Genomic DNA, 61,942 nt, shown 5'->3' on the forward strand with positions numbered 1-61,942 from the left:
AAAGTATAATGTCAAGCATAACTTCTCAATAGGCTTATATTTTATCTCACATTCATTTAATCTCCTACTAAGATAATATATGGCTTGTTCATGACCATTTTCATTATCTTGAGCCAAAAGACAACCAATCGACTGGTGTCCTGCTGAGATGTATAATTTTAAAGGTTTTCCATTTATTGGTGGCATCAAAACAGGAGGCCTTACCAACGATTGCTTTAAAAACTCAAATGCCTTCTGATGTTCTCCCTCCCATTTAAAATCTTTCTGAGATTTTAACTTTAAGAGTGGGGAAAAAGCAAGAGTTTTTCCAGACAGATTGGAGATAAATCACCTAAGAAAATTTACCTGTCCTAGAAACTGTTGGAGTTCCTGTTTATTTGTTGGAGGCTGTGCTTCTATTATAGCTTTTGCTTTATCTTTATCAACCTCAATTCCTTTCTTATGAACCAGAAATCCCAAAAAATTTCCAGCAGTAACTCCAAAAGCACATTTCATTGCATTCATTTTCAGCTTATATAGTCTCATTCTCACCAAGACTTGTCTTAAATAGTCTATATGCTCATCAAATGTATGTGATTTTACCACTATATCATCAATATAAACTTCGATAAACCTTCCAATTAGGTCATGAAAAATCACATTCATTGTTCTTTGATAAGTTGCTCCTGCATTCTTTAATCCAAACGCCATAACAATCCATTCAAATAGTCCAATATATCCTGGACATCTGAATGCAGTTTTGTGTGTATCTTCCTCTGCAATGAATATTTGGTTATATCCAGAATAACCATCCATAAAGGAAAGAAATCGATGGACTGCGGTTGCATCCACTAGATAGTCTACAACAGGCATGTGATACTCATCTTTTGGTGATGCCGTATTCAAATTCCTAAAATCAATACATATTCTAACCTTGCCATTTTTCTTGATTACAGGAACAATATTTGAAATCCATTCAACATACTTAACAGGCCTAATAAATTTGGCCTTAAATAATCGTTCCATTTCTTTCTTTACTTCTTTTTGAACTTCAGATGTCATCTGTCTTGGAATCTGTTGATATGGGACAAAGTCCTCTTTAATAGGAATTTTATGTTCAACTAATGATCTATTCAAGCCAGGCATATCGGGATAATCCCAAGCAAAGCAATCCTTGAATTCTAACAACAAGTACTTCAAACGATCCTTCATTTCATCAGGTAAAGCAGCACATACATGAAGAATTCTAGGATCTTCCTTTGTTCCTACATTAAAATCCTCTAATGGATCTTTTACTTCTGCTTTATAATCATCAAGCTTAGCAGGAGCAGCTTTAAGATCTTTCATAGCTAATTCCTTAACAGACAAAGGACTATCATCAACTACGCAGTCTGCCCAATTACAAGAAATAGGCTCATCAGCCTCTAATTTCCTAGATACAATGAAAGAAAATAATCTCTTAAAAGTAGCTTTTAAAGTAGCTAACTCTTCATTCACATGACTTAGATTGTCACTGATCATGGGAAACCTTTGATGTAGAACCACTAGACCTTGGTATCATGTTAGGTCTAACAAAATCTCCACTTATTTCTTTAAAACCATCAGTAATGTATTTAAGGAATTGGCTTTCAGTAACACTTATTCCCATCGATTTCACTTCTGAACCTTCCACCTTGATTGGCCATAAGTCTTCATCATAAAGACCTGCTTCCACATTGTTGGTATCTGCTTTAAATGGATGTTTGTCTGCCCAGAAAATTTCCATACCGTCGATATCTTTATCCTCTCCTTGTTTCAAAAATATTAATGCCTGATGTAAAGAAGAAGGAACACACCCATTTATATGAATCCAATCTCTGCCTAACAAGGCATTATAATTGGAAGAAGAATCAATCACAAAGAAAGTAGTATTCATCTTTCTGTTTCCAATCTGTAATTGTAAAGAAATCACACCTTTTGCAGGTGAACATCCTCCTGCAAAGTTTCCAACTGTCACTTCTGTTGGAATCAAGTCTGACTCATTCTTATTCAAAATCTTCATCATTTTCGAAAGCAAAATGTTTACTATAGCTCCATTATCAATCAAAACCTTATTAATAGGTTGCCCATTAATGTGAACCATAATATATAAGGGCCTTAAATGCCTGACTAAGGCATTTTCGGGAGCCCTCAAGACAACCACGTCTTTTCCTTTTGTGTCTTTCTCAATTTGAATAGACTTCTTTTTTGAGTCTTCCTTTTGCTCACTTATTTTTACTATGGCATCTGCTTTGTCTTCAACATCCCCCTCTAAGCTTGTGGGTTGATTAGGTTTTGCCTGAAAAGTTTTAGGCAAAACTAAAATCATGTTGCAATGAATTCTAGTAGGGGAGACTGACCCGAATTGGATTGTATCCAATGCTTGACCAAAAGAGGCAGACTTTTGAGAATCTGCTTCATTCTTGTCATCTTTGAAATCTTCTTTCATCATGTCTGAACTGTTAACTGACAGAAGATCATCATCCTCATCATCTTCTAACAATACTTGTTGAAATTCTGCCATTTTCTTCTTTAAACTCTTCTTGAATTCTGCCTTTTGCTCCTTAATTGATAGAACAGGAGAAACACTTGAGCTCTGCCCCCCAAGCCTTTGGGTAATGGCTGGTTTGATTGTTTGCCCCCCAGATTTTTCAGCTTCTTTTACCTGTTGTTTAGGCACTGTTCCAGTTGGTGCAGTAGACTCCCTAGTCCATACCATGGGAGTTGCCCGATTTAGAACTGTTCTAGCCTTCATTTCAGGCCACTGTGTTGAATCCATCATCACCTGTTGATCTCTCCTTTCTCTTTCTGAAATCTTCCTTTGTAACCTTCTTTTCTGAGTATTAGTAATGGGCTCAAATTCCCTTACACTTGGGAATTTAGGATGTCTTACTGTATCCCATCCATGATGCTCCATATTTGGTGGAATTACCATCCTCCCTTGATATCCACCCCTGACGAAAGGCATTCTTCCCCTTGATTTCATACCTCTTGGGTAAAAACCTCTTCCCCTTCCATTCATAAATGAAGGTGGATATATTAGGCCCGTATCTGGCTTCCCTAGTAATGCTGGAATCACAGGATATCCTTTAAATAGGAATGGTCCATCATCTTCCCCATACCATTTGAGTGATTCAGAGGGTATAAAAATTCCAGGGTCTTCACCTTCAAAAATCAACTTTGGTCCTACATAAATCTGCAAATCACTACTTCCCATGGTATTGAATCTAATGGAACCTTTAGCATAGGTACCATTATACTCTTTTTCTGCAATAACCTCTTCCCCTTCTCTGATTTCTTCATCACACCTTAGGCAAAAATAATTCTCGAACTTCTGCCTCATCTGAACTTCCTCTTCTCCTTCCATAATTTCCTTTTCTTCTTGAATCCTTCTTTCAATGTGAGATGCCATTTTTCCTTTCTTCATTCTGGCAGTCACCATGTTGACTTCTACCAAGGGAAAAGGATCAATATCAATCCCCATTACTTCTTTATTTCCCTTAGCATATTGTAACAGACCTTTCTGGATCAGATCCTGCACACAATTCCGAATGTAACACAGTTGTTAGTATTGTGTCTGAAAGAATTATGCCACTTACAATAATCTTTTCCTTTTCTATCCTTTTCAGGAGGGATCATATGCCCTGGTGACAAAGTCAAGAACTTTTGATTAATTAGTTCATCAAACAATTGATCAGCTTTGGACAAATCAAATGAGTATTGTCTAAAATTAGCTTGATTTCTCCTGTTAGGATGAGATGAAGGCATATTCACAAGTTTCTCAGCCTTTGTCAGAGTATCACAAATAATTGGTGTTTTTCCAATCACTTGGGCGACATCAATCTCCACATCACCCTCTATATCTTGGTAATATGTTCCAAGTAATTTGCTTTTCCTGTACTCTCCTTCCATCAGAATAGCCTCATATCCAATGGCTTTGGAAGTAAAATCAAATAAATCTCTAAACTCAGTTCCAGTAAAATGTTTCTTAAAATCATAATCTAACCCTTCCTGGGCTATCTTTACTATTTCAGATTCAGGGATGTAAAAATGACACTGATTCGTAATCTTTTTGAATCTGTTCATATATTATTCAACAGACTCTGAAGGCTTTTGTTTGATTTTAGCCAAGTCCGCTACTGAAATTTCTGGTGCATGCGTAAAGAATTGAGTATGGAACTGTTCTTCCATTTCCCTCCATGAATGAACAGAATTTGGAGGCAAGTTAATAAACCAAGAGAAAGCAGTTCTAGTAAGAGAATGAGGAAATAATTTTAATTTCAGAGCCTCATCCAACTCTGCTTCGCCTATTTGCAGGCAAAATCTCCCAACATGCTCTATTGTTGATTGGTTTTCTTCTCCATTGAAAAGAACTAAATCTGGGATTCTATAATGCCTAGGAAAAGGCACATTATCAACCCAATTTGGATATGGTTTTCTAAACATAGGTTTTTCGATTCTCCGTAATCCAGGGCCATACATGTCTTGCATAATATTCGTGAGTTGAGCCCTTAAATACGGCTCTTGAATTCTTCCAGTTTGATTTGGAGGAACGAGAGTTTCAGGCCTAATATCATATCCATATGGATAATCTTGTCTTCTTACGTTTGGTGGATCATACCCATAAAGATTTGGATCACCATTAGCCATACCTGGAATATTCCTATTATCATTCCTAAAAATATTTGCATACGCATTTTGCCCTCCATGGGCATTATTTCCAATGTTCCCAGTCTCTGTTCCCATAAGGACAGTGGTTGGTACATTTTGATAAAAACTCTGGTTTTGACCATTGCTAACATTATTTGGAACTCTATTCATGCCGGAAAAAACAGTTTCAAAAGTTGGATTTTCAAATACCTGTGTAGTAGGTATTTCAGTGCTACGGTTAGCATATCCACTGGTCTGTCCAGGGTTAACATTTACGTTAACTGGGACTTCCACCGTTGGTTGATTTTGAACCACTGCTGCCTTAAACATAGCCATCAAAGTTTTGGCTACTTCACTTTCTGGATCATTTAAAATCCTCGCAAATTTTTGGACCAAGTCACGTGACTCACTTTCTAGACCAATTGGTTGGCCTACTTCTGGACTTCTCTGGTCTGGATTCCCAATATTGACTCCATTTGCATCACTTCCACCATTAGTGTTGGCAGAATTATTGTCATTGTTGCCATCTGTTGGCAATTGATTCCTAGTCTTTGGTGCCATTACTCACTTCCAAATTAGTAATGGGCCCTCCTTCTAGCGCCAAAATTGTTATCAAAATTCTCGTTTTCTTTCCAATCGACGGAGAATCGACGGAAAATCGTATCGTAAGCTTGATGGAATGTGGATGTGAAAAGTGGAGTTTGGTTCCTTGCCGTATTTCAGGACTTCTTTGGAAACAAACAATGAAGTGGATGAAGTATGGAAGAAGATTAACAAAATGGACTTTATTAACCCTCAAAGTAGAAGAACAATCAATCGAGATGATTGACTGAACAATTACAAGTTAATTCTACTCTTAGAAAAGAAAAGATAAAGGCCTGATTGGCGTTGTTTTTGTGTCCCTGAAACTGCTATTAACTTGTACTTAAATAGGCCTCCTCACATTACATTTGAATTCAAAACTTCCCTCCAAAGTGGCAGTTGAACTTTCCCTCGAATTCTGATTAAGAACTTTCTCTAACTGCCGATCATGCCCACGTTGAGAAAGTTGCCCTGTTAATTGCGGTTTCCATCCTCTTCAATCGTGGAAACATGGGATCCATGTCCATTTGACATCTGTCACCCGATCGACGGTCCAAAATGCCACAGGAATACGCCACGTGGAGGCTAATCGATGGACAAGACTTTTTATAGTTTCACCATCGATTCACCTTCACGCTGAATCATTACGTTAAGTCCATTATATCCTCACATTTGCTCATATTTACCCCCGCCACGTGTCATCTAATCGACGGGTAAAAATAGAAATCTTAATTGTGGTACAAACAACGGTTAAGATATTAATGAAACTTTTCTGGGGAAGAGTTAATTGTGACCGGTCATAATTGAAAACGAATCTCAGCCATTGATTACGCGAATAGAAGGCTGTAATTGTTCCCCTACCATAAACTCGCTTTTTACGGCACAACCGGAAATAAGACACTCTCCTAACTATCTCCTAACTAACACTTAGTTATAGAGTTCCCCTGTTCTCAATCAGAGTAGATTACTCCCTGCCTCTAACACGTGTTCTCAAACTGTTGGGCCTCGAGTTACAATACAGCCCAATACTGCAGTCCAATAGAACCTAAAGGAAGTAAATATATAGCTTGTAAAAAATAACCTCCAACGATCGAAGTGGTGAGAACGCAAATATCAGAACCTTGTGAGGTTCGAGAAGCCGCAAGAACGTGGAGAACATGGAGACAATACTTCGATCAAAACGGAAGCGCACAACAAGATAGCGGCACGATAACACGAAAAGTTAAATAGGACAGGTTAGGATTCAGAGAATTCTTACCTGACACCATACGAATTTATGAAAGAACACGATAACACGACACGAACTGGACACGAAGTTAGCGGGTTATGATCGACTCTTTCAACACAAATATGACAGAACACAATAACATGAAAAACTACACACGTCGGGTTAAGGTTGAGAGAATTTGGACACAAATACGAGATGACACAACACGACCCGATGCCCACCCTTGACTGTCCAATAGAACCTAAAAGAAGTAGCTTGTAAAAAATAATGAGAAGTGCCGCAAGAACAGACATACTTTGATCATGAAATTCTTATTTTTGCTATCCAAATACTCAACAAACAAAATAAAAGGAATTGAAGAACAATAAACGATGAACACAAGCAATATACGCGGAAAATCGCTGAAAGGAGAAAAACCACAGGAAGGAATCAAACACTATAAAACTAATTGTGTAGTTACAAATAATCTTACCCCACGATTTGAATCCTCAAAATCCCCCTAAGACCTATTTGCCGAATCATTCATTTACCACACCCAATGCTTGGCTGTCGCTACCTTAAATCCACAAGTCTTCCAAGATACTTCGAGAAATCCACCGGAAGACGACTCAAATAGTTGAATCATTGAAAAATTTCTTGGAGTTACCGTCGTATAGCAATGATAGAAAGATCTCATTTGTACTCCAAGACTTGAATGAACAAAAAAAAACCCTCTTCACTGGAAAAAAAAAAAGGAAGATAAAAGATAAAGTGGCGGCAACCTTTTTTCTCTTTCGCTTCTTTTTCGTTGCACTTTAAGGATGAGAGAAACTCACTCTATATAGCATTAGTTAAACCACATGTTTTCCTTATCTCCTCGTTATATAAATAAAACCTTCTAGCCTTGGAGATCCCGTGGCTCAATTCCCATGTGTAGCAATCCTTTCCATGTGCAGTAATTTCTTTCTGCAAGAACAATTCTTTCCTTCTTCTTTTTTATCCATACCAAACACTCACTCTCGATTACATCAATCATGACTCATTTCACTTTATTCTTATATAGACTAACTAGCTTAGGTTAAAAAAAAAATCTTAGATAAAAAACAGGATTCAAAGGAATATATGTTTTGTCAATGAAATTGTCAACCAAAAAGGAACATGCTTTGTGGAGCAGACAGATCAAAATGAAAGCACACAACAAGGAAGCGGTTTTGATAATTGTGAACCTCCAAGGAGAGAGCGCGCGCGCTATCACTCTAAACTTTCACTCTAATGCCTCATAAATGCCTAAACTTAACGAAACATTAATTAAACACCTGAAGTTGTCTATGGTTCCTCAATTAAACCCCCGACGTCAAACTTCGTCCAAAATTAGACAGAACTATCCGAAGTTGTGTCTGTTTTTGATTAGCACCTAAGATTGTAAGATCGTGATGCTAAAAGTTCCCTAGCTTGTGGCGTTTTCATTTATTATCGTCGTTTTTATGTGATTTTACTCGTAAGGTAGTTTGTTAATTGTTTCAGGTAAAACACCCTTAAAAGGCGTATTTTGATCACGAGCCTAATTCCCAATAAAGTTCAAGTATCCGCGCCCGGTGGTACTTCTGCCAGGAAGGCCCAAGAGCGAAGGCGTGAGGCGTTGGGCAAGCCGTTGCGGCGTCGGGTGTCAAGTTAAGGAGGCTGGCTTTCAATTCTGAAGATAAGCTCTGCGTATCGATACGCCCATATTCCGTATCGATACGCGTTGGTTAAATGGGAAGTCAGGTTATTCCGTATCGATACGGCCTTAAACCGTATCGATACAGGTGTGTTACGTAGGAAATGACCAATTCAGGATAACATTGTGGTATCGATACTTTGCATTATTTGTATCGATACGGGGAGCTTTCGGCTAGATATTTTGTTACTTTTTAGATTTTCCATTTATGGAATACTTGCCTTTAATAGTATGTTTCTTAGATATTTGATGAGAGAGAAATCCATTGTGTATAAATAGGGGCTTCATCTCTCTCTTTTGGTAGCTAGCACATTATTAACTTTAGTGTTTCCTCCATTAACGATCTTTAAGCTTTTTCAAGTGTATTTTCTTTAGAACTCAAGTAAGTTTGTGCTCGTTTGTTAATTTCTCATTAATTAAAGTTGTTCGTACGACTTGGATCCTTTATAATATCAAGTTTGTTTTCGTTTTTATCGGTTAAAAATCATGTCTCATTTTTATGCTTTCTTTTATGCTTTAGCTATGTGTGAGTAGTCAATAGGCTAAGTCTCGGGGTAATCTTTCCCGAGTACTTAGGTGGTTACTTGGTTCTCAAGTCCTCGAGCTTAAAATCATGATTTTCGGAATAGAGGTTAACTTGCATTTTTGGTCTAAACAAGGGGTGTTAACTCATTGGTAAGATGTTTATGTTAGAAATAACTTATTTTGATTATGTTTTATGACAAAATTGATTTCTTAAAATGCATGGTTAAAATCCTATTATAAAACCTCTATTGGAAATGGTAAAAGTCTTAATATATGTTCACCCATAAAAAGAAAGAAATCTTTGTTTGTGTGTGGCCAAAATAATATGTGTGTACAGCTCGTGTACAAATTCATTTTGAAAGAAATGTCTCCTGACCCCATTTTTTATATCTTGCTCATAATAAAAGAATTTTTTTTTAAATCAGTTTTTGGCCTATGTGCATACATGTAATCAAAACTCATTTGCCCCAAAAGTAAACTTGCACAGTGAACGTCTTTAATATGGTTCACCAGTTTCTTCATTATAACCTGAAGTGTTTTTCTTCCATTGTTGACTTTGAAGATCTTCATTTAATTTAGTGAACGTTGCAAATCAGTTCACAGAAGATTTTGGATTCAAAGTCTATATTTGCAATTAATGAAGAACAAGTATTCTGCTAGAAGACTTTTGATCAACGGAAATGCTTTTGAACGGTCATTTTCTTCTTTGCTACAAAAAGGAAGTTTCAACAGAAGAGAAGACACTAAGCTTCATCAGAGAAAATACTTAGAGCAATCTTCTCATACACTTCAATTTTTTTCATACAATTACTTTGAGAGATTTGTGAGCAAAATTGTTATATCTACTCTTTGAGGATTGTTGTAATTGTGAGCTACAAATTCTATTATCTTTTGAGCGATCACGTGTTTGAGAAATCAAACACTAGTTCTGTAATTCCAAAAACAGAGGTTTTTGTTTTTGGAAGGGGTGGTTTTTTTTAAGGATTTTGTACTTTAAATCCTTGCGGTTGTCTAGCTCCTCCGGAAAGCTAGGAGTGTTGGTAATTGTAAGCACCCGCAAGGCTTACTGGTGTAATTCCATTTTTATTAGTGGAATCTTCAAGCGATTGTCTTGGAGAGAAGTGGAGTAGGCTGGACCATGGACAAATTCAGACCGAACCACTATAAACTGGTTTTGCACTTCTTAACTCTCTCTATATATTTGCTAATTAGTTATTTGCCTTGTAGATTTTAACTGGTAATTTTTAATTAGCAACCGTATTCACCCCCCCTCTAGGTTGTTGTCTGGGTAACAGTTTAGTCAAGCGGTCTTGGCAAGTAGCTTACCGAGGGCTCGTGGCCTCTTTTTTGTGTTCGATAAATGTTAAAAACAAGTTGGTTCGCCTCCGTTTGAATCACATCTTTCGATAAACGTAGTCGTTAAAGTTAAATCCTCCGGGCGTGAGCACGCGGTTGTGACTCTCGCCTGAGTTATAATCGAGAACCAGTAACTGCTTAAGTCAAGGGTTAGACGATCCCTAGACTTGCCTCTTTTAGTTTATAAAGCTCTCTTCTAATCTATAGCTTTAGCCTTTCCACCTCTCAAGCAAAATCAAGTTGGCCGTCTTAAACGCCACAAACCACTTTATAAAATCTTCAATCCGATTAAGCTATCTTCGAATTCTCTGTGGTACGATCCCAGTCTTACCGGTTTATTATGCTACCGACGACCTAGCCCTACGTTTGGGGTTTTTCTCAACCTTATTTGAAGGCGAGGTTGCAGAGGCTAAGTAGTTTTCTTTTTGGGACCTCTCAAAAAATTATCTATATTTCACAATCTATAGTATTTTTTATAATATCAATATCGACAAATCTTTGTTTCTCAATATTAATTTAGATGTATCAAACAAGATTCATATTGAATGTAAAACAAAATCTTTGTTCAAGCTCTCTTTTGGCTAATTTGAGTGAGTGGTCTCGTGTTCACGAATCCGGAATCCGAATAAAAAAAAAAGAAAATTGGATCGGCCACATACACATATTGAATTGACCTAATTTTCCATGGGACCGCTCAATATTTTTTTAAAATTATTGGACGGTTCAGATCATCCATGCGAGGCCCGGAGTGGACCCTGCGTGGCCGTCTGTATGTCTGGTCAGTGGACGGCGTCGATTTCCTTAGACTTCTTGTTAGCGAAAACAACTTAACTAGTATCATTAGCTTGTAGTCCATTAATATAGCGAAAACGTACCCTCAAATCCAAGTCCCCTCTTTCCACAACTCCTTGATCTTTGGAGCTAAACAAGGGTCATCATCGGACTGGGCCGGCCCAGCCCGGCATACCACTACCCAAGCCCGCCAGTGAACTGAGCTTTGCGGGCTTTTGTTTTTTGACGGGCCGGGCTATATCTCAAAACGTGAAGCCCAAGCCGCCCACGAGCTTAGCCCAATCGACAGGCTACCGGGCCAATGGGCGGGCGGGCAGGCTGGCCAGCATTCAGGCGGGCAAGCTCACAAGTCGCAATGGTCAAAAGACTCAGATGAATTTTGTGGTGTAATAAGGCAATTAATGAATTCTAGCACCCACTACCTAGTTTTTTGGTGTTAGGTAATTAATGAATAAAACATTTGTACTCAACCCAAGTTACAAATACCAACAGCCAGAAAGACTGTTTTCTTATCTAATTTTAAATTTCATAGGCCCCATTCCAGAATACTTTCTTAAAAAATAAATACTTATTTCATATTTTCAAATTAAAAAATAATGTAAATAAATTTTTTTTTGCACTGTTCAAAAGATCTTAATGAAATCTATTCAACAATATCCATATTGCTAGAAAAATTATTTACATAAACACATTATCTTTGAGTTTGAAATTATCTTTTTAAAAAATAAGTACTTAAAATTGGTCACACTCTGAGTTCACTACTTCACTTGCATGTCATTTGTCATTTGCCATTTGCCAATCAACAGTTCTTGCGTTGTACACATGTAGCAACGATGTGTCAAGACACTTTCTGTTAGGCTGTTATCTTATTAGAGAAATACTGTAAGCAATCAATCATTCAATTGGACTTTCCTGTTTTTTATTCTATTAGCTTGCAATTGTGCACTTGGAAAATAGTAATAGTGTGCAATGTTTCAAGAGTTAACAATATTGATTAATACAAGACTAAAAAAAACTACTACAAATTATGAAATAGGAGTTCATACGGGCTACCGGGCGGGTTTTGTGGGTGGGCCGGCCCAAGCCTAGCCATAGACAAATCGAGCTGGACTAGCCCGCCTGCTTGACGGGCTCGAGTCGGGCAAAAGCCCGACGGGTCAACCGGGCTTCGGGCAGGGCGTGAGCCGACGGGCTAAATAATGACCTTTAAAACTAAACATACTCCTAACTCCATCTTAAAATGGTGAGATCTTTCGATTCTGACATAGTTGCGGTAAGATTTCTTATAGCTAATGGTATAGGGGGATGAAACAAAATTCCGGTGACGACGAAGGTCACGGAGTACCATAACTGTATTTTCATTATGGTAACTTTGTAAAGTACTCCAGAAAGAAGTATTAAACCGTACATCAGAGAGTCAAAAACCGTTGTAATAACGGCAGAACCATTGGTCCAAACCAGTGAATAATTTCTCCCGACTCCAGGGCGTGTGATGTGGGGCCCACGGTGGCCTGTCTTATCCTCCGGATCACGTTTTCTTTCCAAAGTTCCCGCAAGTTGGTCAGCCATTTGCCAATCAATTTGGAGGCCAGTTTGACATACTTGCTCCTCTATTTCTTTCTTATTTACGACCCTGCCACCTCGTTAATTAGGAAATTCTCCAATCAGGTGGGGAACAAGACCATACTTTTAGCCTTTTGCATTTAAGGACTCCGACAATGGATATATGGCACACTTACCCAAGATTCAAGCTAATCAGTAGGAGTATTTATTTTTGCATCTAATCTGTACTCAACTTGTTTGTGCTGAATCCATTATTACAAGTGTAGTATGTATTAGACTCCTAAGATACATGTACATGATTATTGTCGCGCAAGGTAAAACATCACGTAACATAGTATGCATATATTACTCAAACGTGACACACATTCAGGCCTTAAATTTGGACTTTCATCGTGTCTCGAGGAGGATATGCAATTGCTGGAGTTTTTCATTTCATTTTAGTTTAGTGTCCTTTTCACACATAGAGAAAGTCAAATGTTATTTTCTGCGCAAAAAAAAATCAAGTTTTATGATCAAATTTGTAATTTTAAGTGTAGAGAAACAAAGAGCATAAGTTCGGACTTTCCCAAACGTGACACCCATATAAGTTTAAACACATATAATACTCGCATGTGACATACATTTAGGCTTTAAATTTAGACTTTCATCATTCTCGACAAGGATATGTATACGATTGAGTTTTTCATTTCATTTTTAGAACAATTTCGTTTTCATTCATAGAGGAAGTCAAATTTTATTTCTTTCGCAAAAAAATTCAAGTTGTATGAGATGAAATTATAATTTTGAGTGTAGAGAACAAAGGGCATAAGTTTGGACTTTCTTGAATGTGACGCATATATAAGTTTGAACATGGTACACATATAATACTCAAGCGTGACACATATTTGGCCTTTGAATTTGGACTTTCATCGTTTCTCGATAGATATGCATTCGCCTAAGGTTTTTCATTTCATGTTCAGTACAATGTCCTTTTCATACACAGTGAGACGAGTATTTTTTAGTAAATAATTCAAGTTTTTTATAAGATGAAATTTGTAATTCGAGGACACAGCAAAAAAAAAAAGAAAAAGAAAAGAAAGAGAACATAAGCTTGGACTTTCTCAAATGTGACACACATATAAGTTTGAACTTTGAACATAGTATGCACATGCTCTTTCCGTTACAAAATGGATGACCAAAACATATATCTAGTCGCTTTAGTTTTATTAAATAAAGTTTTTAAAATCATGAAATTTAATTATAATTTACAAAATCAAGAAGATCTTTTGAGAGATGTGAATCATGATTTGAGACATTTATTGTGAAACATAAAGAGTGATAATGAAATATGACACTCATTTAGGCCTTAAATCCGGACTTTTATTGTTTTTCAACAAGGATATACATTCGCTTGTGTTTTTCATTTCATTTTTAGTACTTCGTTTTTTTCATAAACATGAAAAAAGTCGAAACATATTTTTGCCAAAAAAAGAGGTCAAGTTTTATGAGTTGAAATTTCTATTTTCGAGAGGAGAGAAACAAAGGGTATGTTGGTAACTTCAAATATCAACCAAATCCTAGTATTTTATTACCCCACAAGAAAACTTCCATACACCCCCACTTTTCTTTCTTCCTTTTTTTTTTTTGGTAAACCACTTTTCTTTCTTTGAAAATCCAAAATCAATCTCTCTCTCTCTCTCTCTCTCTCTTCTTTCTTTGAAAATCCAAAATCTCTCTCTCTCTCTCTCTCTCTCACTCTCTCCCTCCTCAGAGCATACCACTTGATGAAAAGAAAACCCAGAGACACACATGACACATCCATAACCACCTCTACGGAAAGTGACTAACCCAGCTCCAACCCCTCTCTCCAGATACATATATACGCGCACATCTCTCTCTAAACTACTCAAACCCCTCGAAAACCCACCTCCCATCTTCTCTCTCTCTCTCTCTCTCTCTCTCTCTCTCTCTCTCTCTCATATATATTTCTCTCTCTGAATCTAATACATAATCGAAACCCATAAACAAAAGATGCCTGAACCAAAATCATCTCTCCTCTTCCACAGATACAACACAAACACTTGCCCCAAACAACAATCCCAGCAACAACAACAACCACATCCACGGCGCAGCCCTCTGACGTGCGCCACCCCGGTCCCGGACACCGTGTCGCGCTACCACGCCCACGCGGTGGGGCCCAACCAGTGCTGCTCCGCCGTGACGCAACAGATCTCGGCCCCGATCTCCGCCGTCTGGCCCGTCGTCCGCCGCTTCGACAACCCCCAGGCGTACAAGCACTTCGTCAAGAGCTGCCACGTCGTCAACGGCGACGGCAGCGTCGGCACCGTCAGGGAGATCCACGTCATCTCCGGCCTGCCGGCCGCCAACAGCACCGAGCGCCTCGAGATCCTCGACGACGAGCGGCACGTCATCAGCTTCAGCGTCGTGGGCGGGGACCACCGGCTGGCGAATTACCGGTCTGTGACGACGCTGCACCCGTCGCCGGACGGGCTGGGGACGGTCGTCGTGGAGTCGTACGTCGTCGACACGCCCGCGGGTAACACCAATGAGGAGACTTGCGTGTTCGTTGACACTATCGTAAGGTGTAACCTCCAATCGCTCGCTCAGATCGCTGAGAATTCCGTTAGACGAAACTGAATTTGTTTGTAAAGTAACAATGACGAGTAAAATGGCCGTTGAATTAAAAAAAAGTTGGTACATGTCACCGAATTTTTAGCATCGTCGTTGCACGATGTTTTTAGCGATTCCTTTGTTTATGTGAGATGATGATAAGTTGAGATTTGGATCGTATTTCAGTCACGTATGCAGTGACAGATCGGTGATACGGTAATATGTCGGTGATATATAGCACTTCTCGTGATTGATTAATCAAAATGTTGGTTTGAGATGTACTTACTCTATGGTTTCTATTTTGATAACTCCTCTCTTTCTCTCCGCGCAGTCTCCAGTAAGATTTTTTTCTTTTACTATTATTATTATTTTTCTATCTTTCTTTTTCTATTTTGTCACCCAATTAACTTCCCTCCAAACCCAAGTCAAATTAACGAAGCAAATTTTTTTAAATGCATTCCTGTTTTTGAATTCGAAAGCAATTTTTAGATTCCGTTGATCGTGTGTGATGATTGCAATTTTTTTACCTATCTCTCTTCTTTCAAAACTCTTAAAAAAAAAACTCAAAATCCATACCGGACTAACCTCTAAGTTGATAGGCAAATAATTGTTTGATGGGAGGGTAGCCAATGGACAATATAGTAACATTGAATAATTTCGCTAATGCTTGGGGACTCATCTCATTATTCTCATGTGGTAATAAATTATTTGAACCAGGAGTAGTCCTCGATCCGTTGAAAGCTACTTCGCGTTTGTCGAGGTTCATTGATGCCTTTGACAGAAAGCTTCGAAATGCAATTGGTCGATTATTTAAACAATATTTAAATGCTTTTCCAATGTAGGAATCGACTAATGAACTTATGGTCACATAATTTTTTTAAATGGTTTATTCTCGCACTCTCAATTTTTGTTCTGTGCTTGTAAATTGCAATCCTCGTAGTCACAAGTTCTAGTTGTTTTGAATGGTTTTGAAAGACGCTTCCAGTATTAGTGCAGTTTTGAAATGTGAGGCCTCTTTAAAGGGTATCATAATATGAATGCTACATAAAAGTTTTCTTGATCTGAATGCCTCGTGGGTCAATATCCTAAATGTTAAGCATAAAATATATGTTCAGTATAGAAATATTGTCAAAAATGGTAAATTATGGAAATGAAACAGATCGATGCTCCGGTTCGTTGCTTTCTCTTCACATATTTATCTGCATGATTATCGATTAACCCGTTGGAGTCAAAAATATATTTTACAACGGGAAATAAATTTAAGGGCAGACAATAATAATAATCCAACGTAGGAATTTCCAATATGAATGCATTCATGGGGGAGGTTGAAAAATACTCTACTCGGGGGGAAAAAACAAGTGTTTGGTAGGGGGGAATCCAACAGCTGCACCTCGCCCAAGTTGACGTTGTAAATTGTACTAGTAATAGCTGTTAATGTTTAATTAGAAAGAAAGAAACCGCAAGTTGCAACCTTTTCTGTTTTTCTCTGTCCTTTCCCCCCTTCTCTCTCTCTCTAGCTTGATTACCAAGAAATTGCAAGTTGCAAACTTTGTGTGTGTTTTTATGTCCTTTTCCCTCTCTCTCTCTCTCTCTCTCTAGAAAGAAATTGCAAGTTGCAACTTTGAGTCCCCTCTCTCTCTCTCTTTCTCTGTGGCTGCTTGGTTTAAAAGGAGGAGGAATATGCAAGTTGCATGCCCAGTTGTTTGGTCTAATTGAATATTAGAGGCATAGGACAGTCGTTGGCATGCAAGTTGGGATGCAAGTGGGCAGAAAGGACTAGAGAGAGAGAGAGAGAGAGAGAGAGAGAGAGAGGCTCTTTTATTTGATTGGATTCCCCAACCTCTGTTCTCTTGCCTACTTATCAATGCTCTCACGCCACCCGTTCCAACCAACCTCCCTACAAATGCGTTTAGTTTCCGGTAACAAAGGCGGAAAAACACGTAAACCTTTTTACCGTATCGTTCAAAAAAAATACTCTTTATATCAGGATTTAACTATTTCTAATTCTATTCTAACCGGTTAAAAAATGGGTTATATTTTTGAATTTGTAATGAATTTCATATCGAATATGAACCTTATTTGATAGATCTCGATTAGTTCTACAATACAATGTTTTCGAAATCACGTAAGACATTATAAATTAAAAGATATAATCGATTGAAAAATGACACAAACTCAAAAAAAAAACTATTAAATCCAGACGGAGGGAGTAACAAGTTCTGACATTTTATCAAGTTATTTTTAGTAACTAATTTGTCATCAAAAACTTTTTTTTGCTACAATAACTCTACTTACAAACCCATCTACAACTTATTCACTATCGGAAACACCTAATAACTTGATTGCAACAAATTCATTCTCAAAACTTATTCACTACTGAAAAAGGTGGCGTTACCAGTTAGTTTTATTACTAGTTGCTATATTACTAGAGCTAGAACAATTGGTTATTTGCAGTTAAACAAAAAAATTAGGCACGGTTGTTTCATTCATGTTAGATGATCATGAGCGTCAAACATAATTGAACCTTATGCGTTGTCAAATATTACTCAAAATTCGATATACTACGAAATTCCAACCTGCCCTTCAAATCTCTTTGTTCAAACTATTTTGAGCTAACCAAGAATTTTGTGACATCATCTCTCATGCATGCTTCAAATTATTTTCTTAATATGTTAGCCGCCGTTAGTGATCAGTGAGAACGACTCTTCGATCAATCAAATCTTTGATCCTCCGCCGTATAGCTATATTACCTTCACATTTTAAATTTTAAAAATGGTGATACATATATGTATTTAGGCCCCGTTCCAGAACTTGAATAAGTTCTTATTTTTTGTTCAATAATAAGGTTTGTTCCACAAAATAAGAAGTACGTACTTATTTTTTGGTTAAGGCAACTTTAAGCTCAAAAATCATGTGTTTACGCAAATAATTTTCCTATCAATATGGATCTTATTTGATAGATCTCATTGAGATTTTTAATACGGTGCAAAAAAAATTGAAAAATTATTTTTCATTTACGTTATTTTTGAGTTTGAAAATATGAAATAAGCTGCTTATTTGAGTTTTCTGGAACAACCCTTTTTATTTTTCTTTGAGAAGTTTCAAAATAAGTACTTATTTTTTAAAAAGATTTCTGGAACGGAGCCTTATTCACTGGACTTTGAAGATTGAATTGCAAAGTTTCACACACGTCGTCAAAGCCTACATTGGGTGTAAAATTTTGAGTACTTGATTGATATAACAGATTTTTGCGCCAAAAAAATGTACTCTGATTGTAACGAGAAATTTTTCCGTGCTAGGCGAGCACGGCCACGTGGTGTCCATGTGCGCATTTTGACTGTCCAAACGTGTTTCGGACAGCTAAGATTGGTTTGGGTAATTTTTTTAGTACAAAATTACTAAAACACCCCTCTCAAACCCAGACAAATCTGGGCCGTCTAAAAGTGTTTTAGACGGTTGAGATGCGCGCACGGGCACCACGAGGCCGTGCACACCCGACACTGAAAAATTTCTCGATTATAACATACTCCGTGCAACGCTTATCAGCATTTATAAACCATTTCCTTTCGATTAGCGCAATATATATTTTACCAATCATTTTGAAGATTTAGTTGGAGATGCTCTACGGCATAACCTAAACCGTGTTAAATGTTGGTGTTGTTCCTCTTAATCCTATGTATTTCCTAATTAATGCAACATATATATTTCTCTTTGCAAATTCAAAGCCCTAAAAGGACCAAGAGAAAAGAGAGTAAAATCACTATAGCCAGGTTGAATCCCGAAGCGCTGTTGTGCACTGCCTATGTAGTGCGCATGTATTGCGATATCGTAGCCGTTCAAAAGTGTTTTCAACGGTTCAGATTAAAAGTTTGTTTTTAATCTGAAATGTTAACTGATGGGATCACTAGCTACATGCCGCCCTACAGCGCACTACACAGTGGTGCACCACAGTACCCCGGATCCAGCCAGGCTGGTCATAAAGCTCATAAACGTACTTACGTACATGTATATACCTATATAGATACAAAACCAAAATGGTCACAAGCCAGCCTCAATGTGGCCAAGTTGGTCATCGATATTCACATGCATGATGTTAACCTCTTACAAATGCAGGATCTTCTCGAAATATATGGGTGAACGATAAAAGTAAAAGGGGAGTAGAAAAGGCCAAACATGCACGTACATAGGAAAAAGATCGCATGATATTATTGACAAATGTATGTATACTTCCAAATATCACGACAAATGTATACACTTTCAAAGCCGCCGCACGTACAGAACCCTTTGGAATCCGTATCGGATCTCATAAAGATAATCGGAGCTTTTCGTTTTGTTTAAATCATTTACTTTACGGTATACCTTGAGGAAAACTAGTTCAATTGGATATCTATAAGAACGTTTACGAAACATCCAACTTTGTCTCTAAATTCAAACATGAATTCTCTAAAGAAAAGTTGAGTGTTTTTGTAAACGCTACCACCGATATCCGATTGAGCTGATTTCCATAGAGAGCAGTTAGACCCATTACCTGTACCCATATCGTTTGTGTACGTATAATGTCCTCGATCAAGTTCACATGATTGAAATGAAGCATGTGATTCTTCATGCAAGTTGAAGTTGGGGATAAATCTATTGAAGTGAGTATCATTAATCATGTGAAAATTCAAAAGTGGGTCAAATGGCACGTTTGATTGGTTGGAGGGTGGAAGAGTCGTCCCCAAATGCAGCCTTTTTGGCAAAAGCGGAACTAAATTTTTTTTTTTATCCATTCCGTTAAGAGAAATACGTATTTATTTTTTGAATTAAATTAAGGTGATGTATTATGAGAAAATAACATGTCTCGTAAAATATAAAATAAGTATTTAAAAAATAAAAATCTTAACAAAACGGGGCCACTAGTGTTAAGATTTGGAAGTTCAAATATAATGTATAGAAGAAGCATCTCCAGCCTCCAGCAGGCACTGAGCAAAAAGCCTAAGAAAAATGTCGTTCTCTACTTTAGCGAACCTATAAATATCTTAACTCCCCAACAGCCTCGCCATTTAGACTATTTGAATCACACCAACATTTTTATATATACACACATACATACACACTATATTTTCTTTATAGACACAATATATACACACCAATATTGTGCGCATATGTTTAGATGAAGGAAGACAAACCCATATCAACAAAACCCAGATCGACCACCTTAGTTCCGGCAACGGCCTCTAGAATTCCTTCCTCTCTCCGACACCCCCGATTGGCCCACGGAAGGTCTACCCACAGCCCTCGCCCTCCCTTGAAAGCGGATCAAACCCCTCTAAGAAACCCACACCATGATTGGTGAAAGTGATGAATTGAAAAAGAGAGAATAAATCATTGATTGAAGTTGCTACATACAATAGCTCGCTGCATGGGTGTGGTGAGTTACTGTAGCTACCCCTCAAAGTGCCGAGCTTCATGTGAGGATGATGGTTCTGAGATTGAGGGTTTGGGCTAGGCATTTGAGCGAGAAACTATGCAAGTTCAGGCGAGCTAGGCTGTTGGAGATGCTATAAGTAAAAATATAAGGAAGCAAAACTACTAAAATTTCACGAGAAAAAATAGAGATCTTCCTTTATAAATACTCCATGGGCCACCCCACCTCACCCCAAAGCACAGGCTATAAAACTATGCGAACAGATACTCAGTGGACAGATGGTTGTGTGAGATCCACTTTGGGATTTCGCACAAATAATCTGACTCGTTCATTAGTTTTTTAAAAAGTCTTTGCTCCTAAAGCACCGCCAAGTTGAAATTACAAAGGTCACGTCTAGCAGAGTACATCGTTTTCCTCCAGCGGTTCAGCCTTCCCAAGTCTATGTGAACACAAGGGTGATTTCACAATTAATTTACGGAGTAGCGTTGACAATCATGAATATAAAGAGGGGGAGGGATGGTAAGTGTAATTATCCCTAGTACATGTTCGCACTGTAACGTTCGATTGAAAAGACTTCATACTCCCACGTTAATCTTACATTAATTGTCGAATTAAGTCTTCTTAACAGTTTAATTTGTCAAGTGACTCTATGAAAAGACTCATTCACCTTCAATTCAATAAAAAGCGTTTTCACCGACAAACAATTAATCCAACAAACACAACATGCACATGGTAGGTGAGTAAATAAAATTGCACTCAAAAACAATAGAAGAATGAAACAATCAGCGGTTCCCTTAGCACATACAACATTTGGATTGGATGAGTTTTGTTTTTTAAAGAATAGCAAGAAATTCATTATAATCACGAGAATACAAAAGACGCAACCACCGCGCGTAAATATTCCAACAATAAGATCATAAAACTAACCCGTTGTACCCAAGTACAACCTAGTAAAAAGGGTATTTTGGTCATTTGACGAACACGAAAAAATGCATTTTCTCAATACATACTCATCTCAATAGGGATTTGATGGGAAAATGCTACAAGGTCTAATGTTAGATGGCAACCAAAAGCCAAATCCTGCATGCCAGAGGAAGGAGAATCAGAAGCAGCAATATTATTAGTTATGTGATTGCTATTCTAATTGGGGGCTTGATCCTTGGTGCTGTTTACATGACAAAAGAAAGCAGGAATTGGTTGGCCCTTGGGAAGGGAAAGACACTGTCTAGCTGCAATTTGTTTTCAGGGAAATGGGTGTATGATGATGAGTCTTACCCTCTGTACAAAGAAAACCACTGCTCATTCATGTCCATTTTCAATGGGGTGTCCTGTGAGAGAACTGGGCGAATGGACTCCAAGTACCAGCACTGGAGGTGGCAGCCTCATGACTGTGATCTTCCAAGGTCCTCTCTCTCTCTCTCTCTCAAACACGCGCGCGCGCGCACACACATGCAAATAGGAATACGATTATGGGCACAGATGTTTCTGCACATATGCGGACACAAGTATCTTACATGAGATGAGTAGGTCCCTCGGTCACACATAATATGCCCCTCTCAAAATCTTTAGTATGGATTTTTTTTTTCTATCCATGTGTTGGTGTACTTTTGGCTGTTTGATCACTTGAGAGTTTTAAGAGATAAATAGTTCCCGCTTGATCAAATGTTCGAAAATGCATTGGAATAGGGGTGTGGAAAAATTTGAGTATCTATCTTTTTCCCTTGGAGTAGGATTGTCTTCAATTAGGCATCAGTTAAAGGGTTGTGTTTGGATATTGGCGGGGATGATCACAGGCTTGTTTGTTTTGGGTCTTAAAGTCCCTGCGCACGGTTTCCAATAAAGTGGGCCAGGCCCATTGAGCCCAATTGAACAGCCGAGCTTAAGACAATCCCAACTCTTTTTCCTTTTGGTTTGGCTTATATTTGGTTGTCTTGATCTGAAGTTTTGTAGAGATTGACTATGTTTGTTTAGGTTTGATGCCATGGCAATGCTGGATAGACTAAGGGGAAAGAGGCTTGTATTTGTTGGAGATGCAGTGACCAGAAACCAATGGGCTTCAATGGTCTGCTTGCTCGATTCATCGATTCCTCCGGCTCTCAAATCTGTGATCACAAACGGGTCCACAACCACCCTCAAAATCAATGTGAGTCAACCAATTATTAGCAAACAAGATGTTTCCATGACCGTTCGATACACATGAACCTCACATCCCGAGCACTATTGTTTCTAAACATCAAGTAATGACTATTCGATTACTACTATTACATGAACTCATCAATTCTCGCTAGACTTCGCGGGTAACGTGTCATATCTTAAATAAGACCAAGTATATGAGCATGCCTCCAATACTGTATCCAAAATTGTCTAGCCTCTCACATGAAGGATATATAGATAGTTCTAGCTCCCTCCCCATAAATGAAATTAATGTAAATATCACAGGTAGTTATTCTAGACGAGTAACCATATCTAACATTAAGGGAATACGTACCGTATATTCTATATTGAAAAGTTTTAGACACACACAACGACACCCGATGCTTTAGTCTAGTCCATATGACATGGTCAATTTCGAAGGTTAATATTTCTGTCAATTGAGTGGCTGGTTAATGTCAAATCGAAGGAATACAACGCGACAATTCAGCACTATTGGGCACCATATCTGGTGCAATCAAACTCCGATCATCCGGTCCTCCACAACTTCTCATCGGAGCAGATTGTGGGAGTCCAGGCAATTGAAAGGCATGCTAGGCTCTGGACTGATGCAGATATCCTTGTCTTCAATTCCCACATGTGGGGGAGAAGGCCAAAATTCAAGGTTTTGTAAGTAATATTTTTGGAAACTGAGTACTACTAGCATTTTGATCAAATAAGCAAGGAATTTCTCTTGGAACAATTATATTTATTTCGTCTTCAATTCGAGGTTATGTTGCCTGTAATTAGGTGGGGATCCTTTGAAAGCCCAGACAAGATCTACGAAGAAGTCGAGATGCTACGTGCTCTTGAGATAGCGCTAAAAACATGGTCGGATTGGTTGGAGTTCCACATAAATCGTACAAAGACGAAAATTTATTTTGTTAGCAGGTCGCCTACACATGAAAGGTACGTAGAAAATGAGTCCAATCCAGGATTACAGTTCCATTTTCCTTTTCGGTGATACAAATGGAGATGAAGCAGCCATGGAGATGAAGCAGCCCTAAACAGGTCAGGATATGTCCAAGCGATTCCTGTCCTGTTGGAGGCCAATGTGGGTTTTTTTCCGGGTACACTTTGATGATCGATCATATCTTCTTAGATCTCTTAGAAAGGGACTGGAGAGGATCCTCTCCCGCTCTAAACTCAGAAGGGATTTTAAGATGACTAGAAATATAGTCTTTTTGCTATTGTCATTTGAAAATTTGCTAAGTGTGTGCAAATTTGCAGGGGTGAAGAATGGGGAAAGGCTAAAGGCGAAAATTGCTATGGCGAAACAGAGCCAATACTGAAAGAGGGATATCCTGCGAGAGAATCGAACCCCAGAGTAGACCAAATGCTCGAAACCACCATTACCAAGCTGAAAACAAGGGGATTGAAGATTCAAACGATCGATATAACACAGCTCTCGGAGTATCGAAAGGATGCTCACACATCGATTTACCAGAGGATGTGGAACCGTTTAACCAAAGAACAACTAGCGAATCCGAAAACTTATGCTGATTGCGCGAATTGGTGTGTTCCCGGAGTTCCTGATGTTTGGAACGAGCTACTTTACACATACATTTTTCATTTTTAATGGTCAAAGTTCCGAACAAAATGAAAAATTTACGGTTATTAATCTTTGTTCAGTTTTGTAACTTAAATTTGCTAGCAAAAATACTCCTTCTGTTCACCAACACCGATTGATTTTGACTTACCATTGACATAAAAGTTGATTAACGGTTGGGCGTAAGTGAAATGCCAATACAAACCTTGTGGAGGGTAGAGTCAATTGTCATATAGGAGTTTGTAGGATCTCCTATGTGGGGCTAAAATTTAGTTATGCGTGCTTTCAGCATTAAAGTGTAAGTTTAGCCTCACCAACTGACCCAACTAGTGAGTGGAAAAATTCAAGTACTTACTGTTTACACCATATATTTACTGATTGTCGATGATCGGCTGGAATGTGGCGATTATGAGAATGCTTCCTATTTTATTATTTTGTATTTATAATATAACTAGTTTTTATTTCTTTTATTTCTTTGTATTTTAATGAAGTGCAAGATATTTGGCATGCTCCTATACATTTAGAAGTTAAAAGGACACTTGTCATCGTTCTACACACTTTGAAGTGGAAGGGAAGTTATTTGGATACTTGGAATCAAATTAGAAGAATGAAGAGTAGTGGAAAATTAGGAAATTATTTTCTGCACATTTTTGTTTTCCTATAAATAGCCTTTTAGGCCTCATTGTAAACCCACCCCCCCCCCCCCCCCCCCCCCCACACACACACACACACAAAATCGCCCAAAGGCTTCTACTTTTTATTTGTACTTTATTTTTCTTACTCTAGGATTAGCTTGTAACGTAATCGTCCACTCGACTGTGTTTATATTGTCGATCGACTTCTACTTTGAAGAATAATAAAGTCCATTTATTATTCTTTTTCCATTTCCATTCATTTCATTACGTTTATTTCTAAAGAAGTCCTGAAATACGGTAGGGAACCAAACTCTACCACCACAAACATCCACATTCCAGTACTTAGAATATTTCTCTGTCAATCATCAACAAGAAGTAAAACAAAAGACAAACACTTACCCACGATAGCCACTCAACTATTGGGCTTCTGAAGCATTATTCGAATGGTTTACGCTTCGATAAGGTTTTTTTTTTTATTTTTTATGGGGGTAATTAAGGGTTTTGTAAATGATGATGTATATATTCAGGGGCTGAGGGCATCTCCAACCAAAGCATGCCAAATCTGAGGTGGATGTTCAACGTAAACTTTTGATAGCTTCCTCCGTTCCAATTAAGCTGCCTTTCCTTGGGCCAAGTCCACGTGTAATAAAGCTTGCTCCAGACTTGCCAATTTTGGCATCAAGCTAGTGGCATGCCAATTTTTGAAAAACATAATCGTTCGAAAATTTTGGTTGTTTGAATTTGAAAAATACCATTTGACATAAGGGTTGGAGAGGAATTAGATTGATGTCAAATAAAAAGAATTAGATATAAAGGTTGGAAATGAGCCTTTGATGTCAAATTGGAGATGCCAAAATGCCACATAAGCCATCAAAAAAAAAATTAACATCTCCAATTTAAAATCAAGGGTTGGAGATGCTCTGAGGGATCGGTTGTCATTTTCCATTTTTTTTTTTGGAACATCCAACTGCTAAACCTCTTTCCTTCACTCTCCAAATTTCCCATGTGGTTGCTCTAGCAGTTGCCTAAACCAGTTGCATGTTTACAAAAAGGAATCAAAATGACAGATATTCTGGATCCTTAATGCTGGAATTATACGACATCACCATAAGTATTAATCGTTGTTTATATGTCAAAAGTTGGCATATTTGACTACTAGAAAATTTTTAAATCAGAGAGAGTTGAACAACAGTTGTCATATGACCCTCTAAACTTTATGCTTAATTTAACAGATATGATCCTTAAATAACTAATATAAAAGTCTTACAATCACTCCACAAGGCATAAGCAACCAATCTTATTAAAAACCCCTCTATAAGTCTCACATAACTCAAATAAACCAACCACCCTTGATCCGATCAACTGCTCCTCATTGATGATGTGTTTTTAGAATTAATGAACAAGGCCACAGGGGGCCGGAAAGTAAATGGCAAATCCTCTGATACTAAGACGCAGTGTGAATTCCCTCATAACCCTCCTCTTGGCAGTCGTATTAGTTGCCGTTTACTGGTTAGGAGAGGGGAGGTTATGGGTTTTTGAAGATGAAGATCAGGCAACTATGCAAAGAAACTCATCGGCGAAATGCAATCTGTTTTCTGGCAAATGGGTATTTGATAACAAGTCTTACCCTTTGTACAAGGAGAAAGAATGCACTTTCATGTGGGATGAGTTTGCTTGTGAGAAGTTTGGGAGGAAGGACTTGAACTATCAGAGTTGGAGGTGGCAGCCTCACCAGTGTGACCTCCCAAGGTCTCTCTCTCTCTCTCTCTCTCTCTCTCTCTCTCTCTCTCTCTCTCTCTCTCTCTCTCACCCGCGCGCTGCCCAAGGCCTCACTTTTTCGAAGGCCTCCAATTTATATGACCGGTCTGGCTGTCATAGAAAAAATACCGTGTCCGAAAGACATATAAAACTGCATTTATAAATAAAAAAATTGAAAATACCTCCTCATTAGCCAAAAACCTAGGAGAACATAGAACAATTTTATGGATTTTGAGTGTTTCTTTTCATGTCTAAAGGTTCAATGCGACAGCAATGTTGGAGAAGCTCAGGGGGAAGAGGATGGTGTTTGTTGGAGATTCTTTGAATTGGAACCAATGGGTCTCGATGGTGTGTTTGGTGGAGTCAGCTATCCCAGCACCACTCAAATCCCAGCAATTAAATGGATCCTCTTTCAAATTCAAAGCCATTGTGGCTCTTTCCCCCCCCCCCCCCCCCCCCCCCCCCCCCCCCCCTATAATCTGCTATTCTCTTTGTAAACCGCTGCCAAGTGACCATATCAATGAACATTTTCATGCATCAACATGGCCAAGCATTCGGACAGCTCTGCTCCAAACAACAATACTTGTATGTCCCCAATTTTGATACAACTGTTTTCATGATCGAGTCTTTGGACCAGCTTACACATACCTCGACAAATCTTAGACCCCTAAAATTAATGATCGGGCAAACTTCCAGTGACTCCAATATTTCTTCTTCTGGTGGTGGGAGTCGAACCTCCGAGCTTGGAGAGTATTAATCCTTGTTGTATGTTCCAACAACCAAGTTATCAATGCTCTTTATTGATTTCTGTTTGGAAATTCGTATCATGATTCGTGCATCTTCTATCCATTTTATAAAGGGAAATGCTAGGTACAAAGAAAATTTACCCCGAAAGTACCCCGAAAACAGCAATCAATGGTTGAGAATCACTTTGATAATTGTGTCACACACATCAAAGTGAATCTCAACCACTAGTTGATCTTTTCGGGGTAGTTTCGGAATAATTTTTCTTTGTCCCTAGCATTTCTATTTTATAAATGATATCAGAATACGTGTCGTGCATTGCATATTGTCTCTCAAGTTGGTTTAATCAAATTGAGGCTTTCTAATGGCTTGGACAAGGCATGAAGAGAAATGCCATTACCTAATATATGCAGAACACGATTGAATTATGGTTCTTCTATTCAAGCCATAATGGATTGAGGTTGGATTTTATTCAAATGGTGTGAACTTAGCCATAATTAGATCAAATGCTTTAAACCGTGTTTTCGCTCCGTAAATGGGATTTCTGCGGATAAAAGATACGAAGGGAGATACATATTGATTTTCGAAGGAGACAATACGAATCTTAGGATACATATTTCGTATCGTAGGTTTTTACAACTACTCCCTCCGTCTTCAAAAGATTGTCCAATTCGCAAAACGAAAACTTAAAAATGATGATGTATTTCGTACAAAAATTTGAAACTTTTTATAGCTAGTTACTAATATCAATGAGTTTTTTTGAAAAAATGAATTTTTTTTAAAGCTCTCGCTTTGCGAACCAGACAAAGTTTCGAGATAGAGGGAGTATGATTTAGATCGAAACTAGGTCTAGAAATGGGGTTGTCCGGCTATGATGCCCCAGTCCGGTTTGGGGACATCCATGCCCCTATTTTCCCTTAACCGGTGGATCTTCCTTTTTTAATCTCAGTCATTATGTTGATTCGTGTTTTATTTGGGTTGTTTTTTGAAAAAAAATTCTCAACTCGAAAGACACTAATTACCCCTACTTTCAATTATTACTCATCCCTATTTCCAATCATTATTCTCATTTCTCTATCTACTCATAACCCTACAAAATTCCTCAAAAAGTATCAATCTAACTCATAGTAAGTACGTACTATGGCCCCATAATATGGTAAGTTTGGGTATACATTGTGACAAGTATGGTCATACATTGTAGCAAGTTTGACCATACATTATGGTAAGTAAAGTTAGTTTTGTGGAGCAAACCAAGCTTGTCAAGTTGGTAAACTCACCCTTCTCCTTCAATGGAGGCAGGGGTTCGCACCACGCGAGGGCAAGGGTGGGGTTCAGGGCTATAGACAGCCTTTAGACTCACTGTGAACTAATCTATAAACTATGACCAAATAAAAAACTAATTTTTTTGTGGTAAGTAAAATTGTAATTTTTTGTGAAAAAATTGTAAAACCACCTTGTTTTTTGAGTGATTTTGATCTAATAGCTGAGATTTATCCATTTTTCAATCTAAAGGTTCATACTTATGGGGCATCCATACCCCAATACCACTGTGGGGCGTGGAAGAAAAATTCCTAAAAGTGACTAATAGTGTAATAGTTTTGAATCATTTGATTGGCTCATTCATATAACACCACATAGTCAGTAGCTCATCTTCAACTTCATCACTTTCAGGGATTTCTAGATTTTGTTAGGTCTTTGAATTGAAAATGATGGAAAAAACCCAGTAATTCAACTGGTCTTTCTTTTGCAAAATGTCAAAGAAAACAAACTCCCAACTGCAAAATAGCTTGACGAGCGGCTATGGAATTTGCGCACGCCTTGGGCATAGGTAGTATCGTGGTTGAGGGAGATTTGCAACCGGTTGTTCGGATTTTGAACAGGGATATACTATGCCTGACTGATGTAGAAGTGATAATCGAAGATATTTGTGGATTGGCAAGATGGTTTGTGAGTTGCTTGTTCCGGTTTGTGAGAAGATCGGCTAATGTGGTGGCTGATACATTGGTAAGTCATGAAGTGCGAGGTTCTGGTTCCAAGACTTGGGATGCTAGACCTCCTTCGTGATTATTGCGCTCTTTAGGGCGAGATGATCATCTTTTTTGATGTTTTGTTTAATTTGGTATCAATATATGGCTGTTATAATTTTGAAAAAAAAAAAAACTGCAAAATATGATAACGGCACAGCTTCACCTGCACTTGACATCAACTGAAATAGCTTCACATTGCAGTACAGTACTTCGTGTGAAGTTTGAGCCTTTTGTGGCTGAGTAAATTTGGCTCCTCTGTCTAATGTTGGTTAATGCAATGAATTAGGAATACAACGCCTCAATCGATTTCCACTGGTCGCCAATGCTCGTGGAATCTAATTCCGATGATCTAGTGACCCACCGGTGGCCAGAACGAATAGTCCGAATCAGTGAAATCGTAAAGCATGCTAGGCATTGGACCAATGCAGATATACTCGTCTTCAATTCCTATCTGTGGTGGAGACAACGGCCCAAAATGAAGCTCTTGTAAGTACAATCGTTCAACTTCATCAAAAATATTTCTATGAACCAAGCAATTATTTATTTTTTGGTACAATTTGACTAGATGGGGATCGTTTGAAAGTCCAGATCAAATCACCAAAGAAGTTGAGATGTTACGAAGCTACGAGATGGCTATAAAGACGTGGTCAGATTGGTTGGATATTCATGTCAACCGTAACAGGACCCGGTCGTTTTTCATGAGCATGTCGCCGACACATCTTAAGTATGAACTTTCAACTTAATTTGAGTTTCAATGCCAAGTATCTGAGAGAGTTTTCTAATGAGTTACTTTTAGTAAACTTCCTACATCGGGTGGTGATAATGCCACGATAGATTATGTTACTGCCACGAATATGAATTTCAGGTGACATATTTACATCCCACTTGAGCCATGGTAGCTCCACCCTTGGATATTTTTGTGATTTACATATATGAACACAAAAATAGGACTGCATTTTCGTTAAAGCGAGGTTTAAATCATTTAGCTTTCTGTATATCATTTGACATTGATAAAATCTTCTTTTTTTGCCGTTAAAAAAAACATTGTAGGGGTCAAGAATGGGGGATGTCACAACCTGACAATTGCTACAATGAAACACTGCCAATAACTAAAGAAGGCTACTGGGGAAGTGGATCGGACATGAGAATGATGAAAATAGCAGAGGCAGCCATGGGTGAACTGAGAGCAAAAGGTTTGAAGATCGAAATGCTGAATATAACACAACTTTCGGAGTACAGAAAAGAATCTCATCCGTCCATTCATAACAAGCAATGGACGCCTCTAACCAAAGATCAATTGTCTAACCCAAGAAGCTATTCTGATTGCATCCATTGGTGCCTTCCTGGTGTGCCTGATGTTTGGAATGAAATCCTTTACGCTTACATTTTTAATCTCACATGAATCTAAATGTAAAGTACGTGATTTTTTAAGATCTTTTTCTTATAAATAGGTCACCGGAATTGGTGGAAGTTGTAAAATAGTTTGACTTTTGAGAGTTTTGAAGGCTGGATTTTTAAAATTGGAACAAAGAGAGGCCAAGGAAAAATTGCTTCATCTCTGTTATTGGTACACTGAAATTAAACCAGTGACAGATTCTATATGTATATGCAATACCATGCTCAATATGAACTTATCTTATTTGCAACAAGATGATTAATTCACACATAACTGGTGATGCCGGAAAATGGACTGTACTCCTAAGTGCTCTCTCCTCCTCTCAGACCTACAAAACAAAGTCCTTGACAGTGGGATGGTGCCAATCGAGGATCCTCCAGACAATCTAGCCAGAAACCTTTAATCAACGGAGTGATGTGCAACGAATATTGCATATCTTACATCCTTGGATAGTGGTGTACCTATATATTGTTGGTGCTGTATCTCTTAAAGATTCTACTGATGGCTAGCTTGAATCTTAGAACCGTTCCTCTCCACTAGTGGAAGTCCACTTCGTTAAACGGAATCGCTTATTTGTGTTGGATCAAATATACAATTGCTAAAGCTCTTTCCCACAAGCACCACATGCATTTCCCTTCATTCTTTTCATGTTCATTCCACGTGAATATGCAGATAGAGTACTTCACATACCCATAAGAGATCGAACATTGCCCTCAGCACCACACACCATTTGCAAAGGATCCCACCACACCTACGTAGGGCTGAAATTTAGTTATGCGTGTTTTCAGCATCAAAGAGTAAGCTTAGCCTCACAAACCGACCCAACTAGTGAGTGGAAAAATTCAAATACTTACCCATTGAATTAGCCACTCAGCTGTAGGGTTTCTAAAGCCTGATTCAATTGGTTTACACTTCAATAAGTTTTGTTTATGGGGGCTATTAGTTTTGTGAATGCTGATGTATATATTCAGGGGCTGAGAGATCGGTTATGGTTTTCCAATTTTTCTACTGGAACATCCAACTGCTAAAGCACTTTCCTTCAATACTCTCCAAATTGAGAATAAATTCTATCCAGTACTTAGAATATTTCTCTGTCGATCATCGACAACAAGTAAAACAAAAAACAAACACTTAGCCACGACTTAGCCACTCAACTAGTGGGTTTTTGAAGCCTGATTCAAGGTTTACGCTTCGATAAGGGGGTTTTTTTTTATGGGGGTAATTAATGGTTTTGTAAATAATGATGTATATATTCAGGGGCTGAGGGATCGGTTGTCATTTTCCAATTTTTTTTTTTGGAACATCCAACTGCTAAAGCTATTTCCTTCACTCTCCAAATTTCCCATGTGGTTGCTCTAGCAGTTGCCTAAACCAGATGCATGTTTACAAAAAGGAATCAAAATGACAGATATTCCGGATCCTTAATGCTGGAATTATACGACATCACCACAAGTATTAATCGTTGTTTATATGTCAAAAGTTGGGATATTTGACTACTAGAAAATTTTTAAATCATAGAGAGTTGAACAACAGTTGTCCTATGACCCACTAAACTTTATGCTAGCTTAATTTAACAGACATGATCCGTAAATAACTACTATAAAAGTCATATAATCACCTCCACAAGGCATAAGCAACCAATCCTAGTAAAAACCCTTCTATAAGTCTCACATAATTCAAATAAACCAACCACCCTTGATCCGATCAACTGCTCCTCATTGATGATGTGTTTTTAGAATTAATGAACAAGGCCACAGGGGGCCGGCAAGTAAATGGCAAAGCCTCTGATACTAGGACGCAGTGTGAATTCCCTCATAACCCTCCTCGTGGCAGTCGTATTAGTTGCCGTTTACTGGTCAGGAGAGAGGAGGTTATGGGTTTTTGAAGATGAAGATCAGGCAACTAAGCAAAGAAACTCATCGGAGAAATGCAATCTGTTTTCTGGCAAATGGGTATTTGATAACAAGTCTTACCCTTTGTACAAGGAGAAAGAATGCACTTTCATGTGGGATGAGTTTGCTTGTGAGAAGTTTGGGAGGAAGGACTTGAACTATCAGAGTTGGAGGTGGCAGCCTCACCAGTGTGACCTCCCAAGGTCTCTCTCTCTCTCTCTCTCTCTCACACACACACACACACACACATTCATGTTGTTTGGAGTTTGGTGGTGGGCAGCCCAACCACTACGCAGTTGAGGCGGCCACCCAAGGCCTCCAATTTATATGACCCAACTGGTTGTCACAGAAAAAATACCGTGTCCAAAAGACATATACAACTGCATTTATAAAAAAAATAATGAAAATACAACCTCATTAACCAAAGAACTAGGAGAAAATAGAACAATTTTATGGATTTTGAGTGTTTCTTTTCATGTCGAAAGGTTCAATGCCACGGCATTGTTGGAGAAGCTCAGGGGGAAGAGGATGGTGTTTGTTGGAGATTCTTTGAATAGGAACCAATGGGTCTCGATGGTGTGTTTGGTGGAGTCAGCTATCCCAGCAGCACTCAAATCCCAGCAATTAAATGGATCCTTTTTCAAATTCAAAGCCATTGTGAGTCTTGTTTTCCCTATAATCTGCCATTCTCTTTGAAAACCGCTGTCAAGTGACTATCAATGAACATTTTCATGCATCAAAATGGCCAAGCATTCGGGCAGCTCTGCTCCAAACAACAATACTTGTATGTCCCCAATTTTGATACAATTGTTTTCATGATCGAGTCTTTGGACCAGCTTACAAGTACCTTGACTAATCTCAGACCCCTGAAATTAATAATTGGACAAACTCCAGTGACTCCAAAATTTCTTCTTCTGATGGTGGGAGTCGAACCTCCGAGCTTGGAGAGTAATCCTTACTTGTTGTATGTTCCAACAACCAAGTTATCAATGCTCTTTATTGATTTCTGTTTGGAAATTCACCCTTAACAAAATAGTGATCGAATCGGTTTAAGAATCTCAATGAACAATGCTATTTCTAAGAATGTTCTTAAATCTGGGTACGTATCATGATTCGTGCATCTTTCTATCCGTTTTATAAATGACATAAGAATATGTGTCGTGCATTGCATATTGTCTCTCAAGGTGGTTTTATCATATTGAGGCTTTCTAGTGGCTTAGACAAGGCATGAGAAGAAAAGGCATTACCTAATATATGCTGAACACGATTGAATTATGGTTCTTATGTTCAAGCCATAATGGATTGAGGTTGGGTTTTATTCAAATGGTTCTTCTGTTCAAGCCATAATATGATAACAGCACCAAACCAACCTATTACTTCACCTGCACTTGACATTAACTGAAATAGCTTCACATTGCAGTACAATACTTCGTGTGAAGTTTGAGCCTTTTGTGGCTGAGTAAATTTGGCTCCTCTGTCTAATGTTGGTTAATGCAATTAGGAATACAACGCCTCAATCGATTTCTACTGGTCGCCAATGCTCGTGGAATCCAACTCCGATGATCCAGTGACCCACCGGTGGCCAGAACGAATAGTCCGAATCAGTGAAATCGTAAAGCATGCTAAGCATTGGACCAATGCAGATATACTCGTCTTCAACTCCTATCTGTGGTGGAGACAACGGCCCAAAATGAAGCTCTTGTAAGTACAATCGTTCAACTTCATCCAAAATATTTCTATGAACCAAGCAATTATTTATTTTTTGGTACAATTTGACTAGATGGGGATCGTTTGAAAGTCCGGATCAAATCACCAAAGAAGTTGAGATGTTACGGAGCTATGAGATGGCTATAAAGACGTGGTCAGATTGGTTGGATATTCATGTCGACCGTAACAAGACCCGGTCGTTTTTCATGAGCATGTCGCCGACACATCTTATGTATGAACTTTCAGCTTAATTTGAGTTTTAATGCCAAGTATCTGCGAGAGTTTTCTAATGAGTTACTTTTAGTAAACTTCCTACATCGGGTGGTGATAATGCCACGATAGATTATGTTACTGCCACGAATATGAATTTTAGGTGACATATTTACACCCCAATTGAGCCATGGTAGCTCCACCCTTGGATATGTTTGTGATTTACATAGATGAACACAAAAATAGGAGTGCATTTTCGTTAAAGCGAGGTTAAAATCATTTAGCTTTCTCTACATCATTTGACATTGATAAAATCTTCTTTTTTCGCCGTTCGAAAAAAACATTTTAGGGGTCAAGAATGGGGGATGTCACAACCTGACAATTGCTACAATGAAACTCTGCCAATAACTAAAGAAGGCTATTGGGGAAGTGGATCAGACATGAGAATGATGAAAATAGCAGAAGCAGCCATGGATGAACTGAGAGCAAAAGGTTTGAAGATAGAAATGATGAATATAACACAACTTTCGGAGTACAGAAAAGAATCTCACCCGTCCATTCATTAAAAGCAATGGACGCCTCTAAATGAAGATCAATTGTCTAACCCAAGAAGCTATTCTGATTGCAACCATTGGTGCCTTCCCGGTGTGCCTGATGTTTGGAATGAAATCCTTTACGCTTACATTTTTAATCTCACATGAATCTAAATGTAAAGTACGTGATTTTTTAAGATCTTTTCTTATAAATAGGTCATCGGAATTGGTGGAAGTTGTAAAATAGTTTGACTTTTGAGAGTTTTGAAGGATGGAATTTTAAAATTGGCACAAAGAGAGGCCATGGGAAAATTATTGCTTCTCCTCAGTTATTAGTACACTGAAATTAAACAAGTGACAGATTCTGTATACATATGCAATATCATGGTAAATATGAACATATCTTATTTGCGAGAAGATGATTAATTCACACATAACTGGTGATGCCGGAAAATGGACTGTGCTCCTATGTGCTCTCTCCTCCTCTCAGACCTACAAAACAAAGTCCTTGAGAGTGGGATGGTGCCAGTCGAGGATCCTCCAGACAATCTAGCCAGAAACCATCAATCAAGAGAGTGATGTGCAACTAATATTGCATATCGTACATCCTTGGATAATGGTGTACCTAGATATTGTTTGTGATGTATCTCTTAAAGATTCTACTAACCGTTAGCTTGAATCTTAGAACCCTTCCTCTCCACTAGTGGAAGTCCACTTCGATAAACGGAATCGCTTATTTGTGTTGGATCAAATATACAATTGCTAAAGCTCTTTCCCTCAAGCACCACATGCATTTCCCTTCATTCTTTTCATGTTCAATCTTTCTCTTATTACACGTGACTATGCAGATACAGTACTTCACGTACCCATAAGAGATCGAACATTGCCCTCTGCACCACACACCATTTGCAAAGGATCCCACCGCACCTACGTGGGCTGAAATTTAGTTCTGCGTGCTTTCAGCATCAAAGAGTAAGTTTAGCCTTACCAACCGACCGAACTAGTGAGTGGAAAAATTCAAGTACTTACTGTCACGACCTAAAACCGACCCTGGAAGTCGTGACCGGCCAAGCGGGTGTTAAACCGCCGAAGGCCTGCTCATAATCTAGTTTAGGGATTTCTAACATCGGCGTCATTTTAAGCAATAGAATTCAAGTATGCGGAAGCGTAGAATAAATAACATAATCCCAGAGCTTCTAGGTGTACAAGTATAATAATTACAAACCATTAGGCTACACACGATTCTGCACGGTTATTCTAGCACCCCATTCAGTCCACAACTTGATGTCTATCTTAACCTGAAAAATTGGAAAAGGTTTTCATAAGCCGAAGCTCGGGTGAGAAACGTATACGAAAGTTACAAGTTTGACCATGGAAATAACCCACATTATAAAACAGTTCAAAGCAACAATTCAAATATTTCGTTGACCATCCAGTTCAAGCATTTTTGTCCAAAAGCTCATTTCTTCGGTCCAAGAGATGGACCCTTTTCATTCCATTTATTTTTCAACTTTTGCACTTTTGAGCGATAATAGCATTCAACGGTATTTTTGCCAGTCTGTTGGGGAGCGACCCCATTGAAGAGTGGTAAGATATCATTACCCGGTGATGCCTGGCCGCATCTCCTACCTTATTACTTCACGCCACTAGTATCTTTGCCCGTCCCCTAGCGCTCGGGACACCGTTCGAATGAATCATATTATCACGAGCATGTACTAGCAACCAGTAACATTCAAATTTCCAAAACATATTGCCATGGTTTACTTTAACTGAACTCAAAAGATTTATAAACCAGCCATCGCATGCACTAACATCAATTAAACCAAGTAGAAAGTTCAAATCCCATACTTTCCAGCAAAATCAAGCAATGGCATCTCATTCCAAAATTTTAGAAAATACATGTAACTGAGGTATGCGCAACTCACCAAAAAGAAGTAGCGGTCACTTTACACACATCACCTCACTTCACAGTTCTTGCACCTAAACACGTAATGTTCTGATGTTAGCTAAGATTCCTATATCCGAAATTTAACTAGTTACTTTGGGTGGTAATGCCCATAACTGGGGTAGTGTCATATTTATTTAAAAAGTCAGAATACTCCTTTAGACAATTTAGGGTCAATCAGAGTCTAATTTCTCTACTAATTTTAGGTATTCTATTTCTTTCACGTAAATTTTAGAAATCCATCCAGATGGATACCTCAATTTTTCCAATATTCCCTCAACTTTAGTCTAAAATCAGTCAATAACAATCAAGAATTTCAAATTAGGCTTTTAAGATCCTATTTTTAGGGCTGATTTCATTACGACAGCGAGTCCCGAATTCGAACTCTTTGCCAAAAGGAGTTTTGCTTGTGTGAAAATATTAGAGGTTCGGGTGCGGTGAACGCGTGAAGAGAAAAAGATACAGTGGAGATGTGAGAGGAAGTAGCACAGCGTGGCCAGCAGCGGGGGCTGCCAATTTGTGGTGGCGTGCGTGTATTATGTGTGATTTGGGTGTCTTGTATTTTTTTTCACTCTACTTTCCAATATAGAAACGTGAAATACCCATTTTAATATAAATTCATAGAGTGGGAAGGTGAAATTACCAGAAGAGAGGAAAAGGAAGCTCGGCAATGGAGTCTTCCGGCGAACGGCGCGTCCGTCAGTGTGGAGGACCAGTACAGAAGTTCCGTTCTCTTTTTATTTTAGTTCCTAATTTATTCCTTTGCTTTGTATGGTTAAATAAGGCTTTATTCCCTTTTGTCTAATATATGAAACGGTGAACGGTGAAACAGGTTAAAGTAATGACACATGTTTCCTTTCCCAATTGACACAGGGTGTTACGTGTTCCACTAGCGCGAGTTCAATCCGTACGTGTTCAGATTTTAGTCTCCGAAAAATCTCAAAAATTCAACATAGACTAATAAAAGTATGGGGATTATCATGGCGGTGTCCGATTTTAAAGGAAAGATTCCAACGTCGCGTAACTCGTGCCGTATATAAGATATAACTCCATTGCCCCATAATATTTACAAAATTAAATCAGAATTCACACATTCATTCGGATCATGATACATTTTGCGTAGCCTAACATACTATTAGAATTAAATTAGAGTGTCGAGTATCTATTCGGATCACGTGACTAGAATTTTAAAAGTTAGGATTTTACACTTACCCACTGAATTAGCCAATCAGCTCTTGAATTTCTGAAGCCTGATTCGATTGGTTTACACTGCAATAAGTTTTGCTTATGGGGGCTATTAGTTTGTGAATGCTGATGTATATATTCAGGGGCTGTGAGACCGGTTATGGTTTTCCAATTTTTCTGTTGGAACATCCAACTGCTAAAGCTATTTCCTTAAGTACTCTCCAAATTGAGAATAAATTCTATCAACCACCGGTGTAAAACCTCACTTTTTAACCACTGTCCATTCTGGGTCCCACCGAGCGTCTATTGTTGTAATCTGAACCGTTCATATTTTAAGACCCGTAGTCTAGTATTGCTATGTAAAAATTCAGCTTGATCGGAAGTCAATATATATTTCAAAATTTGAATTTTGGTTTATAAATGGACGATTTGATTCTATCAATAATAATAAAGATAAACTGTCCATTTTTGCAAAGAAAAATTCAATTTTTTGATACTCCTATCGATGTCCGATCAAGTTTATTTTTTACGTGAATACATTACTATGTGGGGTTTACAAGATGAACGGTTCAGATTAACAATTAACACATGGTAGGATCGAGAAAAGCAACGGTGAAAAACCCCACTTTTCTACGGCGGGTGGAAAGAATTTATTCTCCCCCAAATTTCTCATGTGGTTGCTCTAGCACAGTTGATTAAACTAGATGCATGTTTATGAAAGGAATTGAAATGACAGATATTCGGGACCCTTGCTGGAATTGTACGACATCACCATAAGTACTAAATACTCCGTATTAATCATTGTTTTATGTGTCCAAATTAAGTTAGCATATAGTACATATAATTGACTACTAGAAATTTTTTAAATCATAGAGAGTTGAACAGCAGTTGTCATATAACCCACTAAGCTTCACATATTTCTTTGTCTGTGAAAAATAATAGTACTTAATTTTTTTGAATTAAAGGTGTATTGTGAGAGAATGACCTGTCTCATAAAGCTAATAAGTACAGTACTTAAAAAATACTCCCTCCGTCCCTAATTAACTGTCCACTTTCACTTTTTCCAAATTTTTTAAAATGAGTTATATCTTTTAATTTATACTATTTTTCATAATTTTCAAAATTTTGTCTAATAGAATCAATCGAGATCTATCAAATAAGATCCATATTGCAGATAAAAAATATTATACTTTGGAAGATATAAATGATTTTTTAAAATGTCCGGAATAGTAACGTGGACAGTTAATTAGGGACGGAGGGAGTAAGAACATTAGCGGAACAGAAACTCAGAACCTCAGGAGTGAAAAGATTGCAGGGCGGGTTTTGTGTAACCTGATTCGGTTCGATCTGTGTCGTGTGTTCTTTGCTTATTTGCTTAATTGGTCTTCTTGCGTTGTGTGTTTGTTGATTTGGCTGATTTCTCAACAAATATATTCCGTTGTACTTAATCAGTTTTTACGGAAAACTGAAAACTTCCCAAATTAAAAAATCTTAGGTTGACTTCTTTCGAAACGTATTGTTTCAAAAGACTTTCCATTACAAGTACTGGTTTGCAGAAAATATAGGTTAGACATTGATAGATGCGTAAATGTTCATATACGTGCCCCCTAATTTATCCTTGCTAAGTCTATTGATATTGTTACTTGAAGTTTTATGCTTTATTCTTGTGTTGTAGGTATTTAGAGGCTTGATACAAAATAAAGTATAATTTTGGATTTTACGATGGGCCAAAGTTTGTGATGGATAACCGAAGCGAGAAGCACCCAATCTAATTGCTGTGGACTTGGGCTTGAGAAGTCGGTTGGGAAAAGAAAAGAAATAAAATAGGGTTTCCCTTGACTCCTTATAAAAGGAGGCCACGCACATAACCAGGGAGTGGTCTGAAAAACAAGTAAACCAGAGGCTGCGATGATTTCCTGTCTGACGTCTGGCTAAACTCGTTTCTAGGGTGTAGATGAAGCTCAAACTTTGAGTAACGATTTTTATGTTTTGATTTAGTGTTTTTATTATTTGAATCGTGGTTGTATGATTTGAGGATTTATTTGCAGTATTAATTTTCTCTATCAAATCTTGTGTATGATTTTCTAGATTTTTATGCACGTTCATACAACGGTTCTTAATTGTTTGTGATAACTGAGTAAGATGGGTTATACTCCGTAAGACGCGTTGTGCTATTAGACGATCCGTGCCATAGAGACGGGTCGTACTAGTAAGACGGTTCGTGCTAAGCGGCGATACTCCATGCTATTTGGTGATTCATAAATATCTTTAGGCGATATCGTAAGGACCTATGAACCCTAACGATATCTAGATTGATTCGAATAATTAACCTTTATCATCGCATAAATATTGTTACAACAGGTCGAGTGGATTCGAAACCCTAGATCTTTTCTCTCATCAACTTTCATTATTTCTTAATTGCTTTAATTTAATTTAGCTTTTAATATTTTTGAAATCCAACAATCAAATCTTTTTTCTGAATTAAGCTAGAAATTAATTAGAACAATTGCAATTTAGCTTTCGTAATCCCTGAGGACGATAGTCGGAGTACTTACCGCTATCTTTTAGGTAGTAATAATTATTCTGTTTTATTAATTATTTTTAATACGAAAATGACACGATCAGACATTTCGAAAGTCATACGAGCTCAACTTATAAAAGAGGAGAGTGTATTCACGTTCAAAAGTGTTTCTGAAAACATTTTGCAAAAAGTCCGGAGCTAAGCCACAGACTCACATAATTTGCATGTATGTGCAAGAGTGCAAGCACGAGCGCGAATGCGTCTTAGAATGACATCCTAAATCAGTGAGAGGATTAATTTCAAAACGGTGAGATCATTCATGAGCATAAATTTTCCTACCAATTATAAGTGAAAAATTAATAAAATGATTTTGATGGATGATGTGACCAATGACACAAGTGTATATGGGCATATGGGGGCCACGGCCCCCGCGTTGTTTTGGAAATTTTTTTTTCGAATTTCAATGTTAATATTAGTTTTTTTTATTTGTTAAGAATACCTAGATATTGCATTTTGTATTGAGTGTTATTCAGATATTTAAGGCCCCGTTTGATAACAGTAATAGATGGATGAGATTCGTAAGGAGATGGGATTAGGATTGGAATTCGTAATGAGAAGGGATTGATAATGAGTATTTTTGTTTGGAATGAGATTATTAATATCATGTTTGTTTGAGATGTGATTAGATGATGGGATTGGATTGATAGAAGAAATTGGTAATGAGAACGGATTGGTAATGAGAAGGAGTTGGGTTCGGACTATGAATACCAAGTCCCACGGGGTATTGCTAATACCCCCTAAAGTCCAGCTTCCTCATCCCAACGGACTACGAATCCGAACCAATTTCGGAAACCAAACGCAGTATTGTTAATACTTTCGGCTTAGTAATCCAATCCCATCTCCTAAGAGCTTTATCAAACGGGGCCTAAATGCTTTAAGAATGTGTTCATTTTGGGTCCCAAAATCCAATTTCTCTCTCTGTACACGGTCTGTCATAAGTTTTCCTTCAATTATTAATCTCATTTTTCTTTTTATCTCTCTTCACTCATTACCCAAAAAATCTCTCAAAATCTAAACCAAACAAGATTTTCAAACATTAAAATTTTAAAATTTTGTTGTTTATAGTTTTGGCCTCCGCATTCATGAAATCCTGGTTCCGTCCCAGAATATATGTGACTAAGGTCTGGGGGTTGTCCAGCTAATAGATATATCATCTCCTTTGATCTCTTTGTGACTTTATATAGTGAAAACTGAATCAATTATTTTTAACCAACATTAGGGGGCCTCAGAGGTAACCATAAATATACTTGCTTTTTTTTTTTCTTTTTTCTGTTTTAGAATGATGAATAGTCTTGCAAACAAAGCCTTAATCATTCCCCTTGGGGACCTTTGTTGGCAACTAAAACTTGGATTCGGAAATTTCAACCACCCAAACCTAATCTCCCAAAAAATATTTGGCAGTTAGCTAGCTCCGGTTTTACAAAGCCAAAAACAGATCAGACAATCATATATATCGTTAATCAGCTAAACTATCATTTTCCTAATTTAAAACTAAATCCCGGCCCAATCAAATGGCAGCATTCAGAATAAATTAGTTGCTTAAGCTATCAAAATAAGCATCTTTATCACCTTTTTGTGTCTTTCTTCTTTTTTTTAAGACATGAGGGTCCGTTTGTTTAACCAGATATGCAGCGAGGTGAAATTATATATCCAATGTGACCACAAATTCAGAAATTGGGTTAAAATTATTTTCGACTAGATTAAACATATAGAGGGACATAAGCCAACAAAGTGGGGATATATCATGCCTCTGGGGTTACATACTATTAATCGGATCACAATTGATCCATCCTATTAAACTATACTATTTTTCTTGATTATTAATCCCGTCGAACAAATGGGTCCTAAAAGGAAAACACCAGAAAGTGATGGAGCTAAGCACCAACCATCATATTGACTAACCAATAAGATTCTTAATTAATTAACTTTATGCTTAATTTAACAGACATGAACCTTTCATAACTACTACTCCATATATAAAAGTTTCATAATCAGTACTCCACTAGGCATAAGCAACCAACCCAAAGAGAGCCCCCTCTTTTACTACAAGTCTTACATAATTCAAATAAACCAACTACCACCCTTGTGGCCATTTTATATCTATCTATCATTCAATCAGCTGCTCCTCATTGATGATGTGATTTGAGAATTAACCAACAAGGTCACAGGGGGCAGGAAAGCAAATGGCAAAAACTCTGATACTAAGATGCAGTGTTAATTCCCTCATAACCCTCCTCTTCGCGTTCGTATTCGTCGCCGTTTACTTTGCAGGAGAGAGGAAATTATGGGTTTTTGAAGATGAAGATCAGGAAACTATGCAAAAGAACTCATCGGCGAGATGCAATCTGTTTAATGGAAAATGGGTATTTGATAACAAGTCTTACCCCTTGTATAAAGAGAAAGAATGCACTTTCATGTGGGATGAGTTTGCTTGTGAGATGTTTGGCAGGAAGGACTTGAACTATCAGAGTTGGAGGTGGCAGCCTCACCAGTGTGACCTCCCAAGGTCTCTCTCTCTCTCTCTCTCTCTCTCTCTCTCTCTCTCTCTCTCTCTCTCTCTCTCTCTCTCTCTCTCTCTCTCTCTCTCATATGCATGTTGTTAGGAGTTTGGCGGTGGGCAGCCCAACCATAAGCCACTAAGCAGTTGAGGCCGCCGCCCAAGGCCTCACTTTTTCGAAGGTCTCCAAAAATACATGCATATGTATATAAATAAATAAATAAAAACCCCAAAAATACAACCTCATTGACCAAAGAGTACCTAAGAGAAAACAGAACAATTTTATAAATATTGGGTTCTGAGTGTTTTATTTCATGTTGAAAGGTTCAATGCCACTGCATTGTTGGAGAAGCTCAGGGGGAAGAGGATGGTTTTTGTTGGAGATTCTTTGAATAAGAACCAATGGGTTTCGTTGGTGTGTTTGGTGGAGTCAGCTATCCCAGCACCACTCAAATCCCTGCAATTAAATGGATCCTTTTTCAAATTCAAGGCCTTTGTGAGTCTTTTTTCCTATAATCTGCTATTCTCTTTGTAAACCGCTGCTAAGTGACCATCAATGAACATTTTCATGCATCAAAATGGCCAAGCATTCGGGAAGCTCTGCTCCAAACAACAATACTTGTATGTCCCCAATTTTGATACAACTGTTTTCATGATCGAGTCTTTGGACCAGCTTACACGTACATCGACTAATCTCAGACCTCTCAAATTAACAATAGAGCAAACTTCCAGTGACTCCAAAATTTCATTTTCTGGTGATGGGAGTCAAACCTCCTAGCTTGGAGAGTAATCCTCACTTGTTGTATGTTTTCCAACAACCAAGTTATCAATGCTCTTTATTGATTTCTGTTTCGAAATTCGCCCTTAAGAAAATAGTGAATCGGTTTAAGAATCTCAATGAACAATGCTATTTCTAAGAATGTTTTTAAATCTGGGTACGTATCATGATTCGTGCATCTTTCTATCCGTTTTATGAATGATATCAGAATACGTGTCGTGCATTGCATATTGTCTCTCAAGTTGGTTTTATCATATTGAGGCTTTCTAGTGGCTTAGACAAGGCATGAGAAGAAAAGCCATTACCTAATATATGCAGAACACGATTGCATTATGGTTCTTCTGTTCAAGCCATAATGGATTGAGGTTGGATTTTATTCAAATGGTGTGAACGTAGCCATAATTAGATCAAATGCTTTAAACCTCATCTTCACTCCGTAAATGGGATTTCTGCAGATAAAAGATACGAAGGGAGATTCATATAGATTTTCGAGGGAGACAATACGAATCTTAGGATACATATTTCGTATCGTAGGTTTTTACAACTACTTCCTCTGTATTCAAAAGATTGTCCAGTTTGCAAAAACTTAAAAATGATGTATTTTGTAAAAAAAAAATTGAAACTTTTATAGCTAGTTACTAATATCAATGATTTTATTTTGATAAAAATGTATTTTATTTTTAAAGTTCTTGCTTTGCGGACCAGATAATCTTTTGAGACTGAGGGAGTATGATTTAGATCGAAACCACAGGTTTAGAAGTAGGGTTGTCCAGCTATGATGCCTTAGTCCGGTTTGGGGACATCCATGCCCCCATTTTTCCTCAACCGGTGGATCTTCCTTTTTTAACCTTAGTCATTATGTTGATTCAATCAAACTCATAGTAAGTGTGGCCACATATTATGGTAAGTTTGGGTATACATTTTGGCAAGTATGGCCATACATTGTGGCTAGTGTGACCATACATTGTGGTAAGTAAAGTTTGTTTTGTGGAGCAAACCAAGCTAGTCAAGTTAGTAAGCTCACCCTCCCCCTCAATGGAGGTAGGAGTTCGCGTCCTGCAAGAGTGGGGTTTAGGATTATAGAGAGCCTCTGGACCCCTTATGAACTAACCTATAAACTATGAAAGAAAAAAAAAAGTAAAATTGTATTTTTTTTGCGAAATTTTTTTAAAACCACCTTATTTTTTTGAATGGTTTTGATTTAATAGCTGAAATTTATCCATTTTTAATTAAAGGTTCATACTTATGGGGGCATCCATGCTCCAATACCATTGTGGGGCATGGAAGAAAAATTCCTAAAAGTGACTAATAGTGTAATAGTTTTGAATCATTTGATTGGCTTTGTTGGGCCCGGAGTGCCCTCATAGATTTTATTACACAGTGCCACTCTCTGCGACCACTTTTAAAACAGACTTGTCGGTGCGATGTCGAATGCCATAAAAAAATTAATTAAAGCCTTTGCTAATACCAATTGGTTTTAGGAGAGACGGTGGAAAAGCTGTCCGACAAGCTCATTCATATAACGCCACACAGTTAGTAGCTCATCTTCAACTTCATCACTTTCAGGGATTTCTAGATTTTGTTAGGTCTCTGAATTGAAAATGGTGGAAAAAAACCAGTAATTCAACTGGTCTTTCTTTTGCAAAATGTCAAAGAAAACAAACTCCCAACTGCAAAATATGATAACAACACCAGCCAACCTATTGCTTCACCTGCCCTTGACATTAACTGAAATAGCTTCACATTGCAGTACCTTGTGTGAAGTTTGAGCCTTTTGTGGCTGAGTAAATTTGGTTCCTCTGTCTAATGTTGGTTAATGCAATGAATTAGGAATACAACGCCTCAATCGATTTCTACTGGTCGCCAATGCTCGTAGAATCTAATTCCGATGATCCAGTGACCCACCGGTGGCCAGAACGAATAGTCCGAATCAGTGAAATCGTAAAGCATGCTAGGCATTGGACCAATGCAGATATACTCATCTTCAACTCCTATCTGTGGTGGAGACAACGGCACAAAATGAAGCTCTTGTAAGTACAATCGTTCAACTTCATCGAAAATCTTTCTATGAACCAAGCAATTATTTAATTTTTGGTACAATTTGACTAGATGGGGATCGTTTGAGAGTCCGGATCAAATCACCAAAGAAGTTGAGATGTTACGGAGCTACGAGATGGCTATAAAGTCGTGGTCGGATTGGTTGGATATTCATGTCGACCGTAACAGGACCCGGTCGTTTTTCATGAGCATGTCGCCGACACATCTTAAGTATGAATTTCCAACTTAATTTGAATTTTAATGCCAAGTATCTACGAGAGTTTTCTAATGAGTTACTTTTAATAAACTTCCTACATCGGGTGGTGATAATGCCACGATAGAGTATGTTACTGCCACGATTCTGGATCTCAGGTGACATAATTACACCCCACTTCAGCCATGGTAGCTAGCTCCGCCCTCGGATATGTTTGTGATTTACATAGATGAACACAAAAACAGGAGTGCATTTTCATTAAAGGTTAAAATCATTTAGCTTTCTGTATATCATTTGACATTGATAAAATCTTATTTTTTCGCGGTTAAAAAAACATTGTAGGGGTCAAGAATGGGGGATGTCACAACCTGACAATTGCTACAATGAAACACTGCCAATAACTAAAGAAGGCTACTGGGGAAGTGGATCAGACATGAGAATGATGAAAATAGCAGAGGCAGCCATGGATGAACTGAGAGCAAAAGGTTTGAAGATCGAAATGCTGAATATAACACAACTTTCGGAGTATAGAAAAGAATCTCACCCGTCCATTCATAAAAAGCAATGGACGCCTCTAACCGAAGATCAATTGTCTAACCCAAGAAGCTATTCTGATTGCATCCATTGGTGCCTTCCCGGTGTGCCTGATGTTTGGAATGAAATCCTTTATGCTTACATTTTTAATCTCACATGAATCTAAATGTATAGTATGTGATTTTTTAAGATCTTTTCTTATAAATAGGTCACTGGAATTGGTGGAAGTTGTAAAATAGTTTGACTTTTGACAGTTTTAAAGGCAGTAATTTTAAAATTGGCACAAAGAGAGGCCATGGGAAAATTATTGCTTCATCTCAGTTATTGGTACACTGAAATTAAACAAGTGATAGATTCTGTATATATATATATATATATGCAATACCATGGTCAATATGAACTTATCTTATTTGCGACAAGATGATTAATTCACACATAACTGGTGATGTCGAAAAATGGACAGTGTTCCTATTTGCTCTCCTCCGAGACCAACAAAACAAGTCCTTGACAGTGGGATGGTGCCAGTCGAGGATCCTCCAGACAATCTAGCCAGAAACCATCAATCAATAGAGTGATGTGCAACTAATATTTCAAATCTTACATCCTTGGATGGTGGTGTATCTATATATTGTTTGTGCCATATCTCTTAAAGACTCTACAGACGGCTAGCTTGAATCTTAGAATCGTTCCTCTCCACTGGTGGAAGTCCACTTTGGTAATCGGAATCGCTTATTTGTGTTGGATTACATATACACAATTGCTAAAGCTCTTTCCTTCAACCACCACACGCATTTGCCTTCATTCTTTTGTTGTTCAATCTTTCTCTTATTACACGTGAATATGCAGATAGAGTACTTCACATACCCATATGTTAGATATTTTGGCACTTTCCGGGGTTGTTCAAAACCTCCATTAGTGTCTTTTGTTATATCGACTCCACTTGATTGTAATGGGTAGGATAATTAGGGGTAGTGTCTCGCTCGATGCTCCTCCCATTATCTGCACCAAGTTGACCGCTACGAAATCGAGCCAATTGCGTGAAAGGTGAAAGCTTTACACAGCACATCATGCATATCATTTTCAAGATTAGAAATTTTATTTCTACGCATTTGTCTTTCCTATAAATCTCTCCGAATACTCGTTTCCATATATATGTCATTTACTCTTCGGAAAATATGTTATCAAAAGGAAAGATTGTCTACGTTTTAGGTAAACCAAGGATTTTATTTGTGCATATATTGACCCATTGGGTTAATAGGGGAAGAGGGCACAAAAGATAAAATTGACCGAGAGGCGTGTGAGATTTTTCTGATATGTGAAAGAAAGAAAGGAGGGCGCTACTGTTTTTGTTTCTTCGGTGTGGGCGAGAGTTTTTTTTTGGTTGCGCTGACTTCTTTCTCTGGAAACGGAGATTAATTGGTTGCAGCCCACGTTCCGTCTCTTTGCTCTAGCTCGACTGTTTTGTTTTCGGCAGGGGCAAAAGTTTTGTTTTAAAAAGAAAAAAGAAAGGGGTGCACGGTCTTGAGGGATTTTTGGTGTGGCAGTCCCGCATTCCGATTTTTGTTTGTTCTTGCCTCTTGCATCTTCGAACGCGGTTTGAGTTGTTTAGATCACGCTTTGCATCATATTATTCATTCATTCACTGTTCGTGATTTTTGGTGCCGTTTGCTGCTGTGGCCGAATCTTTTGGAGATTGATTCGGAGCCGGTTGAATCCGGAGATCGGGCGTGAAGTCCGTGGTGCATCTATTAGATCTTGAAGAAGCTCGGGGAGCATCGAAGATTGGCAAGAATAGGTAAAGACTTGGGTAAGGATTTACTATTTCGCAATATGTACTTCTTTTTTATTAATAGAATAAATCAGTAATGTTAGGCCGTGGTTTTGGCTTAGGGTTATTTAGGACCCTAAGTTTTTCCACGTAAATCGTGCGTCTCTTGTTACAATTTTTATTTTTTATTCTACTGCAGTACTTTATTTTTTTATTTTGATTAATCGAGATAATCAACCCGTTTATCTTTATTAATTTTTAAATCTGAAAATTGGTATATTTTTATTAAAACTCCTATTCACCCCCCCTCTAGGAGTAGATTGAACGCTTCCGCATAATTTCACCATAAGCAAGGGCGGAGCCAGAAATTAATTATGCCCTGGGCTAACCAAAAAAAAATTTCGGTGGGCAAAACAGTGTAGCAGCATCATATGCTTGACCTTACATATTGTGAATGTCCATATTGTAACAAGTGAGTTCATCATATATCTATTTCTTAGGAGTAATAGTTAATGTAGTGGTATCATTATGCACAATATAAAAATTAAATAATGCTCCTATGAAAACTCTTGGACACCAACAAATTTCAAAAACCGCTCCAGATATTTTTTTGTACCGTTACAATTTAAACCTAAAAGCGTAAAATTGTAAGAATCAACATTTTTAAATTTAAGCACATCAACCAGTGTTCTGCATCAATTAAATCAGTAAAAATCTAAGCACACTAGTCATTGCTCTACATTTAACAAAAGCAAAAGAAAATCGATTAGTGTGAGGAGTTGGGCTAAAAGAAAAAATAGGTTGGGTTAAACTTTGACACATAAATTATTATTATTATTATTTTTGGTTTTTCGCACCTGGGCTATAGCCCACCTTAGCCTCATACTGGTTCTGCCCTTGCCCACAAGTGATCGAACAATGCCCTCAGCATCACACACCATGCCACTCAGCTGTTGGGTTTTGAAACCTGATTCGATTGGTGCTTCAATAAGTTTTTTTTTTTTTTATGGGGGTAATTAATGGTTTTATAAATGATGATGTATATATTCAGGGGCTGAGAGATCGGGTGTACGTCATTTTCCAATTTTTCTGTTGGAACATCCAAACTGCTAGAGCTCTTTCCTTCACTCCAAATTTCCCTTGTGGTTGCTCTAGTAGATGCTTAAACTAGATGCATGTTTATAAAATGAATTAAAATGATAGATATTCCGGACCCTTGATGCTGGAATTGTACGACACATCACCATAAGTATTAACTATTAATCATTGTTTATGCGTCCAAAGTTAGCATAGAGAGTTGAACAACAGTTGTCACATGACCCACTAAACTTAAAACTATGCTATTAAGCTTCACATATTTCTTTGTCTGTGAAAAGTAATCAGAACCTCAGAAGTGATAAAAAGATTGCTGGGTTTTGTGAACCCGATTCGGTTCGATATATCAATTATCTTGCGTTCCTTGGTTGTTCTCTTAATTGGTCTTTATGCATTGTGTATTTGTTGGTTTGGCTGATTTATCAACAAGGATATTCCTTTGTGGTTTTAATGAAAACTGAACACTTCCCAAAAAATATCTTAGGTTGACTTCTTTCAAAACTTATTTTTTCAAAAGACTTTCCATTAATTACTAGTACTCATTTGCAGGAAAGATATATATTAGACATGTCAAAAGTCATATGAACTCAACTTATAAAAGAGGAGTGTTTTCACGTTCAAAAAGTGTTTCTGAAAATATTTTGCAAAAGTCGAGTCTGGAGTCAAGTCAAATAATTTGCGTGTACATGTGGGAGTGCAAGTCCGAGTGTAAAAGTATCTTAAAATCACATTCTAAACCAATCACGACTAGAAGATTTTGAAAACATGGGGTCATTCATGAGCATAAATTCTCCTACCAATGATAAGTGAAAAATCAATCGTATGATGCTGATGGATGATGTGATTGAGGTCTCTGGAGGTTGTCTAGCTAGTGTAGAAAATAGATACATCATCACCTTTGATCTCTTTATTTAGTGAAAACTGAATCAATTATTTTTAAAAACAAACACCATCAGGGCCTCAGAGGTAACCATGAAAATTCTTGCTTTTTTTATTTTTTATTTTAAATCATGAATAGTCTCGCAAACAAAGCCTTAATAATTCCTCTTGGGGACCTTTGTTGTCAACTAACTTGGATTCGGAAATTTCAACCACCCTAACCTAATCTCCCAAAAAATATTGGGCAGTTAGCTAGCTCTGGTTTTGCAAAGCCAAAAACAGTTCAGACAATCATATCGTTAATCAGCTAAACTATCATTTTCCTAATTTAAAACTAAATCCCAGCCCAATTAAATGGCAGTATTAAGAATAAATTAGTTGCTTAAGCTATCAAAATAAGCACCTTTATCACCTTTTTGTGTCTTTCTTCTTCTTCGTTAGACATGAGGGTCCGTTTGTTTAACCAGAAATCTGCATCGAGGATGAAATTAATATATCCAATGTGACAACATATTCAGTATTTAGGTTAAAATTATTTTTGACCGGATTAAACAATACAAGCGTAACAAGCCCTACCACAAAGTGGGGATATATATACCATTACCATACCATTGGGGTGACATACTATTAATCGGATCACGATTGATCTATCCTATTAAACTATATATTTCTTCACTATTAATTCCGTCAAACAAATGGGTTCTGAAAGGAAAACACTAGAAAGTAATGGAGCTAAGCACCAACCATCATATTCTCTTACCAATAAGATTCTTAATTAACTTTATGCTTAATTTAACAGACATTAACCTTTCATAACTACTACTCCATATATAAAAGTTTCATAATCACTCCACAAGGCATAAGCAACCAATCAAAAGATAACCCCCTCTTTAACTATAAGTCTCACATAATTCAAACAAACCAACTACCCTTGTGGCCTTTTCATATATCTATGATTCAATCAACTGCTCCTCATTGATGATGGGATCTGAGAATTAATCAACAAGGCCACAGGGGGCCGGAAAGCAAATGGCAAAGACTCTGATACTAAGATGCAGTGTTAATTCCCTCATAACCCTCCTCTTTGCGTTCGTATTCGTTGCCGTTTACTTGGCAGGAGAGAGGAGATTATGGTTTTTTGAAGATGAAGATCAGGCAGCTATGCAAAGAAACTCATCGGCGAAGTGCAATCTGTTTTCTGGAAAATGGGTATTTGATAACAAGTCTTACCCCTTGTACAAGGAGAAAGAATGCACTTTCATGTGGGATGAGTTTGCTTGTGAGAAGTTTGGCAGGAAGGACTTGAACTATCAGAGTTGGAGGTGGCAGCCTCACCAGTGTGACCTCCCAAGGTCTCTCTCTCTCTCTCTCTCTCTCTCTCTCTCTCTCTCTCTCTCTCAACACACACGCATTCATGTTGTTAGGAGTTTGGTGGTGGGCAGCCCAACCATAAGCCACTAAGCAGTTGAGGCGGCCGCCCAAGGCCTCACTTTTTCGAAGGTCTCAAATTTCTATGATCAGTCTAATTGTCATAGAAAAAATACCGTACAAAGACCTATAAACCTACATGCATATGTATAAAAAAAAAAACCGAAAATACAACCTCATTGACTAAAGACCTAAGACAAAACAGAAAAATTTTATGGATTTTTGTCTCTGAGTTTATAATATTCATGAAAAAAATTAAATTAATTGGATATAAGTAGTCCCTCGGATAACGTTTGTTGCACGAAAACCAATGATCAATTTAATTACTGACAAATTTATCTTTATCAAATGGATCAACAACCAATTAACTTTATTTTTTAATATATAATAATATACTTCTTTAGTCAGAGTTTGTAGTTCACCCCATAGGAGAGAAATTCTCCTATGATATTCTTTAATCATAGTTTCCTAATGACTAGTATGATTTATTAATAACAATTTATGCTGAAAGTATCACAACCCCCAAAAATTGGAGAATGTTTGTCCGCTGAGTGAATTTGCAAACTAGATCAAGCTTCGGAGCCAAAGAATCTATCCTTCTTTCTTTCTCTCTCTCTCTCTCTCTCTCTAGAATAATTCAGAGATGGCTGAAGAAAAAAACCCAGTTGCCACTCATAGCACTGCTCTTCTTCCTCTTCATACTCTCTTCACTTCTCTACTACGAACGGAACATTCAAGAAATCCACCAAGACCCATCTCTCAAGCATCCCTCTTTGCTCGAATCCACAGCTCCAAGTAATTTTAGCATCCCAAAGGGGCCTCCAGGTTAATTCTGCTGCACCAAGATCATCAGATTTACTTTACCTTTTTTCTCCTTTTTCTTTGTGCCTCTACGTATAGTTATACACACGCAGTCAGAGTGCACTGTGTGTGTATGTTCTTTTTTTGACGGGTTCAGCTTACGCGACTCAACTAATCCCTTCCCAATCCGGCCAAAGGCAGGCCATGGCAATTCACAAAAAATTACTTTATTGCTGCTTGGCTCCAAAATTCGAACTTATTCTATGTGGAAGCAAACCGACCAACTAACTAGACTAAACTTGGGACTGAGTGCACTTTGTGTTACAGTATGTGTTTAACGAATGTTAATTTGTTAGTCATTTTCTTGTGATAACGTTTTCTTTGTGCCCAACCACTAAGCAATTTGAGGCGGCCGCCCAAGGCCTCACTTTTACGAAGGTCTCCAATTTTTACGATCAGTCTAATTGTCATAGAAAAAATACCGTACAAAGACCTATAAAACTACATGCATATGTATAAAAAATAAAATCGAAAATCCAACCTCATTGACCAAAGACCTAAGAGAAAACAGAAAAATTTTATGGATTTTTGTCTCTGAGTTTATAATTTCACGTTAAAAGGTTCAATGCCACGGCATTGTTGGAGAAGCTAAGGGGGAAGAGGATGGTGTTTGTTGGAGATTCTTTGAATAGGGACCAATGGGTTTCGATGGTGTGTTTGGTGGAGTCAGCTATCCCAGCACCACTCAAATCCAAGCCCAAATATGCACACTTCAAATTCAAAGCCATTGTGAGTCCTTTTTTTTTTCCTGTAATCTGCTATTCTCTCTGTAAATTTGGCTCCTCTGTCTAATGCTGGTTAATGCAATGAATCAGGAATACAATGCCTCAATCGACTTCTACTGGTCGCCAATGCTCGTGGAATCCAATAACGATGATCCAGTTAGCCACCGGTTACCAGAACGAATAGTCCGAATCAGTGAAATCGAAAAGCATGCCAGGCATTGGACCAATGCAGATATACTCGTCTTCAACTCCTATCTGTGGTGGAGACGGCCCAAAATGAAGCTCTTGTAAGTATAATTGTTCAACTTCATCAAAAATATTTCTGTCAATCAAGCGATTATTCATTTTTGGTACGATTTGATCACTAGATGGGGATCATTTGAGAGTCCGGATCAAATCACCAAAGAAGTTGAGATGTTACGGAGCTACGAGATGGCTATAAAGACGTGGTCGGATTGGTTGGATATTCATATCGACCGTAACAGGACCCGGTCGTTTTTCATGAGCATGTCACCGACACATCTTTGGTATAAACTTGCAACTTAATTTGGGTTTTAGCCATGGTAGCTCTGCCCTTGAATATGTTTGTGCTTTTTCATAGACGAACACAAAAACAGGAGTGCATTTTCATTAAAGGCGAGGTTAAAATCATTTAGCTTTTTGTACATCATTTGACAATATTGTCTAGTATATTGTAGGGGTCAAGAATGGGGGATGTCAAAACCTGACAATTGCTACAATGAAACACTGCCAATAACTAAAGAAGGGTATTGGGGAAGTGGATCAGACATGAGAATGATGAAAATAGTAGAGGCAGCCGTGGATGAACTGAGAGCAAAAGGTTTGCAGATCGAAATGCTGAATATAACACAACTTTCGGAGTACAGAAAAGAAGCTCACCCGTCCATTCATAAAAAGCAATGGACGCCTCTAAACGGAGATCAATTGTCTAACCCAAGAAGCTATTCTGATTGCGTCCATTGGTGCCTTCCTGGTGTGCCTGATGTTTGGAATGAAATCCTTTACGCTTACATTTTTAATCTCACATGAACATAAATGTAAAGTACATAACATTTTAAGATCTTTTTTTATAACTAGGCCACCGGAATTTGTGGAAGTTGTAAAATAGTTCGACTTTTGAGAGCTGGAAAAGGAAAAATTATTGCTTCATCTCATTTATCGGTACACTCAAATTAAACAAGTGACAGATTCTGTATATATCCAATGCCATGCTCAATTAGAACTTATCTTATTTGTGACAAGATGATTAATTCACACATAATTGGTGATGCCGGCCGGAAAATGGGCAGTGCTCCTATGTGCACTCCTCTGACTCCGAGACCTACAAAACAAGTCCTTGACATTGGAATGGTGCCAGTCGATCGAGTACCCTCCAACAATCTAACCAGAAACCATCAATCAATATAGTGATGTGAAACTAATACTATTACATATCTTAATTAAATCCTTGGATGGTGGTGTATCTAGCTATATATTGTTTGTACCGTATCTCTCGAAGATTCTATTGACGGCTAGATTGAATCTTAGAACCGTTTCTCTCCAGTAGTGAAAGTCCACTTCAATAATCGAAATCGCTTATTTTAAAACTTCATTGAGAAGTTCGACCATGCAAACGTTTATGTTAATCATATGAATCAGACATATTTATCTAAAAATAGATGAGTACATGCAGATTTATTATGCTCATCTTCTTTTTCAAAATGAACGTGTTCAAAATATGATGTTTATTGGATAGCAATGGTAACTTCATCGAGCTCTACAAATGCAATGTTTTGATTATTAAAGCTGCTCATCAGTGTACCCACAATATGAGATATGATTCTCTTATGAATGGGCATATTTCACCAGTTTTTCCAATACTATTGCATCCAAATAAGAAACCTCCTATCAGAGAGGCAACTTACTTCATCTTTCTTTCTTTCTTTATGATTTTTAATAAGACAAGTTTGACTTTGAGGATTTTTAAGGATGATGCTATGGTGTCCCCGGTCATTTCGGAGACACCGTAATTTTTGGCATAACTTTACTGTTAGGAGTATAACTAAAATCAATTACAAGCATAACAGAATCCAAACAAGACATAATTAACCAAGGAATATTTTAAAAACCAGCCAAGGCGTAACTAAACCCAACCAAGGCATAACTATGTCTTCCTATGATTTTGGTTATGCCTTTCTATGGTTCTGTTATGCTTGTAATGAGTTTTAGTTATACTCATAATGGTTTTGTTATGCCAAAAGTTACGGTGTCCCCAAAATGACCGGGGACACCGAAGTCATCCCCTTTAATTAATCTAATGAATGGGTAGTAACTGAATATATTATAAGTTTGTTTTTGGTCTAGATTAAGGATGTTAATTGGTTCTTCTTTATGGCATTAAATTACCCCATTTCATTTTAAAATTTAATGAGACCTTCCACTCAAGCTTGAAAGCTCGAAACTTCACGAGCTTAAGCTCGCTTGAGATTGGCTTGCATATTTGACGAGCTAAACCAAGCTTATCACGAACACAAAACTTCAAATGTGAGTCAATCTTGAACAATTAACTTTAAAAAATTCTTAAGCTCGAGTCAAGCTTAAACTCATGTAACAAGGAGTCGAGCCAAGTCTAAACAGTACTGTGCTTGGCTCGATTAACACCCATAGGCTCAATATATAACCCTTTCGGGTGTTTTAACAATGTATCCAGCCCCACCACATGCATTTCCCTTCATTCTTTTCTTGTTCAATATTTTTCCTATTACACGTGAATTCACATGCAGATAGAGGACTTCACATACCCATAAGAGATCGAACATTGCCCTCATTGCCGGTTCTAGGCTAAGGCCCAAGAGGCGTGGGCCTTAAGCCTCCAAAAATTGTCGCCCCCATTTAGTTTTAGGACCTAGCATATATATTTTTATAGGGCCCATTTTAAACCCATGAAGACATTTTCCAATTAAGGCCCAATGGCCCAGAAAAATGAAACACGAAACGCGGTGCGGGAAAAAACAAAAGGAAAGAAACAAAAAGGAGGAATAAAGGTCACGGGATCGCCAAAGATCTCTGGCCGTCCCTTCAAATTTATTCAGTGTGGTAGCCTGGTAGGTGCATGGATGTATCTTTTTTTCCCCTTAAACGCTACTTCAATACTTCCCATTACAAACAAATACAATGGAGAAAGAAGAATAAGAAGAACAGCCAAACAGGATTAGTACCTTTGCTACTAAAACCGCAAGAAGAGTAATGTTTAAGTAAAGATATATAATGATGCTTTTGAAAAATTATGGTATATTGTATTTTTTGTGGGGTTTTCTGCCTTGAATACATGTATTTGGTTTTGAAAAGTTCATTTATCGACTTTTAATTTGATTTTCATTTACAATTGTTAAGGGCCTCACTTTCGAAAATCGTCTTAGGCCTCCAAAATTTTAGAGCCCGCCCTGAGCCCCTTAGCACCACACACCTTTTGCAAAGGATCCTGCCGCACCTACGTGGGGCTGAAAAGTTCACGAGTACCCACTAAATCAAAGAGTAAGTTTAGCCTCACCAACCGACCCAACTAGTGAGTGGAAAAATTCAAGTACTTTCCCACTGAATTAGAGCACTCAGCTGTTGGGTTTCTGAAGCCTGATTCCATTGGTTTATGCTTCAATAAGTTTTTTTTTTTTTTTGATGGGGTTAATAGTTTTGTAAATGATGATGTATAGATTCAGCATTAATTCAGGGGCTGGGAGATCGGTTGTCATTTTCCAATTTTTCTGTTGCATGGAACATCCAACAACTAAAGCTCTTTCCTTCAGTACTCTCCAAATTTCCCAGTATGTGGTTGCTCTAGCAGTTGCTTAAACTAGAATGCTGTTTATAAAAGTATCATATTCTGGAACCTTAATGCTGGAGTTGTACGATATCACCATAATTATTATTTTAATAATTGTTTATGTGCACATAAATTGAATTGAGTCTCTAGACCTGTCCTCTTTGATGTCATTTGGTTTTGGTTTGGGAGCATGGTTCTGCAACAAAACAGGTATAGGGGATCATTATTTCAGTGGTATTCTGAGAGCAATCACTTTGTGCATATTGCCAAAGATTAGGTTTGTCTCCAATCCTTCCCCGCTCATATATACCCCCAATGATTGGGGACTACATGAGTTCTATTTGTATTGTTTGTGTCAAAAGTTAGCATATACATAGAATTGACTGCTGAACAACAGTTGTCATATGACCCACTAAACTTTATGCTTAATTTAACAGACATCAACCTTTAATAACTACTCCACTATAAAAGTCTTATAATCACTCCACAAGGCATAAGGAACCAATCCTTAAAAAAAAAACCCTCCATATGACGGGGGGCCGGAAAGCAAATGGCAAAGACTCTGATACTAAGATGCAGTGTTAATTCCCTCATAACCATCCTCTTCGCATTCGTATTCGTTGCCGTTTACTTGGCAGGAGAGAGGAGATTATGGTTTTTTGAAGATGAAGATCAGGCAGCTATGCAAAGAAACTCATCGGCGAAGTGCAATCTGTTTTCTGGAAAATGGGTATTTGATAACAAGTCTTACCCCTTGTACAAGGAGAAAGAATGCACTTTCATGTGGGATGAGTTTGCTTGTGAGAAGTTTGGCAGGAAGGACTTGAACTATCAGAGTTGGAGGTGGCAGCCTCACCGGTGTGACCTCCCAAGGTCTCTCTCTCTCTCTCAAATGCATGTTAGGAGTTTGGTGGTGGGCAGCCCAACCACTAAGCAATCTCTCTCTCTCTCTCTCTCTCTCTCTCTCAAATGCATGTTAGGAGTTTGGCGGTGGGCAACCCAACCACTAAGCAATTTGAGGCGGCCGCCCTAGGCCTCACTTTTTTGAAGCTAGGTCTCCAATTTCTATGATCAGTCTAATTGCCATAGAAAAAATACCGTAAAAGACCTATAATACTACATGCATATATAAAAAAAAAAGGTTCAAGTTTATAAGAGAAAACAGAACAATTTTATATATTGATTTTTGTCTCTGATGAGTTTTTCAATTTCATGTTAAAAGGTTCAATGCCACGGCATTGTTGGAGAAGCTAAGGGGGAAGAGGATGGTGTTTGTTGGAGATTCTTTGAATAGGGACCAATGGGTTTCGATGGTGTGTTTGGTGGAGTCAGCTATCCCAGCACCACTCAAATCCAAGCCAAAACATGCATACTTCAAATTCAAAGCCATTGTGAGTCTTCTTCTTTTTTCCCTATAATTAATCTGCTATTCTCTTTGTAAACCGCTGCCAAGTGACCATCAATGAACGTTTTCATGCATCAAAATGGCCCAACCATTTGGGCAGCTCTTCTCCAAACAAAAAAAAAAAAGGTGTATGTCCCCAATTTTCTTACAAATATTTTAATTTCATGATCGAGTTTCAGACCAGCTTACACATTTCTTAACTAATCTCGAAGTATCTCTGAAATGAATAATCAGACAAACTTCCAGTGGCTCCAAAATTTCTTCTTTTGGTGGTGGGGAGTCAAACCTCCGAGCTTGGAAAGTAATCCTTATTGTATGTTCCAACAACCAACCCCCTAGACTCTGTAGATGCATGTCACCAATCTGTAGTAGCAAACATATTGTACCGCACCATACATGCTCTTTATTGATTTTTGTTTGGAAATTCGCCCTTAAGAAGAAAGTGAATGGGTTTAATTACTAGATGAACAATGCTATTTTCAAGAATGCTCTTAAATCGGTATACGTATCGTGCATCTTTTTATTCGTTCTATAAAATACGTGTCATGCATTGCATACTGTCTCTCAAGTTGGTTCTATGGCATTGAGGCTTTCAATAGGCTTAGTCAAAGCAAGAGAAGAAAAGCCATTACTTAATATATGCAGAACTCGAGTGATGAATTACGGTTCTTCTGTTCGAGCCATTTGAGGTTGGGTTTTATTCAAATGGTACGAACATAACCATAATTAGATCGAACACTTTAAACGGTGTTTTCGCTTCGTAAATGGGATTTCTACAGATAAAAGATACGGAGGGAGATACATATTTCGTATCGTAGATTTTTACAACTACTCCCTCCGTCTTCAAAAGATTGTCCGTTTCACAAAACAAAAACTTTAAAAAGATGTAATTTTGTAAAGGGTGCCAATAATGCCACGACACTTATTGTTAGTGCCCCGACATGTTTTGTTCACAGACTGTTATGCCCTTGGCAGCAAAGCAAACGTTTCTCGTCTCATCTGCTCACATTCCTTCTCTCTGTGTCTCCTTATTTCTTTTCCCGAGTCTATAGAGCATCCCAGTCATCTTATCCCCGCTTTCCTTGCCGTCAATCACCATCAGCGTTGACACAAGAGATCCATCTCTGCACTGCCACCAAAGGTTCAGTTTCTACCACCGTCCGATTCGTTTTCTCTCTTTATGTTGGCTGAGGAAAAAGAAAAATCCATGCTCTATTAAATCTCCTAAAATTATTCAATTCGTCCCTCACTGAACCACAACGATGCATGCGTGCAGAGAATTTTCTGAGAGTAGCAACGCATTTGCCTGCATAAAACAAATTAAAACCCAATTAGCTCTCTCTCTCTCTCTCTCTCTCTCTCTCTCTCTCCATATTTGATGGTGGGTCAGATCCCTTATTCCCCATTTCATGATATCAGGATTAGTCACAAATTCATTGACGATTTCATCAAAAATCGACTAGTAGCAATTGGAATGGGAGAGTAGAAAAAGGAGCAATGAGAGGGAGAGGGAAAAATCGGAGAGAGAGATGAGAGAGAAGGATTAGGGGTAGAAATGTAATACAACATGACATCATCATGGCACTAAAAAAGGTCTTCGTGGCATTATCGCTAGCCTTTTGTAAATAATGCTAGTTGCTAATACCAATGAGTTCTTTTCATTTACTAAAAAGGATTTAAATTTTTTGATAAAAATGTATTTTTTTTAAAATTCTTGCTTTGCGGACCAAACAATCTTTTAAAACAGATAGAGTATGATTAATGGAAGCAAATGGGGCTCATTCACATAACACCACACAATCAGTAGCTCATCTTCAACTTCATCACTTTCAGAGATTTCTAGATTTTGTTAGGTCTCTGAGTCAAAAATGGTGGAAAAAACCAGTATTCAGCTTTCTTTTGCAAAATGTCAAAGAAAACAAAACCCCACCTGCAAAATACGATAACAGCACCAAACCATCCTTTCTTTCTTTTCTTTTCTTTTCTATGATAACAGAATGTCCGGACCAACTTACGCACACCAAACCAACCAATTGCTTCAGCTACACTTCACATTAACTGACATTGCTTCACAATATTGCAGTACTTTGTGTAGTGTGAGCCTTTTGTGGCTAGTAAATTTGGCTCCTCTGTCTAATGTTGGTTAATGCAATGAATAAGGAATACAATGCCTCAATCGATTTCCACTGGTCGCCAATGCTCGTGGAATCCAATTACGATGATCCAGCGAGCCCTCGGTTACCAGAACGAATAGCCCGAATCAGCGAAATCGTAAAGCATGCTAGGCATTGGACCAATGCAGATATACTCGTCTTCAACTCCTATGAGTGGTGGAGACGGCCCAAAATGAAGCTCCTGTAAGTACAATTGTTCAACTTCATCAAAACCATTTCTATCAATCAACCAATTATTTATTTTTGGTACGATTTTGCTAGATGGGGATCGTTTGAGAGTCCAGATCAAATCACCAAAGAAGTTGAGATGCTACGGAGCTACGAGATGGCTATAAAGACGTGGTCAGATTGGTTGGATATTCATGTTGACCGTAACAGGACCCGGTTGTTTTTCATGAGCATGTCACCAACACATCGTTGGTATGAACTTCTAACTTAGTTTGGGTTTTAATGCCAAGTATCTGCGGGAGTTTCTTACGAGTTACTTTTTTTTTTTAAATCCTGCATTGGGTGGTGATAATGCCACGATACAATATGTTACTGCCACAAATTTGGATTTCAGGAGACATATTTACACCCCACTTGAGCTATGGTAGCTCCGCAATTGGATATGTTTGTGATTTTACATAGATGAACACAAAAATAGGAGTGCAATGAACACAAAAATAGGAGTGCATTTTCATTCTTTTTTGTATATATCATTTGACAATATTGTCTAGTACATTGTAGGGGTCAAGAATGGGGGATGTCACAATCTGACAATTGCTACAATGAAACACTGCCAATAACTAAAGAAGGCTATTGGGGAAGTAGATCAGACATGAGAATGATGAAAATAGTAGAGGCAGCCGTGGATGAATTGAGAGCAAAAGGTTTGAAGATCGAAATGCTGAATATAACACAACTCTCGGAGTACAGAAAAGAAGCTCACCCGTCCATTCATAAAAAGGAATGGACGCCTCTAACCGA

At 37.9% G+C, this 61,942-nt stretch overlaps 5 protein-coding genes and 1 pseudogene across 6 annotated transcripts in view; all 6 read left to right on the plus strand.

The window, feature by feature from the left end:
• Positions 1 to 13,997: 13,997 nt before the first annotated feature.
• On the plus strand, positions 13,998 to 15,280 carry LOC131326091 (abscisic acid receptor PYL4-like). The gene has a single exon (XM_058358686.1). The coding sequence runs from the start codon at positions 14,400 to 14,402 to the stop codon at positions 15,024 to 15,026; it is 627 nt and encodes a 208-aa protein (XP_058214669.1). The 5' UTR covers positions 13,998 to 14,399; the 3' UTR covers positions 15,027 to 15,280.
• Positions 15,281 to 21,119: 5,839 nt separating this feature from the next.
• LOC131326092 (protein trichome birefringence-like 34) lies at positions 21,120 to 24,294 on the plus strand. The gene is made up of 5 exons (XM_058358687.1): positions 21,120 to 21,809; positions 22,378 to 22,549; positions 23,027 to 23,226; positions 23,347 to 23,505; positions 23,827 to 24,294. The coding sequence occupies exons 1-5, from the start codon at positions 21,466 to 21,468 to the stop codon at positions 24,173 to 24,175; spliced, it is 1,224 nt and encodes a 407-aa protein (XP_058214670.1). The 5' UTR covers positions 21,120 to 21,465; the 3' UTR covers positions 24,176 to 24,294.
• A 1,793-nt stretch (positions 24,295 to 26,087) lies between these two features.
• LOC131327955 (protein trichome berefringence-like 7) lies at positions 26,088 to 35,367 on the plus strand (annotated as a pseudogene).
• Positions 35,368 to 42,824: 7,457 nt separating this feature from the next.
• On the plus strand, positions 42,825 to 47,122 carry LOC131326094 (protein trichome birefringence-like 34). 2 transcript variants are annotated; one of them, XM_058358689.1, is made up of 5 exons: positions 42,829 to 43,264; positions 43,580 to 43,751; positions 45,864 to 46,063; positions 46,143 to 46,301; positions 46,627 to 47,122. In XM_058358689.1, exons 1-5 carry the CDS (start codon positions 42,942 to 42,944, stop codon positions 46,976 to 46,978), a joined length of 1,206 nt encoding a protein of 401 aa, XP_058214672.1. In that variant the 5' UTR covers positions 42,829 to 42,941; the 3' UTR covers positions 46,979 to 47,122. The 2 variants fall into 2 exon arrangements, with proteins under 2 accessions (XP_058214673.1, XP_058214672.1); XM_058358690.1 differs by lacking the exon at positions 46,143 to 46,301 and having other exon boundaries at positions 42,825 to 43,264.
• A 4,297-nt stretch (positions 47,123 to 51,419) lies between these two features.
• On the plus strand, positions 51,420 to 54,749 carry LOC131326095 (protein trichome birefringence-like 34). Its single transcript, XM_058358691.1, has 5 exons — positions 51,420 to 51,912; positions 53,410 to 53,578; positions 53,665 to 53,861; positions 53,943 to 54,101; positions 54,273 to 54,749. The coding sequence occupies exons 1-5, from the start codon at positions 51,590 to 51,592 to the stop codon at positions 54,622 to 54,624; spliced, it is 1,200 nt and encodes a 399-aa protein (XP_058214674.1). The 5' UTR covers positions 51,420 to 51,589; the 3' UTR covers positions 54,625 to 54,749.
• Positions 54,750 to 57,889: 3,140 nt separating this feature from the next.
• LOC131326096 (protein trichome birefringence-like 34) overlaps positions 57,890 to 61,942 on the plus strand; it is a 4,368-nt gene continuing 315 nt past the window's right edge. The window contains exons 1-5 of the mRNA XM_058358693.1: positions 57,890 to 58,267; positions 58,617 to 58,785; positions 60,960 to 61,156; positions 61,235 to 61,393; positions 61,703 to 61,942. The exon at positions 61,703 to 61,942 is cut by the window's right edge and continues 315 nt beyond it. Of these exons, the coding sequence (XP_058214676.1) occupies positions 57,945 to 58,267; positions 58,617 to 58,785; positions 60,960 to 61,156; positions 61,235 to 61,393; positions 61,703 to 61,942 (1,088 nt within the window). The 5' untranslated portion in view covers positions 57,890 to 57,944. The remainder of the gene's footprint in view (positions 58,268 to 58,616; positions 58,786 to 60,959; positions 61,157 to 61,234; positions 61,394 to 61,702) is intronic.

This window comes from Rhododendron vialii, chromosome 5a (assembly GCF_030253575.1).
Source record: "Rhododendron vialii isolate Sample 1 chromosome 5a, ASM3025357v1".
Lineage (NCBI taxonomy): Eukaryota > Viridiplantae > Streptophyta > Magnoliopsida > Ericales > Ericaceae > Rhododendron > Rhododendron vialii.

What these genes read in the sequence shown, in the direction of transcription:
- LOC131326091 (XM_058358686.1), top strand. Translation starts at nt 14,400, where the DNA reads ATGCCTGAACCAAAATCATCTCTCCTCTTCCACAGATACAACACAAAC.
- LOC131326092 (XM_058358687.1), top strand. Translation starts at nt 21,466, where the DNA reads ATGGCAACCAAAAGCCAAATCCTGCATGCCAGAGGAAGGAGAATCAGA. An exon ending in CATGACTGTGATCTTCCAAG is followed by an intron (nt 21,810 to 22,377) that starts GTCCTCTCTCTC and finishes ATGTTTGTTTAG; the next exon opens with GTTTGATGCCATGGCAATGC. An exon ending in CAACCACCCTCAAAATCAAT is followed by an intron (nt 22,550 to 23,026) that starts GTGAGTCAACCA and finishes GTCAAATCGAAG; the next exon opens with GAATACAACGCGACAATTCA.
- LOC131326094 (XM_058358689.1), top strand. Translation starts at nt 42,942, where the DNA reads ATGGCAAAAACTCTGATACTAAGATGCAGTGTTAATTCCCTCATAACC. An exon ending in TTTTCAAATTCAAGGCCTTT is followed by an intron (nt 43,752 to 45,863) that starts GTGAGTCTTTTT and finishes GCAATGAATTAG; the next exon opens with GAATACAACGCCTCAATCGA. An exon ending in CGGCACAAAATGAAGCTCTT is followed by an intron (nt 46,064 to 46,142) that starts GTAAGTACAATC and finishes CAATTTGACTAG; the next exon opens with ATGGGGATCGTTTGAGAGTC.
- LOC131326095 (XM_058358691.1), top strand. Translation starts at nt 51,590, where the DNA reads ATGGCAAAGACTCTGATACTAAGATGCAGTGTTAATTCCCTCATAACC. An exon ending in CGGCCCAAAATGAAGCTCTT is followed by an intron (nt 53,862 to 53,942) that starts GTAAGTATAATT and finishes TTTGATCACTAG; the next exon opens with ATGGGGATCATTTGAGAGTC. An exon ending in ATGTCACCGACACATCTTTG is followed by an intron (nt 54,102 to 54,272) that starts GTATAAACTTGC and finishes AGTATATTGTAG; the next exon opens with GGGTCAAGAATGGGGGATGT.